Raw genomic sequence first — 72,089 nt, forward strand, 5'->3', positions numbered from 1 at the left:
CAGTCAGACAATGGCACTGTATACCAGTAGTAAAAATTGTGGGTGCACGTAACCCCAATATATTCTTTGAATTACCAGTCAGAAACTGGCACTATATGGCAGTAGCAAGAAATGAGGGTATTTATAACCCCAATATATTCTTTGAATTCCCAGTCAGACAATGGCACTGTATACCAGTAGTAAAAATTGTGGGTGCACGTAACCCCAATATATTCTTTGAATTCCCAGTCAGAAACTGGCACTATATGGCAGTAGCAAGAAATGAGGGTATTTATAACCCCAATATATTCTTTGAATTCCCAGTCAGACAATGGCACTGTATACCAGTAGTAAAAATTGTGGGTGCACGTAACCCCAATATATTCTTTGAATTCCCAGTCAGAAACTGGCACTATATGGCAGTAGCAAGAAATGAGGGTATTTGTATTCCCAATATACTCTTTGAATTCCCAGTCAGACAATGGCACTGTATACCAGTAGTAAAAATTGTGGGTGCACGTAACCCCAATATATTCTTTGAATTCCCAGTCAGACACTGGCACTATATGGCAGTAGCAAGAAATGAGGGTATTTGTATTCCCAATATATTCTTTGAATTCCCAGTCAGACAATGGCACTGTATACCAGTAGTAAAAATTGTGGGTGCACGTAACCCCAATATATTCTTTGAATTCCCAGTCAGAAACTGGCACTATATGGCAGTAGCAAGAAATGAGGGTATTTATAACCCCAATATATTCTTTGAATTCCCAGTCAGACAATGGCACTGTATACCAGTAGTAAAAATTGTGGGTGCACGTAACCCCAATATATTCTTTGAATTCCCAGTCAGAAACTGGCACTATATGGCAGTAGCAAGAAATGAGGGTATTTATAACCCCAATATATTCTTTGAATTCCCAGTCAGACAATGGCACTGTATACCAGTAGTAAAAATTGTGGGTGCACGTAACCCCAATATATTCTTTGAATTCCCAGTCAGAAACTGGCACTATATGGCAGTAGCAAGAAATGAGGGTATTTGTATTCCCAATATACTCTTTGAATTCCCAGTCAGACAATGGCACTGTATACCAGTAGTAAAAATTGTGGGTGCACGTAACCCCAATATATTCTTTGAATTCCCAGTCAGAAACTGGCACTATATGGCAGTAGCAAGAAATGAGGGTATTTGTATTCCCAATATACTCTTTGAATTCCCAGTCAGACAATGGCACTGTATACCAGTAGTAAAAATTGTGGGTGCACGTAACCCCAATATATTCTTTGAATTCCCAGTCAGACACTGGCACTATATGGCAGTAGCAAGAAATGAGGGTATTTGTATTCCCAATATACTCTTTGAATTCCCAGTCAGACAATGGCACTGTATACCAGTAGTAAAAATTGTGGGTGCACGTAACCCCAATATATTCTTTGAATTACCAGTCAGAAACTGGCACTATATGGCAGTAGCAAGAAATGAGGGTATTTATAACCCCAATATATTCTTTGAATTCCCAGTCAGACAATGGCACTGTATACCAGTAGTAAAAATTGTGGGTGCACGTAACCCCAATATATTCTTTGAATTCCCAGTCAGAAACTGGCACTATATGGCAGTAGCAAGAAATGAGGGTATTTGTATTCCCAATATACTCTTTGAATTCCCAGTCAGACAATGGCACTGTATACCAGTAGTAAAAATTGTGGGTGCACGTAACCCCAATATATTCTTTGAATTCCCAGTCAGACACTGGCACTATATGGCAGTAGCAAGAAATGAGGGTATTTGTATTCCCAATATATTCTTTGAATTCCCAGTCAGACAATGGCACTGTATACCAGTAGTAAAAATTGTGGGTGCACGTAACCCCAATATATTCTTTGAATTCCCAGTCAGAAACTGGCACTATATGGCAGTAGCAAGAAATGAGGGTATTTATAACCCCAATATATTCTTTGAATTCCCAGTCAGACAATGGCACTGTATACCAGTAGTAAAAATTGTGGGTGCACGTAACCCCAATATATTCTTTGAATTCCCAGTCAGAAACTGGCACTATATGGCAGTAGCAAGAAATGAGGGTATTTATAACCCCAATATATTCTTTGAATTCCCAGTCAGACAATGGCACTGTATACCAGTAGTAAAAATTGTGGGTGCACGTAACCCCAATATATTCTTTGAATTCCCAGTCAGAAACTGGCACTATATGGCAGTAGCAAGAAATGAGGGTATTTGTATTCCCAATATACTCTTTGAATTCCCAGTCAGACAATGGCACTGTATACCAGTAGTAAAAATTGTGGGTGCACGTAACCCCAATATATTCTTTGAATTCCCAGTCAGAAACTGGCACTATATGGCAGTAGCAAGAAATGAGGGTATTTGTATTCCCAATATACTCTTTGAATTCCCAGTCAGACAATGGCACTGTATACCAGTAGTAAAAATTGTGGGTGCACGTAACCCCAATATATTCTTTGAATTACCAGTCAGAAACTGGCACTATATGGCAGTAGCAAGAAATGAGGGTATTTATAACTCCAATATATTCTTTGAATTCCCAGTCAGACAATGGCACTGTATACCAGTAGTAAAAATTGTGGGTGCACGTAACCCCAATATATTCTTTGAATTCCCAGTCAGAAACTGGCACTATATGGCAGTAGCAAGAAATGAGGGTATTTGTATTCCCAATATACTCTTTGAATTCCCAGTCAGACAATGGCACTGTATACCAGTAGTAAAAATTGTGGGTGCACGTAACCCCAATATATTCTTTGAATTCCCAGTCAGACACTGGCACTATATGGCAGTAGCAAGAAATGAGGGTATTTGTATTCCCAATATACTCTTTGAATTCCCAGTCAGACAATGGCACTGTATACCAGTAGTAAAAATTGTGGGTGCACGTAACCCCAATATATTCTTTGAATTACCAGTCAGAAACTGGCACTATATGGCAGTAGCAAGAAATGAGGGTATTTATAACCCCAATATATTCTTTGAATTCCCAGTCAGACAATGGCACTGTATACCAGTAGTAAAAATTGTGGGTGCACGTAACCCCAATATATTCTTTGAATTCCCAGTCAGAAACTGGCACTATATGGCAGTAGCAAGAAATGAGGGTATTTGTATTCCCAATATACTCTTTGAATTCCCAGTCAGACAATGGCACTGTATACCAGTAGTAAAAATTGTGGGTGCACGTAACCCCAATATATTCTTTGAATTCCCAGTCAGACACTGGCACTATATGGCAGTAGCAAGAAATGAGGGTATTTGTATTCCCAATATATTCTTTGAATTCCCAGTCAGACAATGGCACTGTATACCAGTAGTAAAAATTGTGGGTGCACGTAACCCCAATATATTCTTTGAATTCCCAGTCAGAAACTGGCACTATATGGCAGTAGCAAGAAATGAGGGTATTTATAACCCCAATATATTCTTTGAATTCCCAGTCAGACAATGGCACTGTATACCAGTAGTAAAAATTGTGGGTGCACGTAACCCCAATATATTCTTTGAATTCCCAGTCAGAAACTGGCACTATATGGCAGTAGCAAGAAATGAGGGTATTTATAACCCCAATATATTCTTTGAATTCCCAGTCAGACAATGGCACTGTATACCAGTAGTAAAAATTGTGGGTGCACGTAACCCCAATATATTCTTTGAATTCCCAGTCAGAAACTGGCACTATATGGCAGTAGCAAGAAATGAGGGTATTTGTATTCCCAATATACTCTTTGAATTCCCAGTCAGACAATGGCACTGTATACCAGTAGTAAAAATTGTGGGTGCACGTAACCCCAATATATTCTTTGAATTCCCAGTCAGAAACTGGCACTATATGGCAGTAGCAAGAAATGAGGGTATTTGTATTCCCAATATACTCTTTGAATTCCCAGTCAGACAATGGCACTGTATACCAGTAGTAAAAATTGTGGGTGCACGTAACCCCAATATATTCTTTGAATTCCCAGTCAGACACTGGCACTATATGGCAGTAGCAAGAAATGAGGGTATTTGTATTCCCAATATACTCTTTGAATTCCCAGTCAGACAATGGCACTGTATACCAGTAGTAAAAATTGTGGGTGCACGTAACCCCAATATATTCTTTGAATTACCAGTCAGAAACTGGCACTATATGGCAGTAGCAAGAAATGAGGGTATTTATAACCCCAATATATTCTTTGAATTCCCAGTCAGACAATGGCACTGTATACCAGTAGTAAAAATTGTGGGTGCACGTAACCCCAATATATTCTTTGAATTCCCAGTCAGAAACTGGCACTATATGGCAGTAGCAAGAAATGAGGGTATTTGTATTCCCAATATACTCTTTGAATTCCCAGTCAGACAATGGCACTGTATACCAGTAGTAAAAATTGTGGGTGCACGTAACCCCAATATATTCTTTGAATTCCCAGTCAGACACTGGCACTATATGGCAGTAGCAAGAAATGAGGGTATTTGTATTCCCAATATATTCTTTGAATTCCCAGTCAGACAATGGCACTGTATACCAGTAGTAAAAATTGTGGGTGCACGTAACCCCAATATATTCTTTGAATTCCCAGTCAGAAACTGGCACTATATGGCAGTAGCAAGAAATGAGGGTATTTATAACCCCAATATATTCTTTGAATTCCCAGTCAGACAATGGCACTGTATACCAGTAGTAAAAATTGTGGGTGCACGTAACCCCAATATATTCTTTGAATTCCCAGTCAGAAACTGGCACTATATGGCAGTAGCAAGAAATGAGGGTATTTATAACCCCAATATATTCTTTGAATTCCCAGTCAGACAATGGCACTGTATACCAGTAGTAAAAATTGTGGGTGCACGTAACCCCAATATATTCTTTGAATTCCCAGTCAGAAACTGGCACTATATGGCAGTAGCAAGAAATGAGGGTATTTGTATTCCCAATATACTCTTTGAATTCCCAGTCAGACAATGGCACTGTATACCAGTAGTAAAAATTGTGGGTGCACGTAACCCCAATATATTCTTTGAATTCCCAGTCAGAAACTGGCACTATATGGCAGTAGCAAGAAATGAGGGTATTTGTATTCCCAATATACTCTTTGAATTCCCAGTCAGACAATGGCACTGTATACCAGTAGTAAAAATTGTGGGTGCACGTAACCCCAATATATTCTTTGAATTACCAGTCAGAAACTGGCACTATATGGCAGTAGCAAGAAATGAGGGTATTTATAACTCCAATATATTCTTTGAATTCCCAGTCAGACAATGGCACTGTATACCAGTAGTAAAAATTGTGGGTGCACGTAACCCCAATATATTCTTTGAATTCCCAGTCAGAAACTGGCACTATATGGCAGTAGCAAGAAATGAGGGTATTTGTATTCCCAATATACTCTTTGAATTCCCAGTCAGACAATGGCACTGTATACCAGTAGTAAAAATTGTGGGTGCACGTAACCCCAATATATTCTTTGAATTCCCAGTCAGACACTGGCACTATATGGCAGTAGCAAGAAATGAGGGTATTTGTATTCCCAATATACTCTTTGAATTCCCAGTCAGACAATGGCACTGTATACCAGTAGTAAAAATTGTGGGTGCACGTAACCCCAATATATTCTTTGAATTACCAGTCAGAAACTGGCACTATATGGCAGTAGCAAGAAATGAGGGTATTTATAACCCCAATATATTCTTTGAATTCCCAGTCAGACAATGGCACTGTATACCAGTAGTAAAAATTGTGGGTGCACGTAACCCCAATATATTCTTTGAATTCCCAGTCAGAAACTGGCACTATATGGCAGTAGCAAGAAATGAGGGTATTTGTATTCCCAATATACTCTTTGAATTCCCAGTCAGACAATGGCACTGTATACCAGTAGTAAAAATTGTGGGTGCACGTAACCCCAATATATTCTTTGAATTCCCAGTCAGACACTGGCACTATATGGCAGTAGCAAGAAATGAGGGTATTTGTATTCCCAATATATTCTTTGAATTCCCAGTCAGACAATGGCACTGTATACCAGTAGTAAAAATTGTGGGTGCACGTAACCCCAATATATTCTTTGAATTACCAGTCAGAAACTGGCACTATATGGCAGTAGCAAGAAATGAGGGTATTTGTATTCCCAATATATTCTTTGAATTCCCAGTCAGACAATGGCACTGTATACCAGTAGTAAAAATTGTGGGTGTATATAGCCCCAATTCTATTGCTAGGGGACTTGCAGGGTATTTCTGGGGTGAAGGTGGGGGGGCACACCGTTGGAACGGGTATCGGGGTATATATCGGGTATACGGGAATACACTGACAGTGTATTCCATTCAGGATCCTGGGAAAGCTGGGTTGCGGCGATTGAGCCCGTCAGTGCCACGTTACACTGACAAGCTTCTCCCTGCAATTTAGCTCTTATAAGAGCTGTTGGTTGTCTTCTCCTTCCTATCCTAGCCTGTCCCTGCCTACCCAGAATCTAAGCCCTAGCTAACTGGACGGAAACCTCCGTCCTCGGTGAATTGCAAGCTCAGAATGACGCGAAGCTGGGCGTCGCTGTTCTTTTAAATTAGAGGTCACATGTTTTCGGCAGCCAATGGGTTTTGCCTACTTTTTTCAACGTCACCGGTGTCGTAGTTCCTGTCCCACCTACCCAGCGCTGTTATTGGAGCAAAAAAGGCGCCAGGGAAGGTGGGAGGGGAATCGAGTAATGGCGCACTTTACCACGCGGTGTTCGATTCGATTCGAACATGCCGAACAGCCTAATATCCGATCGAACATGAGTTCGATAGAACACTGTTCGCTCATCTCTATTTTTTAGGAAACCCCAAAATTCAAGGCTTTTTCCAGCTCTATATGATGTAGTCACTGCTGTGGATTCCGCGTATTCTGTGTGCGGACAGCCGACAATGAACGCTGTTTCTCCGCTATATATGAAGTTGTATCTGTTGTGTGTCCCTGTTTTCCACCGTCCGGGGACAGCTGGACTCCTGTCACTACAGTGTATATCTCTGAGAAGAGCTGCTGGTTTTCTTCTTTAGTTCTTCCCTGCCTATCTGAAGCTAATCGCTATCTAGCCCTCAGCAGATGTCTTTCTCTCCCTATGTCTCACCGCAAAAATGGCGAATAGGGCGGCGGCCGTTCTTATAAATGGGAGGTCACATGTTTTCGGCAGCCAATGGGTTTTTCAATTTTTTTTCACTGCCTCCTTTGTCGTAGTTCCTGTCCCACCTCCTCTGCACAGTTATTGGTGCAAAAAACGCGCCAGGAAGGGTGGGAGGCGATACGAATTTTTACTGCGTATACCGCGTGGTATTTGATTGGGAACGAATACCTCGAATGGCCTGATATTCGATCGAATACCTATTCAATTGAACGGTGTTCGTTCATCTCTAAAAACAACATATACCTAGTAATTTAACCCTATAAGTGCTTATCAGGAATTAATACAAAATGGAGGTGAAATTTTCAAATTTGATTTTATTATACTAATATTTTCGTTAAGCCCTAGAATTTGCACATTCACAAGGGGTTAAAGGAGAAAACGCCCCCCACAATTTGTTATGCAAGTTCTCCCGACTACCATAGTACCCCACTTGTGGGTGTAATGTAATATATGGACGCACAGCGAGACGCAGAAGGGAAGGCGCGCCAAGGAGCTTTTAGAGGGCAGATCTGGCTGTGATCAGTTTCAGGAACCATGTCGCATTTACAAAGTTCTTGAGGAGTCAAAACAGTGGAAACCTCTAGAAAGTGACTCTCCCCCCCCCCATTTTGAAAACCGCACCCCTCAAAGAATTTATCAAGTGATGTAGTAGCATTAGTAACCCCGAAGTGAATGTGTAAGCTGTGCGGAGTAAATTGAGTGCACCAAATCCCATTCTATTTTCCCACTAGCTCCTATGACACGGATGGGGGAGAGGGGCATTCTGGGGGATCAGCGCTGGTGTATTATCCCTCATAAGCTCTAAATATGGGGGGTCCCCTGAAAACGCTCGTACCGCTTATACATTTCCTTCTAGTCGCAGCCACTTATGTCCTAATGATTTGGCGACTTTTGGGGTTTTTGTCTTCACATTGTACAAGCTAGATTTTTATTTATTTTCTGGCAATGTGACCATATGAGGGCTTGGTGTTTGCGGTATTAGATGTGCTTTTCAATGCCACCATTTTGGGGTGCCTGTAACTCATTGACTACATTTTATTAACTCTTTCTGGGTGGGATGTAAAAGGAAACATCAATTCTGGCATTGCTTTTTAGCATTTTTTTTTTTCGTGCAGTGTACAGCATAAGTAAGATGTTACCTTTATTCTGTGGGTCAGTACAGTTATGGCAATACCTCATTTATATTTTTTGAGTGTTGTGCAGAATAAACAAGGAAGATAAGGATGGGTGGATAGAGGTTTCTGCTCCAGACCTGTTAGTCATGTGTCAGTTACAAAGAGCTGGAGGTGCCCCTAACCGAGGTTACATGCATTCCCTGGGAGCCTCGGAGGAAGCTATCCCTTCGTTGTACTGCTGGGTAACGAATGTGAATCAAGACTCTCTGCCTCCGTTGCAGATTGAAACCGCCCAGAAGGAAGATCCAGCAGTGGGGACAGTTCAGTGGTGGATTAATAGAGGCCAGAGGCCTGGGAGGCCAGAGTTGAGGTCTGAAGAGGCCCTCCTACTGGCTAAGCAGGCAAAGTAGCTGGTAATGAGACATGGACTGTTGTACTGAGAGGCTGAGCGGTGGAAGAGAGGGTCGAGGAGGCAATTAGTCCTGCCTGCTGTCTTCAGAGAGAGCGTTCTGAAAGCACTGCATGATGAGCATGGCCACTTAGGGGCAGAGAAGACTACTCACCTTGTGGTTCTACTGGCCAAAAATGGAGAATGACATCGCCAAATATTGCAAAAATTGTGCTTGATGTGTCTTGAGGAAAACCTTACCAACCCGTTCTGCTCCTCTTACAAACATTACTAGTAATGGCCCATTGGATCTTGTATGCATTGACTTCCCCCTACTTCCTCATGTTCGGACGGGCGGCTCGATTGCCTCTGGATATCAGCTTTGGTGTTTCCACTGATAAGTCTTCTGGAAGAAGTTATCTTCAGCATGTATCCCAGCTGCAGCAAGAGCTCAAAGAGACGTATAGACCGAGCAAGCTTCAGGACAGTCTGGCAGAAGGAATAAGGCTCGACATGATCAAAGAGTTCGGGAACATGAGTTGAAGCCTGGAGATAGAGTTCTGGTGGAGCAGTTGGGACTGCCTGGGAAGCATAAATTGGCCTATTGTTGGTGTCCAGAGCCCTTCATCGTGGTGGAAAAGCTGCCTGGAGTACCTGCCTATTGGGTTAGGCCTGAGTGTGGGCATCAGAAGGGAAAAACTTACCATAGACACCATCTGTTGCCTCTGGGACAAAATGTCAATCTGTCAGGAGACTGAAATGGCATCCGTAGATGGGGATAGTGAGACAGATGATGAATGGGGTTATGACGACCCGGGACTCAACAATCCAGTCATTGATACTCATGCCAATAAGGAAGTCACCTCCAGAATGGACACTGGAACAGATCTTCCAGATGGATTACCTGAGCACCTAGTGCAAGAGGCTGCATTGCCCCCCCCCCCCAGTGATATGGACATTGTTCATGACTCATCTGAGTGGTCAGTGAAAGAGGAGGGGTCCCTCAACATGAAGAATGTGAGGAGAAGCTTGCAAGCACCAGTCCGGTGTCTGGGGCTGATGAGGGGATCTCTGCCGCACCTATACGCCCGAGGAGAGTAGTTAGGCCACCCATGATGTGCAGTTCAAGGCAACGAGGGATTAACAGTTTGCAAACATTATGCCTGCAGCATGAAAGCAATTGTGTTTGTTTATCAAATCCTTGGAGGATGGGAGGGGCTGCTTGGAAGGGGAGACCATGTGCTCAGGCAGTCTGCTGGAGAGAGGGATCACTGGTGGATGCAAGAGGAAGATCTCCTGAGCTCCCAGAGGCTGAAAGCAAAAGGAAAGAGGATTTAATTCCTTCAGAGAAAAGGTTACCGGCTCCACAGGACGATTTGCTGAATAGACTGGGTATCCATACCCTCCACAACGGACAGAGGTGCCTCCCTGCTACATCGGAGCGTTCTTCCAGACTTAACCCTTTGGCAGCCTGTTGGACAGGACTGCGTTAATCCCACTGGGACTTTAAGTGTACCTACCACCAGCATTCTTATTTAGACTGCATCCTATGATCCAGGAGTAAATGGTTCTTGGCTAGTATAACTGTTTAAGCTGGAGCACTGCAGAAGGAGTAAAAGAGACTTGATGCATACAGGCACCTGCTGATAGATGATTGTAGCCAGTACTGGATTTCCTGCAGTGTACTAAATCTTCTGCACTAAGGAATATTCCCCTGCTAGGAATTAAAGGAGCATTGTTCATTTCTGACATACCTCATGTGCACCAACGAACGAAGATTCTTTCCAGAACCACGGCAACAGGCCTTGTATTAAGACTGAGCTTTGTGATTGTTATACATTGTCCTAGGGCTTTGCCATATAGACCTGCCATTTTCTAGATAGGTTTATCGCTTACAGTACAACCTTTTACTGATGCTGTGAATGTTATTGCATATTGTACTTCACCATTTCTTTTATTAAGTTCCATATAAAAGTTTCTTTGTTTATACCACAATCCTCTCTGGTGTGTTGGTGTGGGCGGGCCTTTCCCTTATCAAGCTTTGGGCAGAGATCTGAAGAAAGGTACTGTCAACCCAGGAGCACCAGAATATCACCGACAAGGGTGGAGGCACTGCGCTAAGCAAGGTAGAACGGCAACTCATACTTACCCGAACGCCCCGCTACCCGGGAGTGTGGCCAAAGGGGGCGTTACAATAATAAAACATTTTATATAGCGAAAAAGGGATTTTTGGGGCTTTATTATAATACCATTCTGGCCCAAGAGGACTTGGTTCGCCCAGCTCATAGGCATGAGTCGCGGCGTATATTGGAGGCTTCCCCCTCTCCCAGACTTGGTCACTCAAGGAGGCCAGAGATGCCAGGATCTGAGGAGATTCAACCTGACAGCCTGGAGGTTGACCAGTCCCTATTAGGTCATAGTGGACTGTCTGAGGCCGTCCTGAGAACTATCTCCTGTGCAAGAGCAGAATCCACAAATAGGAACTACCGCAGAATTTGAAACATCTTCAAATCCTGGGGATTGGACCGCGGTAAAGGTGTGTCCAACCCCCCTGTGGAATCAATATTGGATTTCCTCCAGGATGGCCTAGACAAAGGGCTATCTCCAGCAACCTTGACAAATACGTGATAAAAAGCTTTTATTTTGGGGCGCCACAACAAAATAGCAGCAATCCATAGCAGTTATTTCTTGCTATATACGTGCAAACCAGCTTTTCAGGCTGTGTAACCCCAAAATAAGAACACAGAGCAATTAGGTCAGGCTATGTCTGCTCAATCCATATATCCAGGGTGTGTACCACCAAAACCTAGGTGAGAGGCACCGAAATTCAGTCAGGCTATGTCCGCTCAATCCAGTTGTTCACGTGTAGCTGTGATCTACCATCCACCTGGCTCACCCTACCAATTTTTGGATCACTTTGCTTCTTGGCTTCCCCACTTTTTATCCAGTGACATTCCTACCCTCATCATGGGTGACTTTAACATCCCTATTGACACCCCTCACTCCCCAGCTGCCTCACAGTTTCTCTCATTAACCACTTCTCTTGGTCTTTTACAATGTTCTTCTTCTGCCACACATGTAGGTGGAAACACGATTGATCTTGTCTTCCATCGGCTCCTCACAGTTTCTAAATTTACTAACTCTTCTCTGCCCCTCTCTGATCATAACCTTCTGTCTCTCACCATCAGTGCCCTCTCCCATTCACAAGATACACCTACCCAACACACATATAGGAACTTACGTGCTATCAACACCCAGCACCTCTCAGATACTCTACAGTCCTCCCTGTCCCCCATCTCTTCAATCTCCTGTCCCAATCTGGCCACCAGTCACTATAATGAAACCCTTAAAAATGCATTGGATGAGGTGGCTCCCCCCTCCACTCGTAAAGTCCCACGTAGGAGGCAGCAACCCCGGCACACGCCACAGACACGATTTCTTCAGCGGTTCTCTAGGTCTGCCAAACGTCTCTGGAGAAAATCACGTTCACCTGCAGATTTCCTCCACTTCAAATTTATGCTTAAAACATAGTTCTGCCCTTTACCTTGCCTAACAAGACTATTTCACTGCCCTCATCTCTTCTCTCTCCAGCAACCCTAAAAGGCTTTTTGAAACTTTTCACTCCTCACTCACACCCAAGGTGCAGATGCCATTCACAGACCTTAGTGCTGATGACCTTGCCACTTATTTCCATGATAAAATTGATAAGATCCGTCAGGAAATTACCTCCCAAGCCCCAGGTGGCATTGGTCTCCTCACCAACTGCACTTCAGACTGTCCATTATCATCTTTTGAACCTGTTACAGAAGAGGAAGTCTCCCAACTACTTTTTTCATCTTGCCCCACAACCTGCAGTAGTGACCCCTTCCCCTCACACCTTCTCCAATCTCTGTCACCTTCTGTCACTACTTACCTTACTAAAATATTTAACCTCTCTCTCTCTTCTGGAATCTTCCCATCCTCCTTCAAGCATGCTGTTATAACTCCGCTATTGAAAAAACCCTCCCTGGACCCGTCCTGTGCTGCTAACTATCGACCCGTCTCTAACCTCCCCTTCATCTCTAAACTTTTGGAACGCCTGGTTTATTCTCGGTTAATCCGCTATCTCTCTGCTAACTCTCTGCTTCACCCCTTACAATCTGGTTTCCACGCTCTGCACTCTACTGAAACGGCTCTCACAAAAGTCTCCAATGATCTCCTAATGGCTAAATCCAATGGTGACTTCTCTCTTCTTATTCTTCTGGACCTCTCTGCAGCTTTTGACACTGTTGACCATCATCTCCTCCTCACTATGCTCCGCTCAGCCGGCCTCATGGACACTGCGCTCTCCTGGTTCTCCTCTTATCTCTCAGACCGCACTTTCAGTCTATCATTTGCGGGCTCTGTTTCTTCCCCTCTTTCCCTTGCTGTTGGGGTTCCTCAGGGCTCGGTCCTAGGCCCCCTCCTCTTTTCTCTCTACACAGCCCCCATTGGACAAACCATAGCCAGATTTGGCTTCAGGTACCATCTTTATGCTGATGACACCCAATTATACACATCTTCCCGTGACATCACCCCTGCACTCATACAGAACACCAGTGACTGTCTCTCTGCTGTCTCTAATATCATGTCCTCACTCTATCTGACACTAAATCTCTCTAAGACTGAACTACTACTGTTTCCACCATCTAATAGATCTGTCCCTGATATATCCATTGTAGTCTCAGGCCTTACTATAACTCCTAGGCAGTAGGCCCGCTGCCTCGGGATCATGTTTGACGCAGACCTTTCCTTCACCCCTCATATTGAATCACTCGCACGTTCATGTCACCTCCACCTCAAAAACATCTCCAGAATACGCCCTTTCCTTACCAGAGATACACTAAAGACACTTATTGTCTCTCTGATTAATTCTCGCCTTGACTACTGTAACTCCTTACTAATCCGTCTTCCCCTCACTAAACTCTCCCCTCAATCTAGTCTGAATGCAGCGGCCCATCTATCAGGCTAGACGCTACAGCGAGGACTCGGGTCTGTGCCGGTCACTACATTGGCTGCCTATTCATTATAGAATAAAATATAAAGTTCTCCCCCTCCCCCACAAGGCTCTCCATAAAGCCGCACCTCCATACATTTCCTCCCTCATCTCTGTCTACCGCCCAACCCGTGCTCTCCGCTCACTCAATGACCTAACACTTCCATCCTCTATTATCAGAACCTCCCACGCTCGTATACAAGACTTCTCCCGGGCTGCACCACTTCTCTGGAATGCTCTACCCCGGACAATCAGATTAATTCCCAATTTCTACAGCTTCAAACGCAAACTAAAGACGCATCTTATCAGAGCGGCCGATCACAATTCCTAACGTAAACCCTTCCCCCTCCTCTGTCCCCGCTCCCACATTACCCCACATGATATGATGTCATCTCAGGGTAACTTTATAAGTCCAGGCTCCAACCACATGTTACAGGACACGACTGGTGACGGCTCATAAAGTTTTATGTTTGTGTAATGACAGTCACCTCTATTACAGAAGTGTCTGACCCCTGCATAAGCAATGCCGCCCCTGCTACCTCCTGTGTCACCCCCTCTACCTCATAGATTGTAAGCTCTTGTGAGCAGGGCCCTCAGTCCCTTTGTGTGAAATGACTTTCTTTGTAATGTATCTTTCTGTCTGTATTTGAACCCTACAAATTGTACAGCGCTGTGGAAATACAATTTATTATTATTATTATTATTATTATTATTATTATTCAGTGTGTAACCCCAAAACCTAGGTGGGAGAGACAGAAATTCAGTAAGGGTATGTCCACTCCTTTTTTTAGAAGGTGGCATTTTGAAGGTTTTATCTTCAGGCCATGTTCAATAAGGACCTGGAATAAATGTGCATAAAGCTACTAAAGATATTGGCATAACAAAGCAGTACTGAAGTAGTCAACTCAAGAGGTTTTCCAAAGGCAATTATCGCATCTTCAGATTATTGTCTTGTCTTCTCTTCTTTAAATTACTGCCAAGATCCCCATGGCCAGCATGTATTCACAGTTGAACTGTAGGAGTAGGGATTTGGCAATGGATTTTGATTTAAAGAAGAAGATTGATCTGTATAACTGTATGGCACATTGGCACCAAAAGCACCAGCAACTGAATACATCTGTGCTCGAATTTGTCCACTGAAACCTGAATAAGACTGATTTGTAAAGTAGGAATTTGGCAATGGAAATGCAGGTGGCTGATTATAACGACTGGTTTGTTGTGTACTGTAAGCAACATGTGAATATCCTTGAGTGACTCCCCCAGTGTTAGTGCCATTTTGATACCAGCCATATGAGGAATATTGCCAAGGATTGGCAGAAACAAGAGGTGGTGGATACTGACCACTGGCTGTTATAACTGACTGAGAGTTCCAAGTTGCAGATTTACTCTTTTGATGTTCTTCAGTTACGATAAGATTTGATTCTTTCTTCTTGTTCTGTAGTTGACGGATTTAGCTGCTTTGTGTTTTCCAGCTCCTCTGATGTGTTAATGTCCATGGAGCAGACACTTAAGTTTTCTAATGAAGAATCTTTTTCTTCAGTGAACTTATCCTTCACTTTCTTATTATGAATAGGAGATGGTGTGCTAACATTTTCATCTTCTGGTCCAATAAAAGTATCTACACATTCACTTTCTGTCTGAGGGTGATCTGGTCTCTGACGTATGTCATAGAATTTAAGACAGCTCAATCCAATTTTTAAGGGTCTACCCCCTAAAGCTAAGTAGGAGACCCAGAAATTAATTCAGGCTATATCAGCTTAATCCATTTTTTAAGGGTCTACCTCCTAAAGCTAAGTGGGAGACCCAGAAATTCAGTCAGGCTATATCAGCTCAATCCAATCTTTGGTCAATCCAGATCTGCTAACAGGATCCGGCCATTATCACATAGGCAAACATGCCTGCGCCCCAGTGCAGCGGGGAAAACCATATTGCCATATCATCCAGGATGGCATCCCTGACCTCGGAGGCAGTGTGCTGTCTGTCCCCCAAGCTGATGAGCTTTAGCACGTCCTGCTGACATCTCCCCATGCCAGTGTTACAGCGTTTCCAGCTTGTAGCTGGGGTGGAGGTTGTAGTGCAGTAGGCTTTCAGATAACCCCTGCCATGAATTTTGGGCTGGGAGAGGATTGCACCCCGGGCCCAGACTCCACTACATTCACCTAGCCTGTCATTAAAGATAAGCAACATCTCTGACCGCAGGCGCTTGTCCATGTGTCGGTGGTCAAGTGGACCTTGCAGCAAAGTGCGGAACTCTGAGCCCGACTGATGTTATGGGACACGTGCAGGCACAAGGCAGGGACAGCACACCAAGAGAAGTAGTAACGGCTAGGCCCAGCATAGGGAGGTGCCCCAGCTGCCATCTGGTGACGGAAGGCCTTTGTATCCATAAGCATAAACGCCAACATCTCCAGTGCCAGCAGTTTTTAGATGAGGCTGTTAAAGGCTTGGGCATGTGGGTGGCTTGTGCTGTACTTCTACCTGCAATGAAACGCCTGGGAGATGGGGAGTGGCTGGGAAGAGGCACATGATAGTGCAGGTCAAAAGGGCGCATGAGGGTGAACTCCCCAATGTGTCAGAGACAGATGTGTAGGTGTTGAGGCTGATGTAAACAGTGGAAGAGGCAGTGTCGGCAACATCGGGCGATGATTGTCCTGTGGTTGCTCTCTCCCACTGAGCCCAGGGCTTGCCTTCCAAATGACAGCGCATGCAAAAGGTGGTAAGGTTACTCTTTTCAGAGCCCTTACTCAGTTTAGACTTGCAAAGTGTGCAAACTGCACTAAATTTGTTATGTAACTGGTGACAGTAGGCACCTCAGTGGCGGTAGTTTGATCAGGGGGTCCCGCTAGCCTCCTGTGTGACAATGAAATCTTCCACTTCGTCGTCATCCTCTTCCTCCATCAATATATGCTGTGAAGCGGACAGGAGTGTGCACTGACTATCCTGCTGGAATGGCTCTGCTCCTATGCCCGACTCCTCAGCGTACAATGCGTTATCCCTGATGGTGATGAGGGATTCTTGCATCACACACAGGAGTGAGATTGTTAAAATCAGTAGTGCGTCGTCAAAGCTGACCCTCTTGGTGGACTCCTCAAAGACACAGAGATCTTGCATAAGTCTGGCAACATGGGCGAGTTTTGCATGAGTGGCTAGTACATGGAAAATCTTTAGCTTGCTTCCTCTGGACATGCCTCTGCCTCTAGCCACCTTTTTTCATGCTTAGGTTGCCTCCACATCTACACTGCTTTCCCCGCTATACATCACCACTGTCATGCCTCTGCCTATAGCCACCTTTTTTGCTGCTTAGCCTGCCTCCATATTTACATTTCCTTTGTGCGATTTTCTTTTTCTCTCCTTAGATTTGGGTCTGTCGCAGCTCCAGAACGTGCCTTTGAAGGCAAGGTTTCCTTTAGTGGCTCCATCTCAGCAGGATGATGATGGTGAAGCTTGGTTAAATCTGGTGTTGGAAGGGAAAGGGGTTTCTGATCTACATCTAAAGTACTGGAGCATGTTGTTTGGGCTATTAACACCTGATCAGAACCCTGTAGAGGTAATGCAGAGGACCATTACCGGTAGTAGTGGTTTCAGCCAATTCTCCACCTTTGCGGCCCTCTAAAGAAAAGTTACCCCCAAGACTTGATGCCAAAATGTTATCAATTTCAAAATCAAGGTCAATGTCTGGGTCCTCAGTCCAATCCACTGCATCAATCCAACACAATGAGAGTGATGGTTCTGGAACCACCGTTTTAGGGGCTAAGAATTTTAAAGGGGCTAACACTCTGCTGGTGCAAGGCTCAACTCACCCAAAGGGTCTAAAACTCTACAGGTAGAAGGTTGAAGTCACCTGAAGGGCCTCAATCTCTGCTGGGAGCTCAGCTTAAGGGCCTGGAACTTAATTTGGAAGGGCTCACGTGAAGGGCCAGAAAAGTGAATTTTGGAAGGTCTTACCACATCACACACACACAATGACAGTTCAGGGTGGGGACTGTTGGATTTCCCATTGTCTATTCCATCTGTGGTTGTCATGGGGAACGTGATTTAAAGGGGTGCTTGTTAATGTTTGTTTAGCTTAAATTTGGGTTTGTGCCCATCCAATTGGGGAAGAAAGAAGGTTTCCAGTTATTTTCCCACTTTGATAGAGGTTTTTTTGAGTGTGGAAAGTGTGTAGTTGTTAGGCTGTGATAATGGGGTAATAGAGGGACTTTGGTGTGTTAAATGCCCCCAGACATGCTCCCCCTGCTGTCCCAGTTGCATTGCTGAGGTGTGATAGTGAACTTGGTGACCCTCCTGAGTTGAATGGTGGGATCCCCTAAAACGAAGCATTTTCCCCCATAGACTATAATGGGGTTCAATATTCGATAGAATATTCGAATATTGAGCGGCTATTCGAAATGAATAACGAATCTCGGATATTTTACTGTTCGCTCATCTCTAAAGGGCACCAAAGTGCTTTCAGAGAGCAGATTTAGATGGTTTGATTTTTGGATGGCATGTCATGTGTGCAGAGTCCCTGAGATGCCAATAAAGAAGAATCCGTCAGAGAGTGACCCCATTTTGCCCCCTCAAGGAACTTACCAAGTGGTAAAGTGAGCATTAGTATCCCAGAAGTGAATATGTGAGCTGTAGAGTTTACATTGGTTACACCAAATCCCAGGCTATTCTCCCACTAGATGCTATTACACGGATGGTGGGGACATTATGGGGGTCAGTAATGGTGTCCTTTCCTTTGTAATCTCTACATTTGGGGGACCCCTGATATTCGCTCGCAGCTTATACATTTCCTTCTTCACACAGTCAGTTTTGTCCTAATGATTTGGTTATTTGGGGTTTTTGCCTTCACATTGCACAAGCTATATTCTTTCTATTTTTCATGTGATGTGGCCATATGAGGGCTCGGTTTTTGCTGGATGAAATGTAATTTTTAATTAAATCATTTTCAGGTGCCTATCACTTATTGACTAAATTTTATTAACTCTTTCTGGGTGGGATAAAAACCAAACTATTGAATCTGGCATTGCTATGTAACATTATTTATCTCTCACCATACAGTAGAAGTAACCTGTTCCCGTTATTCTGGGGTCATTACTATTACGGCGATACCTAATTTATGATGTTTTTTATGTGTTAATACTTTTGCAGAATAAAATTACATTTAGGAAATAAAATCAGTCATTTTTGTATTGTCTTCTGAAAGGTATAACATCTTAATTTTTTGTTGACAGAGCAGGTGGAGAGATTTTTTGTGGAATGAGCTGTGTATTTTACTGGTACCATTTTAGGGTTCATCTGACTTTTTGATCACTTTTTATTGAGCATTTTGTGAAGCATGGGGCAAAATCTTTATAATAGAATATAATACAGAGATATTCTGCCTAGCACAGTGTATAATAGTGGTGCGGGGGAGGGGCATTATGTTACCACATGGCACATTACACACCATCATTTATTACTATTATTACATATTTCCTTCCTTCTCCCCAGCAGATCAGTTTTTCTGTTCATTTCTGATCTAAATAAAATAATAAAACATTTTGGGAAAAACACACAAGCTAAAAGTCCAGCACTGGAAGCCATTACTGCAAATATCTCCACGGCCACCATGTATTTCCCTCTGGTGCTCAGATAAGCCGGGATCATGGCCATCCAGACACTACAGAACAGCAGCATGCTGAAGGTGATGTACTTGGCCTCATTAAAACTGTCCGGTAATGTCCTCACCATGAAAGCCAGAAGAAAGCTGACAGCGGCCAGGAGCCCCATATAACCCAACATGGAGTAGAACCAGAGATCTGAGCCCTCATTACACCGAATGATGATCTTCTCAGGATAAGAGTGAGTGTCCAGGTCCTGGAATGGGGGAGAAATAGACAACCACAGAACACAGATGACAACCTGGAAGGAGGAACACAACAACACTATGGTATAGGGCAGCTTCACACTCAGCCATTTTCTCCAGGGGCTTCCAGGCTTGGTGGACTTAAAAGCAACACAAACCATAACAGTCTTGGCCAGAAGTGAAGAGACGGCCACTGAGAAGAAGACTCCAAAACTGGTTTCACGTAATCTACAAGTGACATCACTGGGACGGCCAAGAAACAAGAAGACAGAGAGGAAGCTGAGGATGATGGAGGCCAGGAGGAGATAACTCAGGTTCCGGTTATTAGCTCTAACAATAGGAGTGTCCCGGTAGGAAATAAATATTCTAAATATGGAGCCGGTCACAAGACATCCGAAGAGCGAGATGGAGGAAGATACAGAAGCAATGGTGTCATTATGGTAAGAGATGAATTCCATTACTTTGGGCAGACATCGGTCTCTCTTCTCATTCGGCCATTCGGCACTTTGGCACTTACTGCAGCTGTCGGCATCTGTAGGAAGATTTCATTACATATTAGATATTATAAAGGACCTATGTTATAGGTGGGGTAAATCTGCAGACGTCGGGGGCAGCATATGTGGGTATGTAAAGGGGTGGTTTGGATAAAACACATTCCCCATAAACCACACGACTACTATTGTAAGACTATCAGAGCCCATAACCATCAGGCTGTGTTCCTGCACTCACATACTGGAGCCTTGTACTGGGAACATAAAACTTTGCTGGAGTTATGTTACATCTTCGTGTCTGGTCACTGTCCAGGTCTGTAAGAGGAGACAATAAGGAGTGATCTTGTGAGTGTGACGTCACTCCTGTACTGTACAGCCTTTATACTATGATATACATGTTGTCAATTATGTCCCTATGTTTCTTGATTTTCCATTTTTTTTGGTTCAGAGTTCACAAAGCATGGAGAACACTAAAGTTGGTTTGTGAGATTGTGAATTTTGGTTAATAAGAAAATTTATAAAACTCATTGTGAAGGAAACGTCCCGATATGATAACAATGAGAAAAAACCGAAACAATTATAATTCCTAGAATGTCATAATGACAAGATACAGCAAATAATACTTAGCCATTATGGCCTTATAACAGGGATGAGGGTAAATGGATACAATGGTCATACAGATGTGTCCTGCCTTACCTTTACTACTGGCCGAACCTGTAATCCAGATAGAAAACAAGGAGCTCATCCCGAAATATATCAAAATACATCAATTTTACTAAATACAAAAATTACCTATACTTATAAACATGAGACCACAGCGGTTTCTTGTCACCACCCCCAGAATAGACATACATGACAATATGAGGGCGGCTCTGAGATTAGCTATTATACATACACTATGTCATTGCTTATTGGATTTATCTCATCACTAGCCATCTCTTGGTTTGTTCTGAGTGTTATATATTGTCATGTATATCCATTCTGGGGGTGTTGCCAAAAATCTGCTGTAGTCCTCATGTTTATAAGCAAATGTATTTTTATATTCAATAAATTGATGTATTTTTATTTATTTTGCGATGAGATTCTTTTATTCTATTGGGATTCTGTCACTTTCTGTAATAATTGGCTTTATGATGTCCAGATATGTGTATCATGAGATGTCCAGATATGTGTATCATGAGATGACCAGATATGTGTATCATGAGATGACCAGATATGTGTATCATGAGATGTCCAGATATGTGTATCATGAGATGTCCAGATATGTGTATCATGAGATGTCCAGATATGTGTATCATGAGATGTCCAGATTTTCAAAACATGTTTTATTTTTATTACATCACAATATGATTATTATCTATTGTAATAGGATGTGAAGCTTGTTACAAGTTATTTCAGTTAAACAGTACTACTACTCCTACTAGAACATCATCACACTAATAATAATAATAATAATAATAATAATAATAATAATAATAAATGTTATTTATATAGCGCCAACATATTCCGCAGCGCTGTACAATTTGTAGGGTTCAGATACAGACAGAAAGATACATTACAAAGAAAATCATTTCACACAATGGGACTGAGGACCCTGCTCACAAGAGCTTACAATCTATGAGGTAGAGGGGGTGACACAAGAGGTAGCAGGGACGGCATTGCTTATACAGAGGTCAGATCCATTTGTAATAGAGGTGACTGTCATTACACAAACATAAGACTTTATGAGCCGTCACCAGTCGTGTCCTTTAATATGTGGATGGAGCTTGGACCTATGGAGTTATCCTGAGATGACATCATATCATGTGGGGTAATGTGGGGGCGGGGACAGAGGAGGGGGAAGGGTTTACGTTAGACATTGTGATCGGCCTGTCTGATAAGATGCGTCTTTAGTTTGCGTTTGAAACTGTAGAAATTGGGAGTTACTCTGATTGTCTGGGGTAGAGCATTCCAGAGAAGTGGTGCAGCTCGGGAGAAGTCTTGTATATATGTTAGTGTTAGGTCATTGAGTGAGCGGAGAGCACGGGTTGGGCGGTAGACAGAGATGAGGGAGGAAATGTATGGCGGTGCGACATTATGGAGAGCCTTGTGGGGGAGGGGGAGAACTTTATATTTTACTCTCTAATGAATAGGCAGCAACAGGTAGCAACTGGCACACACCAGAGACATCGCTATAGCGTCTAGACCAGGGGTCCTCAAACTGCGGCCTGTGGGCCACATGCGGCCCACCAAGCACTTCTGTCTGGCCCCACCGACAACGCCGGCAGGCGTGCATTTATAATGAAGCTCCTGGTGAGCTCGGGGCAGGCCATGGAGTGCACTTCACTTTACCTATTGGAGGGCACCGCTCCCGATGTCTGTGAGACTTGCTCTGCCTCCGGCCCACTGTTTCAAAAGTTTGAGGTCCCCGGTCTAGCCTGATAGAGGAGCCTGGCCGCTGCATTCAGAATAGATTGTAGAGGGGAGAGTTTAGTGAGGGGAAGACCGATAAGTAAGGAGTTACAGTAGTCAAGGCGAGAATGAATCAGAGAAACAATAAGTGTCTTTAGTGTATCTCTGGTGAGGAAAGGGTGTATTCTGGAGATGTTTTTGAGGTGGAGGTGACATGAACGTGCGAGTGATTCAATACAGTACTACTACTCCTACTATCATTTACCAGTTACATTAGAGATCTCTCCCTCTGAACATGGCGCGCAGTCATAGCAGCAGGTGTGAATTGTTTCTCTTGTTTTCTTCCTGCTTCCAGGTAAACATGGCTCTGAGCAGCGGGATACTGGGATCTGAAGGAGAAGACAAGAACCTTCAGTGGAGCGACACAGAATGTCCATGTGTGATAGAAGTAATGAGGTGATCTTGGAGGGTGGACTATAGAAGGTGAAGTGTCCATGAGGTGTCTCCAGGTCAGTGAATGAGATATGGAGTTTCTTGTTCTTTCTTCATCCCTTTTTACATTAGTGTGAGTGTTTGATTCAATATACCCTACCTGATGCAATCTCTATCCTCACAAAATGGCAGCTTTCGTGTGTAAGGGAAATGCTACAAGAGCAATTCCCCACTAGCTGCTGGTGAACCCTGGGAGGAGGGGCACAACAAGACAATGAGCCCTAATATGTCTGCCTACTTGCCTGAACTGCCCTAGGCGACAGGCGACAACTGGGCGGCAGTCCCTACTTAAGATATAAGTGATGATACAGAACACAGACTGTGATGTTGTTATAAGTATGTTCTGTATGTTCTGTTCTGCTTACTTATTCTGCTTTATCTGCCTAGCAACAGTGAGGTAGTAATGGAGGAGGAGCTGAGCTTAGGGGGAGGAGTTGTTAGACAGGGAGCCATGATGGAGCATGGAATAAAGTGTTCTGATCTACAAGAGTAACCATCTCATAGTGGACTTATTCCAGAAGACCTGCATCCTCACTACAACACTACACAGACAAACAACAAAAGTGAGGTCAGCTAGTCAAGGGGATGGTTACAGTCAAGTAGCGCAGTACAGAATCCAAATCCAAGAGAATAGTCAAAAGTAAAGCCAGAGGTCAAAAATATGAATAGAGGTAACAAACAACAAGAGTAACAGCCAGCGCACACGAGGCAATAGCAAACACCAACGTGACTTTGAGCAAACAAATAGGAAGGAAGAACCCGCCCCAGACCTGATAGGAAGATAGGTAGTCAATCATACAAGGAAGGCTAAGAATAACTATTAGAGGAGCAGAGGGAACCCAAGGTGAAGGAGATGGGTATGGTGGAAAATCAATCACCGAAATGAGGGAATTGGACAGTGTTCAGACAATACAAGAAAAACCTAAAACAAGGAATTATAGCCGGACACATCTCCTGCGCTGCAGCATGCGGCCAGAGGGCAAAGATTTTACATTATGATTTGACTTTTTACAAAACAGACATGAGTACGACTAGAGATGAGCGAACACCGTTCGATCGAATAGGAATTTGAATATCAGGCTGTTCGATGTATTCGATTCCAATCGAATACCAGGCCGCAAACACAGTAAAAATCCGTATCCCCTCCCACCTTCCTAGCGCTTTTTTTTTTTTTTGCACCAATAACTGCGCTGGGGAGGTGGGACAGGAACTATGACAACAGAGGAATTGAAAAAGGCCGCCATCTTCGTCTCATTGTCGTTTTGGAGTGATAGGGAGAGCTTGTTCTCAGTGTGAGAAACAGATTGTAGTGTTTTATAGGCAGGAAAAAACAGCTCTTTTCAGAGCTACACTGCAGGAACACTGTATACATACAGTGAAACTGCAAATCATGCAGCAGGGGACGTGGGTGAGGACGTCGACGTGGATATCCAGCTGGGTATCCGCTCCACAGTCCAGGTACTGGAGAGGAGCTGCCAGCACCCAATTCACTCATCTTCCTCCTCCTCCAAACCCAGCCCCTTCACAGTTATGTAATTGTTAAAAAACTTTAATTTTTCATGGATACGCCTCAAGGGCCTGCAAGTCAATTTTTTTATTTTTTTTTAAATGTAGATTGTGAGCCCCACAAAGAGCTCACAATGCACATTTTTCCCTATCAGTATGTCTTTGGAATATGGGATGGAAATCCATGCAAACATGAGGAGAACATACAAACTCCTTGCAGATGGATTTATACCCTTGTCGGGATTTGAACACCAGGACTCCAGCACTGCAAGGCTGCAGTGCTAACCACTGAGCCACCGTGTGGCTCCGCAAAATAATTTTTTAGGGCTCCCCCAAGGGCCTGAAATCTAATTTTTTAGGGCTCACCTGAAGGGCCAGAAATAATACACTGCTGCTGCATGGCTCTAGTCACCTGAAGGTCAAAAAACACTGCTTTCTAAAGGCTCCACTCACCCAAAGAACCAACAAATCTCTGCTGGTGCAAGGCTGAACTAAGTTAAAGTGCCTAAATCTCTGCAGGTAGAGGCTGAAGTCACCTGAAGGGCCTCAATCTCTGCTGGTAGCTCAGCTTAAGGGACTGTAACTTAATTTGGAAGGGCTCATGTTAAGTGTATTTTGGAAGGCCTTACCACATCACACACACACACAATGACCGTTCACGGTGGGGACTGTTGGATTTCCCATTGCCTATTCCATTTGTGGTTGTCATGGGGAACGTGATATAAAGGGGGGCTTGGTAATGTTTGTGGAGCTTACATTGGGGTTTGTGTCCCTCCATTTGGGGAGTAAAGAAGGTTTCCAGGTATTTTCCCCCCACTGTGATAGAGGTTGTAGTGAGTGTGTATAGTGTGTAGTTGTTAGGCTGTGATGTTGGGGTAATAGAGGGGCTTTGGTGTGTTAGATGCCCCCAGACATGCTCCCCCTGCTGGCCCAGTTGCATTGCAGAGGTGTTGGCATCATTTCCTGGGGTGTCATAGTGGACTTGGTGACTCTCCTGAGGTGAATGGTGGGATCCCCTGTAGTGAAGCATTTTCTCCCATAGACTATAATGGGGTTCCATATTTCTTCGAATAGTCGAATATTGAGATGCTTTTCAGAACGAATAACGAATATCAAATATTTTACTGTTCGCTCATCTCTAACTATGACATCATCAGTGACCTCACACTCCTATAGTCCCTCATGACTAGCTTAGGCAGAGCATTGCTGGGGAGAACTTTAGAGCCTTTTTCCTACTTAAAGGAAGTAAAACATATTATTAAACTATATAACAAAAATGTTCCCCAAACTCTCCCCTACACAATAGTAAATCTGTATTATTAATAATGATGTATAAATGAGAACTGCAGCAATTTCTGGGGGGCGCTATGCAACAAAATGAGATTTGTGTGTCATTAATGGGATTCTACCATTAAAATCACATTTTTTCTCAATAACACGTAGGAATAGCCTTACAAAAGTCTCTTCTCCTCCTACCTTTAGATATCTCTCCACGACACCATTCGGTAGAAATCATGTTTTTTTTTGGTATGCAAATGAGTGCTCTCTCAGCACTGGGGGCGTCCCCAATGGTGCGAGAGAACTCTCCAGCATTGCTTCTATCTTCTTCTGGAACGCCCTCTCTCCCCGTCTTCTTACAGTACTGGCGTCAAATTTCTAGGCATGCGCAGTCAGCTCTGCTGTCGGGTCTCGGGCAGAGCTGACTACACATGCCTGCGGCAATTTTCCTGTGTAAGCGGCCATTTTCTTTTCAGCACCGCTACTATTCAAGTAATAGGACTGGCACAGCAGCACCACCCACTGTATAGTGGTGGTTCTGGGTAATTGCAATGTCGCTCCTATTATTTGAATAGTAACTGTGCGGATCCGGTCCACTAGCAGCGCCTGGCACCCGGAAGCTTCTAGTACAGCTGATCGGTGTGGGGTTTGGGTGTTGAACCCTGACAGCTTATATACTGACATACCAATGAGTTGTCTTGTGGATCGGTTATCAGTATAAAAGAATCAATTTGGGGTGGGAAAACCCTTTAATTGATGGGATGTTTATTAGGTTAGGAGTCTGTGTAGTGCGCGGCTATGGTCTATGATTATACAATGTAATGGCGGTAGTCACAGTGTGGAGGTCGTGTCCTATCTGGGCCTTGTATAGAGATGGTGTTGGTCTATACATGATGTGTATTTTCTGGTAATTGTCTGTATAGTGGGAATAATTCTCCACAGTATAGCAGTACACAATTATTTATATGTTAACAATTTGTTTTGTATCCCTGATCTTTTGAGACTACATCACTACTGCTGAAAGTGCAGCCCTGACTTCTGAAATGCCTGAATATGATGGGGTTGGAATGTTATTTTATGGGGGCCCCGCTTTTAGGTTTACCCAGGGCCCCACTTTGTCTAAAACCAGCCCTCCTTATAGTTCACCTCCATCAACTTTTCTAAAATTTCACAGGGATCCTCCTACTTCACCAGAAACTTACTTTCAACATTGGGTAGTAGAGATGAGCAAACAGTAAAATATTCAATGTTAGTTATTCGTTCCGAAAAGCATCTCAATATGTGACTATTGGAAGGAATATGGAACCCCATTATAGTCTATGGGAGAAAATGCTTCACTACAGGGGATCCCACCATTCACCTCAGGAGAGTCACCAAGTCCACTATGACACCCCAGGAAATGATACCAACACCTCTAAAATGCAACTGGGCCAGCAGGGGGAGCATGTCTGGGGGCATCTAACACACCAAAGCCCCTCTATTACCCCACTATCACAGCCTAACAACTACACACTTTACACATTCCAAAAAACCTCTATCAAAGTGGGAAAATACCTGGAAACCTTCTTTACTCCCCAAATGGATGGACACAAACCCCAATTTTAGCTCAAAATACATTACCAAGCCCCCCTTTATATCACGTTGCCCATGACAACCACAGATGGAAGAGACAATGGGAAATCCAAAAGCCCTCACCCTTAACTGTCGTGTGTGTGTGTGTGTGTGTGTGTGTGTGTGTGTGTGTGTGTGTGTGTGATGTTGTAAGACCTACCAAAATTCACTTTTCTAGCCCTTAACGTGAGCCCTTCCAAATTATGTTCCAGGCCCTTAAGCTGAGCTCCAGCAGAGATTGAGGCCCTTCAGGTGACTTCAGCCTCTACCGGCAGAGTTTTAGGCTCTTTAACTTAGTTCAGCCTTGCACCAGCAGAGATTTGTTGCTTCTTTGGGTGACTTGAGCCTTTAAACAGCAGAGATACAGATTTTGGCCCTTGGTGTGAGTAGAGCCTTTAAAATACAGTGCTTTTGGCCCTTGGCATGAGTAGAGCCTTGCACCAGCAGTGTTTTTGGCCCTTGGAGTGAGTACAGCCTTTTATATACAGTGTTTTATGCCCTTTTGGTGACTAGAGCCATGCCGCAGTAGTGTCTCATTTTTTGGTCCTTGGGGTGACCCCTAAAAATATTAGATTTCAGGCCCTTAGGGGGAGCCCTAAAACATTAATTTTCAAGACATTGGGAGGAGCCCTAAAACATTAATTTTCAGGCCCTTGGGAGGAGCCCTAAAAAACTGAGTTGCAACCCCTGGGGGGGGAGGGATAATGGAAATATATAATTCACATTCAGAAGTAGGGGCTGGGGTTGTAGGAGGAGGGGGAAGAGTAAATTGGGTGCTGGCAGCTTCTCTCCAGTACCTGGACTGTGGAGTGGATGCCCAGCTGGTTATCCACATCCTCACCCATGTCCCCTGCTGCTGCTGGCAGCCCCTCTCCAGTACCTGGACTGTGGAGTGGATATACAGCTGGGTATCCACATCCTAGTGCACGTCCCCTGCTCATGATGACGAAGGACATTGGTGGCATCCCCTCTACAGTACCTGGACTGTGGACTGGGCACCCAGCTGGGTATGCACGTCCTCCCCACGTCCCCTGCTGCTACTGACGAGAGGCAATGCTGGCAGCCCCTCTCCAGTAGCTGGACTGTGGACTGGGCACCCAGCTGGGTATGCACGCCCTCGCTCACGTCCCCTGCTGCTACTGACGAGAGGCAATGCTGGCAGCCCCTCTCCAGTAGCTGGACTGTGGACTGGGCACCCAGCTGGGTATGCACGCCCTCGCTCACGTCCCCTGCTGCTACTGACGAGAGGCAATGCTGGCAGCCCCTCTCCAGTAGCTGGACTGTGGATTGGATACCCAGCGGTATATCCACGTCCTCGCGCACGTCCCCTGCTGCTACGCTGCATCATGTATTACACTCTGAAAAGAGCTGTTATTTCCTGCCTAACCAAAGCTAAAAAGCACTGACTGTATCTAAATGCACTTTATCGCCCTCAGAACAAGCTCTCCCTATCACTCCAACACTGAAATGACACGAATAGGGTGGTGGCCGTTATTATGAATGGGAGGTCACATGTTTTCGGCAGCCAAAGTTTTTTTTTCAATTTTTTTCACTGCCTATTGTGAATGAATACATCGCACGCCATGATATTCGATCAAATACCTATTTGATTGAACGGCGTTCACTCATCTCTAGTGGGTAGTAAAACCAGGACCCTTTACCCAGGATTAATGACCCTCGCCCTGGCAGATCTGTTATAAATTCTGCTCTTGGCTTCCTGAACTCTTTGCAGATGCTCTTTGACAATAAGCATCACTGTTCGGTCCTGCATCTAGGCCACATGTTCAATGACACTTCAATGGCCTCAATTTCCAAGGTCTTTTTGGAAATATCTAGCAAACCCCTTGGATTCCGGCCATAGACTAACTCAAAAGTTGACTCCCAGCCATCCCTTTCCACTACCTTTTTTAGCATGTGCTTCTGTTTTTTTTTTTTTTTTTTTCACCTCTCCACTAATCCATCTGTTTGGGGTTGGTACACCAATGTATGGATGTGCATGATTATAAACAGTTTTCACAGCTCTATGACATGTGACATAAAGGGGGTACCCTGGTCAGTAAGGATTTTTTTAGGGATCTCTGTGCAAGAAAACATGTATAACAACTCCCGAGAAATATTTTTTGATGCAATGGTACTGCTTCCAGGTAATGGGTGGCATAGTCCAATACTACGAGAATGTATTGATGTCCCCTAGCAGATTTGGCTCTGGGCCCCACCAGGTCCATTGCAATTTTCTCAAATAGTTCCTCAATGATAGGAAGTGGCACCAAGATGCTACGTAAGTGTGGTGATAGGGCACGTATCTGGCATGTCGGACAGGTCTGACAATTCCTTCTCACTTCTTCATATACCCTAGGCCAAAAAACCTTTGGAGGACCTTCTCTTGCATTTTGCTAGTCCCCAGATGTCCACTATACTTAGCACCATGCTACGGTTTTGGCACCAGAAGTTGTCCCACAATTTCATTGTTAACCTTGGTGACCCGATACATAAGATCTCCACTCATGGGAAAATGTGAAAATTTCTGCTCAGTTTCTGGTTCATGTGGTACTGTTATTTATTACCGTAACATTGGCCCGAGCAGTACTCAGAGTGGGGTCTCTCACTTACTTGGTTCCAAAGTTATCTAACACCTGTTGACCAGGTAGGGAAGTTTCATCTTCTTCCCCGGCTAACACCTGCAAGGGGAAAAATTCATCATCATGCATATCAGGTAAACTCACATTTGGCAGAGATTGGGAGACATGAATCTGGGGGCAGAGATGGAGGGGACATGAATCTGAGGGCAGAGATGGGGGACATAAATCTGGGGGCAGAGATGGAGAGGACATGAATCTGGGGGCAGAGATGGGGGGGACATGAATCTGGGGGAAGAGATGGGGGGGACATTAATCTGGGGGTAGAGATGGAGGGGACATAAATCTGGGGGCAGAGATGGAGGGACATGAATCTGGGGGCAGAGATGGGGGGGACATGAATCTGGGGGCAGAGATGGAGGGGACATGAATCTGGGGGCAGAGATGGGGGGACATGAATCTGGGGGCAGAGATGGGGGGGGACATGAATCTGGGGGCAGAGATGGAGGGGACATGAATCTGGGGGCAGAGATGGAGGGACATGAATCTGGGGGCAGAGATGGGGGGACATGAAGCTGTAAGCTATAATTTACGGGTGACTGTAAGAGGATTATACTGTGTGGGGGGCGCACATGAAAAATGAATGAGAATGGGCGGAGTCAACATAAAAGTGGGTGGGGCTAAATTTGCCGCACATTTTGTCCCTCTTTCAGTTTTCAGTCGATAGTTGGGAGGTATGGGTCTATATACCCCTGTGGCTCCGCTGCGTCACATTCACATTAGAACCTCCACACCTGCTCTGTGATGTCTACACACGTCAATAAACAGCACAAACACATATGAAGAGATGAACATACATATAACCATAGACATAACACATGTATGCACAGAATATATACATTCACATGTTCCAAACATCTATATTATAACAGCTAATATGTGCGGCTATAACAAGTCATATGTCTCTATTATTTATACAACACAAAGCCAAGGAACAGCAAAGATTAGGAATGAACCCCAGGGGTTAATGCTCAGGCCGCCATTATATAAGGGGATATACATACCTGGTGCAAGAGTGTTACACAGCAATGTCTGCACGGAAAGAACTCCCGCCTGCTCCCGAGCATCACAGCTCTTACTATGGATACCAGGTCACATGTGCAGAAATGGTCACATGATCTAGAATAACCACGCCCCCCCTATGGAAAAGCATAAGTGACTGATCGCTATTCACACAAGGATTCTATTGTATACATGCGATTACTCACAGCAGAATGTTCCTATGATGAGGTGAGAATAGCGGCATCCCATTATCATGTAGTCAGACAATTATTGGCCTGTTCATAGTAAACTCTAAGAAACAGAAGACAAGTCTGTTCTAGAATCTAACCCCTGGGAAAACGTGCGCCCAGTTCAAGTATGAGTATTCCGTGTATATATATATATACGTATATATCAAGCATACTGAGTATTCCGTGTATATAAACCCAGGCCTCACCCTGAACAATCGAGAGGTGAAGTTCCTGCTATACGCCGACGACCTCCTACTCCTGGCCCCCACCGAGAAAGACCTCCAAGAAAGCCTGTCAGTGCTGGAAAAATTCAGCACCACATGGGCCCTACCCATCAACCAGAAGAAGACCAAAGTCATGGTATTCCAGAAGAAGGGCCACAATAAAGCCTCCACCACCCCAAAATTCACACTGAATGGCTCCACACTGGAGAAAACCAACAGCTACACCTACCTGGGGCTGGAGCTCAGCCAATCAGGAAGCTTCAAAGCAGCAATAGAAACCCTGAAAGCAAAAGCCTGCAGAACCTTCTACGCCATCAGAAGACAACTGTACCACCTCAAACCACCAGTGAGGGTCTGGCTGAAGATATTTGACGCTGTCATCTCCCCGATCCTTATCTATGGCAGTGAGGTTTGGGGCCCAGCCACCTACCCAGACCAGTCAAAGTGGGACTCCAGCCCAACAGAGAACTTCCACCTGGAGTTCTGCAAATACCTGCTCCATGTCCATCGCAACACCACCAACATAGCCTGCAGGGCAGAGCTAGGCAGACTCCCCCTATGGCTCACCATACAGAAGAGGGCACTAGCTTTCCAGGCACACATCCGGGGGAGCAAGCCCGACTCCTACCACCACCAAGCATGGCTAAGCCACCGGAGCAAACCAGACACTCACCAACCAAACAGCAGCCAACCACCAAACCAAAAACACCAACAGATGATAACCAAGGCCGAAATAAAGGCGACCACAGAGGCAAACAGAGAGCGGTACATTGAAGAATGGAGAAACGAAATAAATAACTCCAAGAAACTCACCGTGTACCAATCCCTACAAAGGGACTACACCATGGCCACCTACCTGGAGAGAATACGCCACCCCAAGCACAGACAGACCCTGAGCCGGTACAGACTGAGCGTCCACAACCTAGAGATAGAGACGGGGCGATACAGGCAGACGTACAAGCCACGGGAGAAGAGACTGTGCCAGCACTGTGACCAGGGGGTCCTAGAAGACGAGACCCACTTCCTGCTACACTGCACCAAATACTCAGCTGTGAGGGCCGTCTACTACCAAAGACTCTCTGCCCACATCCCAGACTTCATATCTGCAGACGAGAAGAGCAAACTCTACATCCTACTGGGAGAAGAAGAGGCCACTGTGGAGATCGCTGCCCAATACGTGTCCAGCTGTCACCAAACAAAAGGAAGATGAGACTCCACGGACTGTTATATTTATCCCAAAACACCCGCCCCGCCCCCACCTCCCCATATAGAGGTCACCAACGAAGAGGAAGATGAGACTCCACGGACTGTTATATTTATCCCAATACACCCTCCCCACCCCACCCCCACCTCCACCTCCCCATATAGCAGTCACCAACGAAGAGGAAGATGAGACTCCACGGACTGTTATATCCCAAACCACTCACCCCACCCCCCACCATACCCACCACCCACCCACCCGAGTCCAACTCCCCCCCCCCCTCCCACTTTACTAGCTTTGGCAATGCCAAATATCTATTCGGACGTGCCAATAAAGCTTTTTTTTATTTGATTTGATTTGATTATATCAAGCATACTGAGTATTCCGTGTATATATATACGTATATATCAAGCACACTGAGTATTCCGTGTATATACAGTCCTATGAAAAAGTTTGGGCACCCCTATTAATCTTAATCATTTTTAGTTCTAAATATTTTGGTGTTTGCAACAGCCATTTCAGTTTGATATATCTAATAACTGATGGACACAGTAATATTTCAGGATTGAAATGAGGTTTATTGTACTAACAGAAAATGCGCAATATGCATTAAACCAAAATTTGACCGGTGCAAAAGTATGGGCACCTCAACAGAAAAGTGACATTAATATTTAGTACATCCTCCTTTTGCAAAGATAACAGCCTCTAGTCGCTTCCTGTAGCTTTTAATCAGTTCCTGGATCCTGGATAAAGGGATTTTGGACAAACAATTCAAGTTCAGTTAAGTTAGATGGTGGCCGAGCATGGACAGCCCGCTTCCAATCATCCCACAGATGTTCAATGATATTCAGGTCTGGGGACTGGGATGGCCATTCCAGAACATTGTAATTGTTCCTCTGCATGAATGCCTGAGGATTTGGAGCGGTGTTTTGGATCATTGTCTTGCTGAAATATCCATCCCCGGCGTAACTTCAACTTCGTCACTGATTCTTGAACATTATTCTCAAGAATCTGCTGATACTGAGTGGAATCCATGCGACCCTCAACTTTAACAAGATTCCCGATGCCGGCATTGGCCACACAGCCCCAAAGCATGATGGAACCTCCACCAAATTTTACAGTGGGTAGCATGTGTTTTTCTTGGAATGCTGTTTCTTTTTGGACGCCATGCATAACGCCTTTTTTTTTATAACCAAACAACTCAATTTTTGTTTCCAAAATGAAGCTGCCTTGTCCAAATGTGCTTTTTCATACCTCAGGCAACTCTATTTGTGGCGTACGTGCAGAAACGGCTTCTTTCTCATCACTCTCCCATACAGCTTCTATTTGTGCAAAGTGCGCTGTATAGTTGACCGATGCACAGTGACACCATCTGCAGCAAGATGATGCTGCAGCTCTTTGGAGGTGTCTGTGGATTGTCCTTGACTGTTCTCACCATTCTTCTTCTCTGCCTTTCTGATATTTTTCTTGGCCTGCCACTTCTGGGCTTAACAAGAACTGTCCCTGTGGTCTTCCATTTCCTTACTATGTTCCTCACAGTGGAAACTGACAGGTTAAATCTCTGAGACAACGTTTTGTATCCTTCCGCTGAACAACTATGTTGAACAATCTTTGTTTTCAGATCATTTGAGAGTTGTTTTGAGTAGCCCATGATGCCACTCTTCAGAGGAGATTCAAATAGTAGAACAACTTGCAATTGGCCACCTTAAATACCTTTTCTTATGATTGGATACACCTGGCTATGAAGTTCAAAGCTCACTGAGGTTACAAAACCAATTTTGTGCTTCAGTAAGTCAGTAAAAAGTAGTTAGGAGTATTCAAATCAATAAAATGATAAGGGTGTCCATACTTTTGCACCGGTCAAATTTTGGTTTAATGCATATTGCGCATTTTCTGTTAGTACAATAAACCTCATTTCAATCCTGAAATATTACTGTGTCCATCAGTTATTAGATATATCAAACTGAAATGGCTGCTGCAAACACCAAAATATTTAGAACTAAAAATGATTAAGATTAATAGGGGTGCCCAAACTTTTTCATAGGACTGTATATACGTATATAAGATAAGATAAGATAATCCTTTAATAGTCCCACAGTGGGGAAATTTCAGTATGTTTCAGCTGCATAGTAATACAGATACATGGTAATACACAGTAAATATTACAGAAGTAGTAGACACACATATGCTGAGAAAGATATACTAGGAGTCCATAGCAGCTTAGGAACAGAGAAGAAAGAAGGAGGACATTCATAATCATTAGTTCTCTGTGCGGAGTGATCTTCGCTTGGTCTGATGTAGATTATACAGCCTGGTCGCGGTTGGAAGGAAGGACTTGCAATAGCGCTCCTTCTCACACTTGGGGTGAAGCAGACGGTCACTTACAGTGCTGCCAAGTCCCATCAGGGTCCCATACATGGGGTGGGATTTGTTCACCCGCATGGAGGTCACCACAGACAGTGTCCTTCTGTCACCCACCACCTGTACTGGGTCCAAGGGGCTCCCCAGAACAGAGCTGGCCCTCCTGATCAGCCTGTCAGGTCTATTTCTGTCCCTGGTTGATATACTGCTCCCCCAGCAGGCTACACCGAAAAAGATGGCTGAGGCAACCACAGAGTTGAAGAAGGCCCTAAGAAGTGTCCCCTGGACTCCAAAGGCCCTCAGCCTCCTGAGCAGGTAGAGTCTGCTGTGACCCTTTCTGTGCAGCGCCCCCAGGTGATCAGCCCAGTCTAGTTTAGTATTGAGGATCACATCCAGATACTTATAGGTCCTGACTATCTCAATGCATGTCCCCTGGATCTCCACCGGGGTCGGAGAACCTCTCCGTTTACTAAAGTTCACCACCATCTCCTTGGTCTTCCCAGCATTAATCCTGAGCTGGTTCTGCTGGCACCATTCAACAAAATCCCGATTTAAGTCTCTGTATTCCCTATCGTCGCCATCAGTGATAAGGCCGACTATAGCAGAGTCATCGGAGGACTTCTGTAAGTAACAGCTGGAGGAGTTGTGCCTAAAGTCAGCAGTGTACAGTGTGAAGAGAAATGGGGCAAGAACTGGACCTTGTGGTGCCCCCGTACTACAGATCACAGTGTCAGACACACAGTCCTGGGCTCTCACATACTGAGGGCGGGTTGTCAGGTAGTCTAGGATCCAGTTGGACAGGTGATGGTCCACTCCACCAAGGTTCAGCTTCTCCCTCAGTAGTCCTGGCTGATGGTGTTGAACGCACTGGAGAAATCAAAGAACATTATTCTCACAGTGTTCCCGGGTTTCTCCAGGTGAGAGAGAGCTCTATGAAGAAGGTGGATGATGGCGTCATCTAGCCCAATGCCCGGCCGGTAGGCAAACTGGAGGGGGTCCAGAGCGGAGCTCACTAGGGGGTGTAGGTGTGTCAGGACCAGTCTCTCTAGGACCTTCATATATCAAGCACACTGAGTATTCTGTGTATATATATACAGTCCTATGAAAAAGTTTGGGCACCCCTATTAATCTTAATCATTTTTAGTTCTAAATATTTTGGTATTTGCAACAGCCATTTCAGTTTGATATATCTAATAACTGATGGACACAGTAATATTTCAGGATTGAAATGAGGTTTATTGTACTAACAGAAAATGTGCAATATGCATTAAACCAAAATTTGACCGGTGCAAAAGTATGGGCACCTCAACAGAAAAGTGACATTAATATTTAGTAGATCCTCCTTTTGCAAAGATAACAGCCTCTAGTCGCTTCCTGTAGCTTTAATCAGTTCCTGGATCCTGGATAAAGGTATTTTGGACAAACAATTCAAGTTCAGTTAAGTTAGATGGTCGCCGAGCATGGACAGCCCGCTTCAAATCATCCCACAGATGTTCAATGATATTCAGGTCTGGGGACTGGGATGGCCATTCCAGAACATTGTAATTGTTCCTCTGCATGAATGCCTGAGGATTTGGAGCGGTGTTTTGGATCATTGTCTTGCTGAAATATCCATCCCCGGCGTAACTTCAACTTCGTCACTGATTCTTGAACATTATTCTGAAGAATCTGCTGATACTGAGTGGAATCCATGCGACCCTCAACTTTAACAAGATTCCCGATGCCGGCATTGGCCACACAGCCCCAAAGCATGATGGAACCTCCACCAAATGTTACAGTGGGTAGCATGTGTTTTTCTTGGAATGCTGTTTCTTTTTGGACGCCATGCATAACGCCTTTTTTTATAACCAAACAACTCAATTTTTGTTTCCAAAATGAAGCTGCCTTGTCCAAATGTGCTTTTTCATACCTCAGGCAACTCTATTTGTGGCGTACGTGCAGAAACGGCTTCTTTCTCATCACTCTCCCATACAGCTTCTCCTTGTGCAAAGTGCGCTGTATTGCTGACTGATGCACAGTGACACCATCTGCAGCAAGATGATGCTGCAGCTCTTTGGAGGTGTCTGTGGATTGTCCTTGACTCTTCTCACCATTCTTCTTCTCTGCCTTTCTGATATTTTTCTTGGCCTGCCACTTCTGGGCTTAACAAGAACTGTCCCTGTGGTCTTCCATTTCCTTACTATGTTCCTCACAGTGGAAACTGACAGGTTAAATCTCTGAGACAACGTTTTGTATCCTTCCCCTGAACAACTATGTTGAACAATCTTTGTTTTCAGATCATTTGAGAGCGGGCTGTCCATGCTCGGCGACCATCTAACTTAACTGAACTTGAATTGTTTTGTAGAAAGAAATGGTCCAAAATCCCTTCATCCAGGATCCAGGAACTGATTAAAAGCTACAGGAAGCGACTAGAGGCTGTTATCTCTGCAAAAGGAGGATGTACTAAATATTAATGTCACTTTTCTGTTGAGGTGCCCATATTTTTGCACCGGTCAAATTTTGGTTTAATGCATATTGCGCATTTTCTGTTAGTACAATAAACCTCATTTCTATCCTGAAATATTACTGTGTCCATCAGTTATTAGATATATCAAACTGAAATGGCTGCTGCAAATACCAAAATATTTAGAACTAAAAATGATTAAGATTAATAGGGGTGCCCAAACTTTTTCATAGGACTGTACGTATCAAGCATACTGAGTATTTCGGCTTTGATCTCTGCAAGTTCGGCAAGGACTGGATTTAAGGCTTGACTCACAGCATTGGCGATAGCTTTAGAGGCTTTAGAGGTAGTAGCAAAACCAAAATCTAGTTGCTCACCATCAGCCACGCTGTCTCGGACTGAATCTTCTCCTGCTTCCTGTTTTCGACGAGAGGTCGGCGCCATCTTGAGAGAGCGGGCTGGAGAAGAAGAGGATTTCTTTCTGAGGAATCTCTGAAGATCTCCTTGGTTTTTCTGCGGTTTGGGGGTTCCTGCTGCTTCTAGGGATTTGGCTCTTCCAGGTTTTACCATTTTTGGGTAAGTAGCTGAAGATTTGCGAGGGTTATTGCTCCTTTTAGACGGAGCTCACTGCACTACACGTCCATCTACTGCCGCGGTCACACTCCGCCCCCCAGCAAAATCTGCTTTTCAAACCTCCAGTGCCGCTCCTTCCCTTCTGTGCGCTGCCATGTGCCCAAAACTAAGTTTACACCCATATGTGCGGTATTTCTGTACTCAGGAGAAGTTGCACAACAAACGGTCAGATGCAATTTTTCTTTAACCCTTCGGGAATGTGTTAATTTTAGGGCTATATAATTGTATTATAGAAAAAAAAAATGAAATGTCTTTCGCTTCCATATTGTTTTAATTTCCATGAAATACTTAAAAGGTTAAAAAAAACCCTTCCCAAATGTTGTTTTGAATTATTTTAGAGGTGCAGTTTTGAAAATGGGGTGATTTATGGGGGCTTCTATTATATAGTCCTTTATAATTCCTTTCAGAACTGAAGTGGTCCCTAAAAAATTTGTTTGGAAAATTTTCTTGTAAATCTGGAACATCGCTGTTTAACATGTAAGCCTCGTAACTTCCAAATAAATTAAGAGAGAGATAATATTTATTCATGTATTTGTGTGGTATAACTACAGTCCTATGAAAAAGTTAGTGCCCCCCTATTAATCGCTGTAAATATTCTGGTGTTTGCCATGTGAGTCTGATCTATCTAATAACTGATGGACACAGTAATATTTCAGGATAGAAATGAGGTTTATTGTACTAACAGAGAATGTGCAATATGCATTACACCAAAATGTGACCGGTGCAAAAGTCTGGGCACCCCAACAGAAAAGTGACATTAATATTTAGTAGATCCTCCTTTTGCCTCTAGTCGCTTCCTGTAGCTTTTAATCAGTTCCTGGATCCTGGATGAAGGGATTTTGGACCGTTCCTCTTTACAATTCGCGTTCAGTTAAGTTTGATGGTGGCCGAGCATGGACAGCCCGCTTCCAATCATCCCACAGATGTTCAATGATATTCAGGTCTGGGGACTGGGATGGCCATTCCAGAACATTGTAATTGTTCCTCTGCATGAATGCCTGAGGATTTGGAGCGGTGTTTTGGATCATTGTCTTGCTGACATATCCATCCCCGGCGTAACTTCAACTTCGTCACTGATTCTTGAACATTATTCTCAAGAATCTGCTGATACTGAGTGGAATCCATGCGACCCTCAACTTTAACAAGATTCCCGGTGCCGGCATTGGCCACACAGCCCCAAAGCATGATGGAACCTCCACCAAATCTTACAGTGGGTAGCATGTGTTTTTCTTGGAATGCTGTTTTTTTTGGATGCCATGCATAACGCCTTTTTGTATGACCAAACAACTCAATCTTTATTTCATCAGTCCACAGGACCTTCTTCCAAAATGAAGCTGGCTTGTCCAAATGTGCTTTTGCATCGCTCAGGCGACTCTGTTTGTGGCGTGCTTGCAGAAACGTCTTCTTTCTCATCACTCTCCCATACAGCTTCTCCTTGTGCAAAGTGCGCTGTATTGTGACCGATGCACAGTGACACCATCTGCAGCAAGATGATGCTGCAGCTCTTTGGAGGTGGTCTGTGGGTTGTCCTTGACTGTTCTCACCATTCTTCTTCTCTGCCTTTCTGATATTTTTCTTGGCCTGCCACTTCTGGGCTTAACAAGAACTGTCCCTGTGCTCTTCCATTTCCTTACTATGTTCCTCACAGTGGAAACTGACAGGTTACATCTCTGAGACTTTTTGTCTCCTTCCCCTGAACAACTATGTGGAACAATCTTTGTTTTCAGATCATTTGAGAGTTGCTTTGAGTAGCCCATGATGCCGCTCTTCAGAGGAGATTCAGATAGGAGAACAACTCGCCATTGGCCACCTTAAATACCTATTCTCATGATTGGATACACCTGGTTATGAAGTGCAAAGCTCAGTGAGGTTACAGGACCAATGTTGTGCTTCAGTAAGTCAGTGACAAGTATTTAGGAGTATTCAAATCAATAAAATGATAAGGGGACTAGAGATGAGTGAGTAGTACTCGATCGAGTAGGTATTCGATCAAATACTACGGTATTCGAAATACTCGTACTCGATCGAGTACCACTCGCTGTTCGAATGTAAAAGTTCGATGCAGAACCAGCATTGATTGGCCGAATGCTATACAGTCAGCCAATCTACGCTGGTTCTTCTCCTACCTTTAGAAGTCTTCTCCGTGCAGCTTCCCCGCGGCGTCTTCCGGCTCTTCATTCACTCTGCCAGGCATCGGGTCTGTGCAGAGCCGACTGCGCGTGTCCGCTTGTAGTGCCGGAAGATGCCGTGGGGACGCTGCAAGGAGAAGACTGCACGGAGGATCCAGCCCGACCCTCACTCGTGGACTTGGTAAGTATAATTTGATCGGACATTCCCTACCCCTGAAACGAGCATTTTCCCCCCATAGACTATAATAGGGTTCGATATTCGAGTAGTCGAATATTGAGGAGCTACTCGAAACTAATATCGAACCTCGGACATTTTACTGTTCGCTCATCTCTAAAGGGGACCAAAATTTTTGCACCGGTCACATTTTGGTTTAATGCATATTATACATTTTCTGTTAGTACAATAAACCTCATTTCAATCCTGAAATATTACTGTGTCCATCAGTTATTAGATATATCAGACTGACATGGCAAACACCAGAATATTTACAACTAAAAATGATTAAGATTAATAGGGGGGCACTAACATTTTCATAGGACTGTATCTGTTTGAAAAGCAAAGCAGTTCACATTTTGAAAATTTAGATTTTTTGCAATTTCCATCAAATTTCCTATTTTTTTGATAATAAATACACAAATATTGATTAGATTTTACCAGTAACATAAAGTATAATGTGTCACGAAAAAACATCTCAAAATCACTTGTGTAAGTTAAAGCGCCTCAAAGTTCTTGCCATTTAAAGTGACACGTCAGTTTGGAAAAACGAGGCCTGGTCCTTAACGTACTATTGGGCTGTGTCCTTAAGGGGTTAATAGACTGTAATTTACAGAAATACTGAAAAATGTAAGTAATGTCCAATAATGTAAGTGCAAAGTAACAGAAGAGCTGATGTAGAGGAATCCTATAGGTAACCTATATAATGATGTATAAGGGCAGACAGAAGCGTTACATAGTCACATGTATAATGGAAGGCTTCTTACCTCCTGTGTGTGTCTCCAGGTTATAGACGAGGTATTTATATAAAGCTTCTGACCACTGACAGCCCATGGGGTAACATTTCCTACAATGTCCTCACGTATGGTCTCATGTATATATAGCCTGTATATTATCTTATATCCATGTACGGCTTCCCCCTGCTCATTAAAGTAATAGGAAGGTCTCATTGGGTCCAGTGGACTCTTCATCCTCTGTAGGTGGCGCTGTAACTTCTGTGTGTATTGTGTAAGTCCGGTTATTGGATTTTCTGGAGATTTGTCTTTTATATATAAGAACATTTCATGGAGAGCTTTCGCCAGGACTTCTACAGCCTCGTACAGTCTTGGAGAGACGCCCGATGTGAGGAAATATCTGATACTTGGAATAATAAACGGAAAACTCTGATTATATATTTCAGCTGTGAGTGAAATGAAGGAATCTTTCTCCTCTTTTACCATTAAATCCAAATCTTCCCAGAAACTTTCTTCTTTGAAAATATTGGGGAGTTTCTTGTAGTTTTTCTCAAAATCTTTCATTGCTTGAAAAGTCTCTGATGAAAAGTCCACGACTAGACTTCTATTATATACTGACAACCAGTAAGGAGTAATGAGAGAAGTAAAGGTAAAGGATGGTGGAAGGATGAAAGTCTTATCAAGAATTAGAAATGCAGGATCCTGTGTCACAAGATGAAACTTACCATTGAAGGTCCCGCACAGTATAATGACCCTGACTTGTGGATTGTGGAATACCCGTAATATCTGATCATTATAATCTATATTCGTATCTATATTTTCTGTATATTTAACGGTATAGGCCACACAGATCCCGCGCTCTCTCATGGACTGTCTCAGTATCTGCAGTTCTTTCTCTCCATTTTCATCATCTGATACTAAAATCCCAACCCAGGTCCAGCCAAAGTGCTCCAACAGTTCGGTGACCACCATATAGTGGATGTGACTATTTTGGACTGACCGGAAAACATGTGGATAGAGGAGTCTATCAGATAATGAGGGGTCGGTGGCTCCATAGCTGATCTGTACAAGACAGAAGAGAACAGAAAGCACTGGGGCAGATTTACTAATCCTGTGTAATATTCACACAGTGTGACCTTATGCAGAGATAAGTCCGAGCTCTGCAATTTGTGATGTAAAGTGAAGATATAATTTATTGGTGTTTCACCATTGGCACCATCAGTACTGTCCTTCCTGCAGTGATATATAGTAATAGTCAGGCAGTATTCGCTATATAACGTCAAATAACTTGCTTAGGTCTTTCTCAGACGTTTCGGTGATTTACCACCTTCCTCAGATACCGAGGTAAATAACTGCAATTGTAGGGTGCACATGTAGACATGTAGTATGTGCCAAAAGTAGGGACTAAGCAGAAACATGGTAGTAACTAGAGATGAGCGAGTAGTATTCGATCGAGTAGGTATTCAGTAGAATACTACGGTACTCAAAATACTCTTACTCGTTCAAATACTACTCCTAGTCACAGAAAAGATTCAATTCAGAACCAGCATTGATTGGCCGAATGCTATACAGTGTACAGCATTTGGCCAATCAACGCTGTTTCTGCAGGATGAGTAAGTTCACATTAGAGCTTGCCTCCTGTCCAGAAGGAGTCCGCAGGAGCCCCCCCCTCCCCCGAACGGAATATCAGTGCAACTGCAAGTGCTGTGCAGTTAAAGCGCACGGACCCGTTATAGTCTATGGGGTCTGTGCGCTTTAACTGCACAGCGCTCCTCCTAAACACTCTCCTCGTACTACTTGTGGACTTGGTGACTCTCCTTAGTCGAATAGTGGTTTCCCCTGAAACGAGCATTTTTTCCCATAGACTATAATGAGATTCAATATTTGATTGAGTAGTCGGATATTGAGGCTCTACTCTAAACTAATATCGAATCTCGAATATTTCACTACTCGCTCATCTCTAGTAGTAACGTGTGCTTCAGAGTATGCGGGTGTGAGGAGTAGCGGCACATGGCATAGCCGCAGACAATAGTCACCATTTATCCACAGATACAGTTAGGGCCAGAAATATTTGGACAGTGACACAAGTTTTGTTATTTTAGCTGTTTACTAAAACATGTTCAGAAATACAATTATATATATATAATATGGGCTGAAAGTGCACACTCCCAGCTGCAATATGAGAGTTTCCACATCCAAATCGGAGAAAGGGTTTAGGAATCATAGCTCTGTAATGCATAGCCTCCTCGTTTTCAAGGGACCAAAAGTAATTGGACAATGGACTCTAAGGGCTGCAATTAACGCTGAAGGCGTCTCCCTCGTAAACCTGTAATCACTGAAGTAGTTAAAAGGTCTGGGATTGATTCCAGGTGTGTGGTTTTGCATTTGGAAGCTGTTGCTGTGACCAGACAACATGCGGTCAAAGGAACTCTCAATTGAGGTGAAGCAGAACATCCTGAGGCTGAAAAAAAAAGAAAAAATCCATCAGAGAGATAGCAGACATGCTTGGAGTAGCAAAATCAACAGCCGGGTACATTCTAAGAAAAAAGGAATTGACTGGTGAGCTTGGGAACTCAAAAAGGCCTGGGCGTCCATGGATGACAACAGTGGTGGATGATCGCCGCATACTTTCTTTGGTCAAGAAGAACCCGTTCACAACATCAACTGAAGTCCAGAACACTGTCAGTGAAGTAGGTGTATCTGTCTCTAAGTCAACAGTAAAGAGAAGACTCCATGAAAGTAAATACAAAGGGTTCACATCTAGATGCAAACCATTCATCAATTCCAAAAATAGACAGGCCAGAGTTACATTTGCTGAAAAACACCTCAAGAAGCCAGCTCAGTTCTGGAAAAGTATTCTATGGACAGATGAGACAAAGATCAACCTGTACCAGAATGATGGGAAGAAAAAAGTTTGGAGAAGAAAGGGAACGGCACATGATCCAAGGCACACCACATCCTCTGTAACACATGGTGGAGGCAACGTGATGGCATGGGCATGCATGGCTTTCAATGGCGGCACTGGCTCACTTGTGTTTATTGATGACATAACAGCAGACAAGAGTAGCCGGATGAATTCTGAAGTGTACCGGGATATACTTTCAGCCCAGATTCAGCCAAATGCTGCCAAGTTGATGGGACGGCGCTTCATAGTACAGATGGACAATGACCCCAAGCATACAGCCAAAGCTACCCAGGAGTTCATGGGTGCAAAAAAGTGGAACATTCTGCAATGGCCAAGTCAATCACCAGATCTTACCCCAATTGAGCATGCATTTCACTTGCTCAAATCCAGACTTAAGGCGGAAAGATCCACAAACAAGCAAGACCTGAAGGCTGCGGCTGTAAAGGCCTGGCAAAGCATTAAGAAGGAGGAAACCCAGCGTTTGGTGATGTCCATGGGTTCCAGACTTAAGGCAGTGATTGCCTCCAAAGGATTCGCAACAAAATATTGAAAATAAAAATATTTTGTTTGGGTTATGTTTATTTGTCCAATTACTTTTGAGCTCCTAAAATGTGGAGTGTTTGTAAAGAAATGTCTACAATTAGAGATGAGCGAACACTAAAATGTTCGAGGTTCGAAATTCGATTCGAACAGCCGCTCAATGTTCGTGTGTTCGAACGGGTTTCGAACCCCATTATAGTCTATGGGGAACAGATACTCGTTAAGGGGGAAACCCAAATCCGTGTCTGGAGGGTCACCAAGTCCACTATGACACCCCAGGAAATGATGCCAACACCTCTGGAATGACACTGGGACAGCAGGGGAAGCATGTCTGGGGGCATCTAACACACCAAAGACCCTCTATTACCCCAACATCACAGCCTAACAACTACACACTTTACACACTCAATACCACCTCTCTGACAGTAGGAAAACACCTTGAAACATGTGTATTTGGCACTTGCAGTGAGGAGAGCTTGTCACCAGCAGTGAATTTGGCCCTTGTAGTAAGTTGAGGTTGGCACCAACATTTGTTTTGAAAATCAGGGTGGATTGAGCCTCTAACCAGCAGAGTTTGGGCAAATTCATGGTGGAGGGAGCCTCTAAAAACCCCAGTTTGGACCAATTCATGGTGGAGGGAGACTCTAAAAACCCCAGTTTGGACCAATTCATGGTGGAGGGAGACTCTAAAAACCCCAGTTTGGACCAATTCATGGTGGAGGGAGCCTCTAAAAACCCCAGTTTGGACCAATTCATGGTGGAGGGAGCCTCTAACCAGCCCAGTTTGGACCAATTAATGGTGGAGGGAGCCTCTAAACAGCCAAGTTTTGGGAAATTCATGGTGGAGGGAGCCTCTAACCAGCCCAGTTTGGACCAATTCATGGTGGAGGGAGCCTCTAAACAGCCCAGTTTGGGCAAATTCATGGTGGAGGGAGCCTCTAACCAGCCCAGTTTGGACCAATTAATGGTGGAGGGAGCCTCTAACCAGCCCAGTTTGGACCAATTAATGGTGGAGGGAGCCTCTAACCAGCCCAGTTTGGACCAATTAATGGTGGAGGGAGCCTCTAACCAGCCCAGTTTGGACCAATTAATGGTGGAGGGAGCCTCTAACCAGCCCAGTTTGGACCAATTAATGGTGGAGGGAGCCTCTAAACAGCCAAGTTTTGGGAAATTCATGGTGGAGGGAGCCTCTAACCAGCCCAGTTTGGACCAATTCATGGTGGAGGGAGCCTCTAAACAGCCCAGTTTGGGCAAATTCATGGTGGAGGGAGCCTCTAAAAAACCCAGTTTGGACCAATTCATGGTGGAGGGAGCCTCTAATTAGCCCAGTTTGGACCAATTAATTGTGGAGGGAGCCTCTAACCAGCCCAGTTTGGACCAATTAATGGTGGAGGGAGCCTCTAACCACCCCAGTTTGGACCAATTCATGGTGGAGGGAGCCTCTAACCAGCCCAGTTTGGACCAATTCATGGTGGAGGGAGCCTCTAAACAGCCAAGTTTTGGGAAATTCATGGTGGAGGGAGCCTCTAACCAGCCCAGTTTGGACCAATTCATGGTGGAGGGAGCCTCTAAACAGCCCAGTTTGGGCAAATTCATGGTGGAGGGAGCCTCTAACCAGCCCAGTTTGGACCAATTAATGGTGGAGGGAGCCTCTAAACAGCCAAGTTTTGGGAAATTCATGGTGGAGGGAGCCTCTAACCAGCCCAGTTTGGACCAATTAATGGTGGAGGGAGCCTCTAACCAGCCCAGTTTGGACCAATTAATGGTGGAGGGAGCCTCTAACCAGCCCAGTTTGGACCAATTAATGGTGGAGGGAGCCTCTAAACAGCCAAGTTTTGGGAAATTCATGGTGGAGGGAGCCTCTAACCAGCCCAGTTTGGACCAATTCATGGTGGAGGGAGCCTCTAAACAGCCCAGTTTGGGCAAATTCATGGTGGAGGGAGCCTCTAAAAAACCCAGTTTGGACCAATTCATGGTGGAGGGAGCCTCTAATTAGCCCAGTTTGGACCAATTAATTGTGGAGGGAGCCTCTAACCAGCCCAGTTTGGACCAATTAATGGTGGAGGGAGCCTCTAAAAAACCCAGTTTGGACCAATTCATGGTGGAGGGAGCCTCTAATTAGCCCAGTTTGGACCAATTAATTGTGGAGGGAGCCTCTAACCAGCCCAGTTTGGACCAATTAATGGTGGAGGGAGCCTCTAACCACCCCAGTTTGGGCAAATTCATGGTGGAGGGAGCCTCTAACCAGCCCAGTTTGGACCAATTAATGGTGGAGGGAGCCTCTAACCAGCCCAGTTTGGACCAATTAATGGTGGAGGGAGCCTCTAACCACCCCAGTTTGGACCAATTCATGGTGGAGGGAGCCTCTAACCAGCCCAGTTTGGACCAATTCATGGTGGAGGGAGCCTCTAAACAGCCCAGTTTGGGCAAATTCATGGTGGAGGGAGCCTCTAAAAAACCCAGTTTGGACCAATTCATGGTGGAGGGAGCCTCTAATTAGCCCAGTTTGGACCAATTAATTGTGGAGGGAGCCTCTAACCAGCCCAGTTTGGACCAATTAATGGTGGAGGGAGCCTCTAAAAAACCCAGTTTGGACCAATTCATGGTGGAGGGAGCCTCTAATTAGCCCAGTTTGGACCAATTAATTGTGGAGGGAGCCTCTAACCAGCCCAGTTTGGACCAATTAATGGTGGAGGGAGCCTCTAACCACCCCAGTTTGGACCAATTCATGGTGGAGGGAGCCTCTAACCACCCCAGTTTGGACCAATTCATGGTGGAGGGAGCCTCTAAACAGCCCAGTTTGGGCAAATTCATGGTGGAGGGAGCCTCTAACCAGCCCAGTTTGGACCAATTAATGGTGGAGGGAGCCTCTAAACAGCCCAGTTTGGGCAAATTCATGGTGGAGGGAGCCTCTAACCAGCCCAGTTTGGACCAATTAATGGTGGAGGGAGCCTCTAAACAGCCAAGTTTTGGGAAATTCATGGTGGAGGGAGCCTCTAACCAGCCCAGTTTGGACCAATTAATGGTGGAGGGAGCCTCTAACCACCCCAGTTTGGGCAAATTCATGGTGGAGGGAGCCTCTAACCAGCCCAGTTTGGACCAATTAATGGTGGAGGGAGCCTCTAAACAGCCCAGTTTGGGCAAATTCATGGTGGAGGGAGCCTCTAAACAGCCAAGTTTTGGGAAATTCATGGTGGAGGGAGCCTCTAACCAGCCCAGTTTGGACCAATTCATGGTGGAGGGAGCCTCTAAACAGCCCAGTTTGGGCAAATTCATGGTGGAGGGAGCCTCTAAAAAACCCAGTTTGGACCAATTCATGGTGGAGGGAGCCTCTAAACAGCCCAGTTTGGGCAAATTCATGGTGGAGGGAGCCTCTAACCAGCAGAGTTGGGGGAAATCAGGGTGGAGGGAGCCTAGTATTAGCAGAATTGTGCAACGCTTATGGTGGATGAGTATGAGGATGCGGAGGAATTGGAGAGGTTGAGTACAGACATGGAGTTTCATGTTGGGGTGCTTTACACAGGTGGGCACAAAAATGACGGCTCTACCCAGTGGTGGTTCATTTTTATCAAAGTGAGCCGGTCGGCACTCTCAGCTGACAGACGGGTGCGCTTGTCAGTGATGATGCCACCGGCTGCACTGAACACCCTCTCAGATAGGACGCTGGCGGCAGGACAGGACAGCACCTCCAAGGCATATAGGGCAAGTTCAAGCCACAGGTCCAACTTCGACACCCAATACGTCTAGGGCGCAGAGGGGTCGGAGAGGACAGGGCTGTGGTCGGAAAGGTATTCCCGCAACATGCGCCTATACTTCTCACGCCTGGTGACACTAGGACCCTCCGTGGCGGCACTTTGGCGAGGGGGTGCCATCAAGGTGTCCCAGACCTTAGACAGTGTGCCCCTCGTTTGTGTGGACCGGTGAGAACTTGGTTGCCTACTGGAGGAACTGCCCTCCCTGCCGCCAACGTCACATGCTGGAAACATCTCCATCATATTCTGTGGCAAGCATTGATGCGATTGGCCCTCCCCTCTACCGGAATAAAAGACGAGATGTTGTTTTTATACCGGGGGTCAAGGATAGCAAAGATCCAGTACTGGTTGTCCTCCATGATTTTGACAATACGCTTGTCGGTTGTAAAGCACCCCAACATGAACTCAGCCATGTCTGCCACAGTGTTAGTTGGCATGACTCCTCTGGCCCCACCGGAAAGTTCAATCTCCATTTCCTCCTCATCCTCCATGTCTACCCATCCGCGCTGCAACAATGGGACGATTCGAAGTTGCCCGGAAGCCTCCTGTATCACCATCACATCATCGGACAACTCTTCTTCCTCCTCCTCCTCCTCCTCCTCCTCCATTAAACGCAGTGAAGCGGACAGATGTGTGGACCTACTCTCCAGCTGTGACGGATCGGATGCTATCCCTAACTCCTCTGTGTGATCTGAGTTATCCCTGATGTCAATCAGGGATTCTCTCAGAACACACAAGAGCGGGATTGTAAGGCTCACCATCGCATCCTCAGAGCTCACCCTCCTTGTGGACTCCTCAAAGACCCGTAGGATGTCACAAAGGTCTCTCATCCATGGCCACTCATGGATGTGAAACTGAGGCAGCTGACTTTGTGGCACCCTAGGGTTTTGTAGCTGGTATTCCATCAAAGGTCTCTGCTGCTCAACCACTCTATTCAACATCTGAAACGTTGAGTTCCAGCGTGTGGGGACGTCGCACAAAAGCCGGTGTTGTGGCACATGCAGGCGTTGCTGGAGAGATTTTAAGCTAGCAGCGGCTACTGTCGACTTGCGAAAGTGGGCGCACATGCGCCGCACTTTCACCAGTAGCTCTGGAACATTGGGGTAGCTCTTTAGGAAACGTTGCACCACTAGGTTGAAGACGTGGGCCAGGCATGGAACATGTTGGAGTCCGGCAAGCTCCAGAGCTGCTACCAGGTTCCGGCCGTTATCACAAACGACCATGCCTGGGCCCAGGTGCAGCGGCTCAAACCATATTGCCGTCTCATCGAGGAGGGCATCCCTCACCTCGGAGGCAGTGTGCTGTCTGTCCCCCAAGCTGATCAGCTTCAGCACAGCCTGCTGACGTCTACCAACGCCAGTGCTGCAACGTTTCCAACTCGTAGCTGGGGTCAATCTAACAGCGGAGGAGGAGGCGGTGGCGGAGGAGGAGGCGGTGGCGGAGGAGGAGGCGGTAGAGGAGGAGGAGGAGGAGGGGGGTGTTCTTCTCGTGTCCCTGCCAGGAATGTTAGGCGGGGAGACGAGGTACACCGGGCCAGTTTGGGAAGCAGTCCCAGCCTCAACTACATTCACCCAGTGTGCCGTCAGTGAAATGTAGCGTCCCTGTCCGCATGCACTTGTCCACGCGTCGGTGGTCAAGTGGACCTTTGTGCAAAGCGCGGAACTAAGGGCCCGCCTGATGTTGAGTGACACGTGCTGGTGCAAGGCGGGGACGGCACACCGGGAGAAGTAGTGACGGCTAGGGACGGCATAGCGAGGTGCCGCAGTTGCCATCAGGTCCAGGAAGGCGGGAGTTTCAACAAGCCGGAACGCCAACATCTCCTGGGCCAGCAGTTTAGCGATGTTGGCGTTCAAGGCTTGCGCGTGTGGGTGGTTAGCAGTGTATTTCTGCCGCCGCTCCAATGTCTGAGAGATGGTGGGTTGTTGTAAAGAAACGCCTGATGGTGCCTTTGATGGTGCAGGAGAAGGAGATAAGACAGGACCAGGGGAGGATGAGGTAGAAGTCAACAAAGTGGCGGAGGCAGATGAAGTGGTGTCCTGGCTCGTCCTCTGGAGTGCATCGCCAGCACAGTCAGCAGTGGCAGTGGCAGAGGCAGAGGCAGAGGCAGTGGCAGTGGCGTGAACGGCAGTCGGCCTTTGTCCTGCCGTTGCTGCCTGCCACTGATTCCAGTGCTTGGATTCCAAATGACGGCGCATTGAAGTGGTGGACAGGTTGCTCTTCTCAGAGCCCCTAATCAATTTCCAGAGGCAAATTGTGCAGACAACACTATATCTGTCCTCGGCGCATTCCTTGAAAAAACTCCACACCTTCGAGAAACGTGCCCTCGAGGTGGGAGTTTTTCGGGGCTGGGTACGAACTGGAACATCTTGGGAGATTCCGGGTGTGGCCTGGCTTCGCCTAAGCTGCTGACCTCTGCCTCTGCCTCTAGCTACCCTTTTTGGTGCTGCACCTGCCTCAACATCCACACTACTTTCCCCGCTTGACATCCCCCCTGTCCAGGTCGGGTCAGTGTCCTCATCATCCACCACTTCCTCTTCCAACTCCTGTCTCATCTCCTCCTCCCGCACAATGCGCCGGTCAACTGGATGCCCTGACGGCAACTGCGTCACATCATCGTCGATGAGGGTGGGTTGCTGGTCATCCACCACCAAATCGAACGGAGATGGAGGAGACTCTAGTGTTTGAGCATCTGGATACAGATGCTCCTCTGTTAGGTTCGTGGAATCGTGACGTGGAGAGGCAGGTTGAGGGACAATGAAAGGAGCGGAGAACAGCTCTGGGGAGCAGGGACAGTTTGGGTTATTGTTCTGTAAAGCTTCGGAATTTTGGGAGGAAGGAAGACAAGACTGTTGGGTAATAGGAGGAGAGGAGGCAGAGTCTGACTGGCTGCTGGACAATGTGCTGTAAGCGTTCTCTGACAGCCATTGCAAGACCTGTTCCTGGTTCTCGGGCCTACTAAGGTTTGTACCCTGCAGTTTAGTTAATGTGGCAAGCAACCCTGGCACTGTGGAGTGGCGCAATGCTTGCTGCCCCACAGGAGTAGGCACGGGACGCCCTGTGGCTTCACTGCTACCTTGCTCCCCAGAACCATTCCCCCGACCTCGCCCACGGCCTCGTCCACGTCCCTTTCCGGGAGCCTTGCGCATTTTGAATTCCTAGTTAGAAATTGGCACTGTATACCAGTAGTAAAAATTGTGGGTGCACGTAACCCCAATATATTCTTTGAATTCCCAGTCAGAAACTGGCACTATATGGCAGTAGCAAGAAATGAGGGTATTTGTATTCCCAATATACTCTTTGAATTCCCAGTCAGACAATGGCACTGTATACCAGTAGTAAAAATTGTGGGTGCACGTAACCCCAATATATTCTTTGAATTACCAGTCAGAAACTGGCACTATATGGCAGTAGCAAGAAATGAGGGTATTTATAACCCCAATATATTCTTTGAATTCCCAGTCAGACAATGGCACTGTATACCAGTAGTAAAAATTGTGGGTGCACGTAACCCCAATATATTCTTTGAATTCCCAGTCAGACACTGGCACTATATGGCAGTAGCAAGAAATGAGGGTATTTGTATTCCCAATATACTCTTTGAATTCCCAGTCAGACAATGGCACTGTATACCAGTAGTAAAAATTGTGGGTGCACGTAACCCCAATATATTCTTTGAATTACCAGTCAGAAACTGGCACTATATGGCAGTAGCAAGAAATGAGGGTATTTGTATTCCCAATATACTCTTTGAATTCCCAGTCAGACAATGGCACTGTATACCAGTAGTAAAAATTGTGGGTGCACGTAACCCCAATATATTCTTTGAATTCCCAGTCAGAAACTGGCACTATATGGCAGTAGCAAGAAATGAGGGTATTTGTATTCCCAATATACTCTTTGAATTCCCAGTCAGACAATGGCACTGTATACCAGTAGTAAAAATTGTGGGTGCACGTAACCCCAATATATTCTTTGAATTCCCAGTCAGACACTGGCACTATATGGCAGTAGCAAGAAATGAGGGTATTTGTATTCCCAATATACTCTTTGAATTCCCAGTCAGACAATGGCACTGTATACCAGTAGTAAAAATTGTGGGTGCACGTAACCCCAATATATTCTTTGAATTACCAGTCAGAAACTGGCACTATATGGCAGTAGCAAGAAATGAGGGTATTTATAACCCCAATATATTCTTTGAATTCCCAGTCAGACAATGGCACTGTATACCAGTAGTAAAAATTGTGGGTGCACGTAACCCCAATATATTCTTTGAATTCCCAGTCAGAAACTGGCACTATATGGCAGTAGCAAGAAATGAGGGTATTTGTATTCCCAATATACTCTTTGAATTCCCAGTCAGACAATGGCACTGTATACCAGTAGTAAAAATTGTGGGTGCACGTAACCCCAATATATTCTTTGAATTACCAGTCAGAAACTGGCACTATATGGCAGTAGCAAGAAATGAGGGTATTTGTATTCCCAATATACTCTTTGAATTCCCAGTCAGACAATGGCACTGTATACCAGTAGTAAAAATTGTGGGTGCACGTAACCCCAATATATTCTTTGAATTCCCAGTCAGAAACTGGCACTATATGGCAGTAGCAAGAAATGAGGGTATTTGTATTCCCAATATACTCTTTGAATTCCCAGTCAGACAATGGCACTGTATACCAGTAGTAAAAATTGTGGGTGCACGTAACCCCAATATATTCTTTGAATTCCCAGTCAGACACTGGCACTATATGGCAGTAGCAAGAAATGAGGGTATTTGTATTCCCAATATACTCTTTGAATTCCCAGTCAGACAATGGCACTGTATACCAGTAGTAAAAATTGTGGGTGCACGTAACCCCAATATATTCTTTGAATTACCAGTCAGAAACTGGCACTATATGGCAGTAGCAAGAAATGAGGGTATTTATAACCCCAATATATTCTTTGAATTCCCAGTCAGACAATGGCACTGTATACCAGTAGTAAAAATTGTGGGTGCACGTAACCCCAATATATTCTTTGAATTCCCAGTCAGACACTGGCACTATATGGCAGTAGCAAGAAATGAGGGTATTTGTATTCCCAATATACTCTTTGAATTCCCAGTCAGACAATGGCACTGTATACCAGTAGTAAAAATTGTGGGTGCACGTAACCCCAATATATTCTTTGAATTCCCAGTCAGACACTGGCACTATATGGCAGTAGCAAGAAATGAGGGTATTTGTATTCCCAATATATTCTTTGAATTCCCAGTCAGACAATGGCACTGTATACCAGTAGTAAAAATTGTGGGTGCACGTAACCCCAATATATTCTTTGAATTACCAGTCAGAAACTGGCACTATATGGCAGTAGCAAGAAATGAGGGTATTTGTATTCCCAATATATTCTTTGAATTCCCAGTCAGACAATGGCACTGTATACCAGTAGTAAAAATTGTGGGTGTATATAGCCCCAATTCTATTGCTAGGGGACTTGCAGGGTATTTCTGGGGTGAAGGTGGGGGGGCACACCGTTGGAACGGGTATCGGGGTATATATCGGGTATACGGGAATACACTGACAGTGTATTCCATTCAGGATCCTGGGAAAGCTGGGTTGTGGCGATTGAGCCCGTCAGTGCCACGTTACACTGACAAGCTTCTCCCTGGAATTTAGCTCTTACAAGAGCTGTTGGTTGTCTTCTCCTTCCTATCCTAGCCTGTCCCTGCCTACCCAGAATCTAAGCCCTAGCTAGCTGGACGGAAACCTCCGTCCTCGGTGAATTGCAAGCTCAGAATGACGCGAAGCTGGGCGTCGCTGTTCTTTTAAATTAGAGGTCACATGTTTTCGGCAGCCAATGGGTTTTGCCTACTTTTTTCAACGTCACCGGTGTCGTAGTTCCTGTCCCACCTACCCAGCGCTGTTATTGGAGCAAAAAAGGCGCCAGGGAAGGTGGGAGGGGAATCGAGTAATGGCGCACTTTACCACGCGGTGTTCGATTCGATTCGAACATGCCGAACAGCCTAATATCCGATCGAACATGAGTTCCATAGAACACTGTTCGCTCATCTCTAGCTACAATTCCTACATTTTCTATCAGATATTTTTGTTCAACCCTTCAAATTAAACGTTACAATCTGCACTGGAATTCTGTTGTAGAGGTTTCATTTCAAATCCAATGTGGTGGCATGCAGAGCCCAACTCGCCAAAATTGTGTCACTGTCCAAATATTTCTGGCCCTAACTGTATACTTACTATATATTCACAAGATGTTGGCGGGGCTGGATGTCGATGCTACATCAACATGCATTTTGTTAAGGCAATATTATGGAAAATTGAGGTTGAATCTTACTCAATACGAATCAGTTCCCTCACCTCTAGTATTCACTATACATCTAGTAATATCTCTCCATTATCTAAGACACTTTGTGATTGTTGTAGATTTGTGGCTTTCTATAGGTCAGGTATACACTCACATATATCCCATCTCACTCATATTACACTTGTACTAATAGACAATGTCTAGAGTGTCCAATACCTGAGGATATCCATATAGTCCAAGGATTTGTGCTGCTGGAATAGTGGTAGATGAGTGGTGGTCTCCAATGATACCGGCCAGCTGGCCATGCCCCCTACAGGAGTAATTAGGTATTACATTACCCCGGCCAGATAGAAAATGTAATACATGGTACATTGCCAAACACTCAGTCATACATGTGTCATAAATATCATATCCCAGTGTAATATTGGGTAAAATGTCAGGATTCTGGTTAATATTATCAATGGCAAAGAGAAAAATCAGAGAATATAGAAATCCTTCAGAATGTCCCCTGTAAATAGACAAATATATCAAGATGAGGAACTGACCAGAGATCTGGACTCCATTTATTCACTACATGACCTCTGTAAGTCCTGTTAAGTTACTCCTTATTCTCATACATTGAAATGAAAAAAGTATGTGCCCCCTTTCTCATTTCCTAATAGCTTTCCCTTACATTTTTCAGTGATTTGGGGAGTTCACATCAAAGATTTATTTCAGGTCAACCAATTTGCTATGGACCAGAGATTAGGGCTTGGTTCCCACCTGCGTATGGGGATTTCCGTTTTTTATTTCACTTTAAAAACACAGAGAGAGAAGTCTTGCAAGCAGCGCTTTTTTCTCCACATTTTTCTGCTCTTTTAACCTGAAACCCAGTGGACCCCATTTTAGTCTATGGCAGTGATGACGAACCTTTTAGAGACCGAGTGCCCAAATTGCAACCCAAAGCCCACTACATTATTGCAAAGTACCAACATGGCAATGCAACCTTAATACTGTGCGGATCCATAATTTTGGACACCAAAAATACTGCTGTGTGAATGGGGTTTTACAGAGCTTACAATATTACAAGCAATGTTGTACTGAAAGATAAAGGTCTCTGCATTTGGTACTTTTGAACAAATAATGATCACTATTTACATTGCACAGGATCTGTTTTATAGTGACCGTGCAATGTTATTACATAAGACTGACCCCCACAATCACAAGAAGACCCTGAAGACTCCCCCATTCAGGAAGGCCTACAACCTCCAATAACACTACTGCCCCCACACCGTCATCTGTACAGTCTCTCCCCTGACCTTTGTGGGGGGGCCAACAATATCTTTTAAAAATATATATGAACAAAGATGGGAGCTGAGCTGATGCTGCTTTATATCTCTTTATGTCTTTCTCTCACTCTTTCTCTCAGAGATGGAGCCGGTTAGGCTGGGATTATGGGCAGTGGTCGTATTGTTGTATACAAAAGATCAGAAAAAGAGCGACCCCTTTAGGTGATAAGGAGAATGGAATGTTAATGAATGGCTATGAACCTGTTTCTCTTAAGGGCCTCACCTTTGAAGTCAAGAAAAGTGTGTAAACACAGAGTTTCTATAGCCTATTGAACGTTAGCTCCAAGGCTGGCACCAGCCTATTGAGCATTAATTATCTCTCTTGGCATGATATATGCATTGTGACAGGACCAGGGGAAAAGTGGTAGAAGGAGTGTACATTTCTCCCAGGTTCCTGTCATACACAATCTAGGTGCAGCTGAGCAAAGCTGCGTTCCTTGCTCGTGGGTCTTACCAAAACCCTGGTAAAAAGTTCTGGCTGCTGGAGTAGGAGTATTGGGTGTGGCTCTACTCCATTCAGCCACTCCAGGATTTGACATGTGTGGGGTTAATTCCTGGTTTCATGAAAGTGTATATGGCTCTGTCTACTCCTGGGGAAAATACTTGTAAGTAATACTGCTGTTTTGTGTTTAGGGAGCTGTGCAAAAAGCCCAGCTCTCATAGTTAGGTAACCTGTGTTGAAGGTAGAAGCCAGACGGCTAGGACTTTATTTTGCATTGTTTATGTTTTGTTTGCCTGGAAAAATCCTAATAAAACTGGTTGCGGCCAGTTGCACCATACTTGGGTGGATTGGACTTTCATTTTGTGCCAAACAGTGCTCAAGACAGCGATCCCTGAGCTAATCCCATTACAGCATATAGACTTTGTTTCATGGGAAAGTCTATCCCAGTTTGAGATAGGAGATCACATTAGGCCTCAGCCAATAGCCATGTGCCAGATTTATACTATAACTCTACAACCAATCATGTTATGCCAACTATATTATGTCCAACCTGCTTTTGTCTGTATTGTATTTAAACTACCTTTTTCTACCATTAAATTAGAACTCACTTAATACACTATCACCTGTGTGTGTGTGTGTGACTTCTCCAGGCCTGATGATGGGGGTGACTACTCCAGGCCTGATATCTAACTACAGACAACATAACTCAGGGGCCTTGTGCACCTAACACCTTCTGTCTCTATCCCTCTCTCCTCATAGACTGTAAACCCTTGCGGGCAGGGCCCTCTATCCCGCTGTGCCAGTCGGCCAGTATTATATTTGTTTGTATATTTTTAAACCCTCAAATGTAAAGCACCATGGAATTAATGGAATTAATACAGATGACATCCTATTTATCATCTCACACCCCGACAGAGGTCTGCACATATTATGGAGATAATAGATCAGTATGGCTCCATATCTAATAATAAAGTAAATGTAAGTACAAAATATTACCAGTCTTGTTCCCTACTTCAGTGACTCCGCTCCACAAGCAGACCCTCCTATTTACTTGGGCTTGACCTCAATATTCTACTTCGATATTAACTCCTTACCGACCTTTGACGTAGTATTACATTATAAATGCAAGGTACTTGGAGACCCAGGACGTGATACTATTTCACAGGCCGCCCGCCCGCTCACTGCTCTTCCCGACAGATAACACCCTTTAACACCTTGGATGCCGCGGTCAAACATGATCACGGCATTGAAGTGGCTCCGCAATGTTTCTGAGCCCCCTGGCACCCCCCGTGGCGAGATTCAGGAGTGCTGTTATAGTATGCATCCCGGGGTCTGACCAGTGACCCCAGGCTGCCTGATTCCCCGTTACCTGGTGATCCTACAGGACATTTGTTAGTCTATGCTTCTGCATAGGCTGCCTTCCTCTATACACTGCAGGACAAGTGAATGCTGTATCTCGCAGTGTATAATTCTATATCAACAATCAAAATAATGTCTTTTCAAATGTCGTAAAGGGACACATGAAAATGTGAAAAAAAAGTGTGAAAAAAATTAATAGTTAAAAAGCCCCCAAAACTCCCTTTTTTCTATAGAAAATGAATTATATAAAAAAAAATCCATATTTGTCGCGTCCATAAAAGCCTTTAAAATAAAACTTAAAAACAATATTGAACATAAATGGTGAACACTGGAAAAAAAAAACCTATGAAAAAAACTGCCTGAAGCAGAGATTTTTCACCTTCTCACCTTACAAAATATGCTATAAAAAGTGATCAAAAAGTGCTATGTACCCCAAAATAGTACCAATAAAAAGCACAGGTTGTCCCACAAAAAATAAGCCCTCAACCAACACTGTAAACCGAAAAATAAAAATGTTACACCTCTCAGAAGACGGCGATGCAAAATCATTGATTTATGTCCCCAAATTTCTTTTTGTTCTGCAGAATTAGTATTGCATAAAAAATATCAATGAGGTATCACCGTAACTGTACCGACCCTCAGAATAATGGTCACGTTACTTATACTGTACACTGCACGACGTAACCGTACCGACCCGCAGAATAATGGTCACGTTACTTATACTGTACACTGCACGACGTAACCGTACCGACCCGCAGAATAATGGTCACGTTACTTATACTGTAGGCAGCATGCCGTAACTGTACCGACCCGCAGAATAAAGGTAACATGTTTCTTATACTGTACACTGCACGACGTAACCGTACCGACCCACAGAATAAAGGTCACATGTTACTTATACTGTACACTGCACACCGTAACCGTACCGACCCGCAGAATGAAGGTCACATGTAACTTATACTGTATGCTGCACGCCGTAACCGTACCGACCCGCAGAATAAAGGCCACATGTTACTTATACTGTATGCTGCACGCCGTAACCGTACCGACCCGCAGAATAAAGGCCACATGTTACTTATACTGTACACTGCACACCGTAACCGTACCGACCCTCAGAATAAAGGTCACATGTTACTTATACTGTAGACTGCACGCCGTAACCGTACCGACCCGCAGAATAAAGGTCACGTTACTTATACTGTACACTGCACGACGTAACCGTACCGACCCGCAGAATAATGGTCACGTTACTTATACTGTAGGCAGCATGCCGTAACTGTACCGACCCGCAGAATAAAGGTAACATGTTTCTTATACTGTACACTGCACGCCGTAACCGTACCGACCCACAGAATAAAGGTCACATGTTACTTATACTGTACACTGCACACCGTAACCGTACCGACCCGCAGAATGAAGGTCACATGTAACTTATACTGTACACTGCACGCCGTAACTGTACCGACCCGCAGAATAAAGGTCACATGTTACTTATACTGTATGCTGCACGCCGTAACCGTACCGACCCGCAGAATAAAGGCCACATGTTACTTATACTGTACACTGCACGCCGTAACCGTACCGACCCGCAGAATAAAGGCCACATGTTACTTGTACTGTAGACTGCACGCCGTAACCGTACCGACCCGCAGAATAAAGGTCACGTTACTTATACTGTACACTGCACGACGTAACCGTACCGACCCGCAGAATAATGGTCACGTTACTTATACTGTAGGCAGCATGCCGTAACTGTACCGACCCGCAGAATAAAGGTAACATGTTTCTTATACTGTACACTGCACGCCGTAACCGTACCGACCCACAGAATAAAGGTCACATGTTACTTATACTGTACACTGCACACCGTAACCGTACCGACCCGCAGAATGAAGGTCACATGTAACTTATACTGTACACTGCACGCCGTAACTGTACCGACCCGCAGAATAAAGGTCACATGTTACTTATACTGTATGCTGCACGCCGTAACCGTACCGACCCGCAGAATAAAGGCCACATGTTACTTATACTGTACACTGCACGCCGTAACCGTACCGACCCGCAGAATAAAGGCCACATGTTACTTATACTGTACACTGCACGCCGTAACCGTACCGACCCGCAGAATAAAGGCCACATGTTACTTATACTGTACACTGCACGCCGTAACCATACCGACCCGCAGAATAAAGGTCACATGTTACTTATACTGTACACTGCATGCCGTAACCGTACCGACCCACAGAATAAAGGTCACATGTTACTTATACTGTACACAGCACGCCGTAACCGTACCGACCCGCAGAATAAAGGTCACATGTTACTTATACTGTACACTGCACGCCGTAACCGTACCGACCCGCAGAATAAAGGTCACATGTTACTTATACTGTACACTGCACGCCGTAACCGTACCGACCTGCAGAATAAAGGTCACATGTTACTTATACTGTACACTGCACGCCGTAACCGTACCGACCTGCAGAATAAAGGTCACATGTTACTTATACTGTATGCTGCATGGCGAAAAATTTAAAGGTAAAATGCAATGCCAGAATAATTATTTTTTTAAATTCAGCACGAAAGAGTTAATAAAATGTAATCAATAAGTTGTAGGCGCCCCAAGATGGTGTCATTACAAAATACATCACATCCCGCAAACAACAAGCTCTTATATGGCCGCGTCACCAGAAGAATAAAGAAAATATAACATCTAGCAATGTGAGGACAAAAACACCCAAAATCGCCAAATTATTAGAACACAACTGGGTGCGGCAGGCAGGGAATGTATAAGCGGTGCGAGCAGATATCAGGGGACACCCCAGATTTACAGCTTATGAGGGAACAGACACCAGAGTGACCCCCCCAATCATAGGAGCTACTGGGGCATAGTAGGGGATGTGGTGTTCCCAATGTCCTCCGCACCGCTTATACAGTATATTCCCTCTTCGCCATCCGCTGTGCAGTCACGTCCGGGATACTAATACTCACTACACCCCCTGATATATTCTTTGAGGGGCGCAGTTTTCAAAATGAGGTCACTCCTTTGGGGAATCCACTTTTCTGGTACCTTACAGGCTCTACAAACATGACATGGCGTCCAGATACCAAACATCTGACTCTGTACTCCAAAAGCCGCATCGCGCTCCTTCCCTTCTGTGCCCTGCTGTGCGCCCAAACTGCAGATTATGCCCCATGTATGACACATGTATGACACTGGTGTACCCGGGATAACATATGTAATGTCATATGTGGTATATACTGATATTAGGGCACATGTATGACACTGGTGTACCCGGGATAACGGACATAATGTCATATGTGGTATATACTGATATTAGGACACATATATGACACTGGTGTACCCGGGATAACGGACATAATGTCATATGTGGTATATACTGATATTAGGGCACATTTATGACACTGGTGTACCCCGGATAACATATGTAATGCCATATGTGGTATAAACTGATATTAGCGCACATGTATGACGCTGGTGTACCAAGGATAATGTATGTAATGTCATATGTGGTATATGCTGATATTAGGGCACATGTATGACACTGGTGTATCCAAGATAACGCATGTAATGTCATATGTGGTATATACTGATATTAGGGCACATGTATGACACTGGTGTTCCCCGGATAATATATGTAATGTCATATGTGGTATATACTGATATTAGTACACATGTATGACACTGGTGTGCCCGGGATAACGTATGTAATGTCATATGTGGTATATACTGATATTAGGGCACATGTATGACACTGGTGTTCCCCGGATAATATATGTAATGTCATATGTGGTATATACTGATATTAGGGCACATGTATGTCACTGGTGTTCCCCGGATAATATATGTAATGTCATATGTGGTATATACTGATATTAGTACACATGTATGACACTGGTGTGCCCGGGATAACGTATGTAATGTCATATGTGGTATATACTGATATTAGGGCACATGTATGACACTGGTGTTCCCCGGATAATATATGTAATGTCATATGTGGTATATACTGATATTAGTACACATGTATGACACTGGTGTGCCCGGGATAATGTATGTAATGTCATATGTGGTATATACTGATATTAGTACACATGTATGACACTGGTGTTCCCCGGATAACGCACGTAATTTCATATGTGGTATATACTGATATTAGGGCTGTCACGTTTGTGTCTATGCCCAAGCCACTGCAGCATGCACCTCTATGGGAATAGGGTTAGGAAACTCTCACTGGCACTACGGTGGCTGACTAGGCCCTGCATGTGGGTGATGGTCGGCTGTTCCCAAGCTAGTCCTGGCCTCGACAACTTCTGTCACTCTAAACAAGAAGACATAGAGGATAGTTAGGGAGAGAGCTACAAGAGGCTTGGGACTGGGGAACTAACGGTGGTCACCCCTAACGAAACACAGGTGCAGCTGCAAACTGAGACAAACAGGATGGGATGTGCTTGGAAACAAACACGAAGCACAACAGAAACACACAACAGGAGAATGAGGAGAAGAACAGTGGAATAGTGAGGAAAGGGTTACACAGGACAGGGGCAAAGAAAACCTGAAACTCCAAACAAAACCTCACTAATACCAAGACAGTGTCAGGCAACAAGAAACTGAAGGACAGGGTAGAGTAGAAGCGTGGAGGGGAAAACCAAACTCACACACAAGGCAACACTCACACCACTTCCAAATCAGCTGTAACTTCCACAAATACTCCTCCTCACTGAGCCACGAATTCAGGTTGGTCACAACGAAAACCGGCAAAAACTGAAGCCATCCCTTTGCCTTATACAGGCCCCAGAACCATCTGATAGGATGATGAGTATGACCAACACCTGAGGCTCAAATCAAAGAAACATCAAGTGTACACTGAAGGAAGATACTCAACACACAAACTAATGTCCTAATGGTAAGAAAACCACCAGAGAGCCACAGAACACTGGATCAAATCCCCAACCAAACCCCGCCAGAAAAACATACAAATTTTATTAAAGTACTCAGGTCATGACAGTACCCCCCCCCCCCTTCAATGGGAATCCCCCGGGTTCCTGGGCCCAGCCCTATCCAGATATCTCCAGTGGAAGGCAGCCACCAGTCTGGGGGCAGAAACCTCAGAAGCACGAACCCAAGAGTTGTCTTCCACACCATACCCCTTCTAAGCCATCAAATACTGAAGGGTTCCCCTCAAAAATCGTGAGTCCACAATCCGGCAGACCTCATACTCTCCATCTGAGTCCAGGGGAGGCACAATTGTAGGCGCAGTCTCCACCGCACACAGACATGAAACACGGGGTTTATTTTCCATGAGGGGGGAATGTCTAACCTGACCGAAACTTCATTAATAAGTTCCGTCACAGAAAAAGGACTCACAAACTTTTTAGAGGGGACCTTCAATTTCAAATTTTTAGCTAATAGCCACACCCTGTCACTCACCACAAAGTCAACCTTTCTCCTTTTCCCGTCAGCCACCATTTTAGTTCTCTGCGAACAGGATACCAGATTTCTCCTTACCCTGACCCAGACATCCTCCATCTTGAGAGAGAAGGACTCCACCTCTGGCACAGAAGACTTAGCTCCAGAAAAGGGCCCAAAAATAGGGTGTTTACCATTACAACAGAAAAACGGAGAGCAGCCCGCCGCAGAGGAATCATGGTTGTTGAGAGCAAACTCTGCCAAAGGCAAAAAATCTGCCCAATCATCCTGATTATCAGAGACAATACAACGAAGGAACTGCTCAATATCTTGATTTTTTCTTTCAGTCTGCGCATTAGTCTCAGGATGATACCCGGAGAAGGACAATTTTATACCCAGTCTGCCACAAAATGCCCTCCAGAAACGAGCTACAAACTGAGAACCCCTGTCAGAGACAATGTCCTCCGGAACTCCATGCAGACGCACCACATTTTTAACAAATTCCTTCGCCAAAATTTTGGCTGAGGGCAACCTAGGAAAAGTAATCAGATGACACATTTTACTAAAACGGTCAACTATGACCCAAATAACAGTGTTACCTTCCGATCGTGGCAAGTCCATAATGAAGTCCATGGCCAAATGTGTCCAATCACTACTAGGAATAGGCAATGGATGCAGTAACCCCGCAGTCTGCGCATGAGAGGCTTTAGATCTGGCACAGACCGCACATTTAGCCACATGCACCACCACCTCCGCTCTACAAACTGGCCACCAAAAATTCCTAGTAAGTAATCTCTTAGTTTCTGCGACCCCAGGATGCCCTGCCAGTCTGGAGTCATGACATTCCTGTAACAACTGACCCCGTAGAACCTTCGGGACAAACAACTTACACCCGTTGGGTCCCCCTAGGAGCACTGTCCTGAGCCTTCAAAATCTGAGCCTTCAACTGAGTATCCAGGGCTGCCAACACAACACCCCTTTTCTGCAAAAATTCAGGTTTGTCGGATTCATGGTTGGGGGTTAAACTTCTTGACAGAGCGTCCGCCCTGACATTCTTAGTACCGGGAATATAGGTAAATGAAAAGTTGAGATGGGCGAAGAAAAGCGCCCACCGAGCTTATCTGGCATTTAAATGTTTTGCAGTGTCCAAATATCTTAAGTTTTTGTAATCAGTAAGAATCGTAACTGGATGTCTAGCACCCTCCAAAAAATTGTTGTGCCCGACTTGTATCAGAGATTATCTCTCTAAAAGCTGTTGTGCCCGGGATACCCACATAACCATTTTTGGAGTGTGTATCTCTGCTGACACAAGCTGGGCACAACATATCGGGCACTGAAATGGCAAATCTCTGGAAAATTTTAATCTGTAACTTTTCATTATCAGCTGCGGATTCATTTCTAAAAAGCTAAATAAATGCAACACTCAAGGGTTAAAAATGCTCGCTACGCCACTTGATAAATCCCTTCAGTGGGGTAATGTCCAAAATGGGGTGACATGTCTGTGGATTCCATTTTATTGGCATTTCAGGGGCTTTGTGGCATGGTGTCCTAAAACCAAACTGTGCTCCATAAACCAAAATAGCGCTCCTTCCCTTCTGTGCCCACCTGTGCCCAAACAGCATTTTCTACCCACATATGGCATTAAGTGCGTCATCTGGTGTAAGCCAGTGTCATACATGTAGGCATAATCTGCCGTTTGAGCACATGGCAGGGCGCAGATGTGAAGGAGCGCTATGTGGCTTTTGGAGTGCAGATTTAGATTGTTGGTGTTTGGACACCATGTCACATTTGCAGAGACCCTAAAATTGCACCCACAATATGGGGTCACTTCTTGGGGAATTCCAGTTTACTGGCACCTTCAGGGCACTGCAAAAACAACTTGGCTCCCAGAGGGTCCCTCTAAATCTGTACCCCAAAAGCTAAAAAGTCAGAACTCCCTCCCTTCTGAGCCCTGTCGTGTGCCCAAGCAGCAGTGTACACCCACATATATAATATTCTGTCCTCCCTGGATGGCCCACTTAATAGTTCTAGGACTGAATGTCTCTGATGCCACAAAGTGGCCGCAACGTTTTAGTCAATGAAATTGAATATTTCTTTAAAAATTTGAATTTTCATTTTGTACATTCATTTTTTTTTATTTTTTATGTAGACTATGAGCTCCCTATAGGGATCACAATGTAAATTTTTTTCCTATCAGTACGTATTTGGAGTATGGGAGGAAATCCATGCAAACATGGGAAGAACATACAAACTCTTTGCAGATGTTGCTCCTGGCAGGATTTGAGCCAAGGATTTCAGCGCTTCAAGACTGCAGTGCTAACCACTAAGTCACCATGTTGCCCATGTACGTTAATTTTTTGAAATAATTTTTAGGTTTAAAATTATAATACCCTTGATATATTCCTTGAGGGGTGTAGTTTCTAAAATGGGGTCACTTTTGGGGGGTTTTCACTGTATTGGTACTTTAGGAGCTGTGCAAATGGGACATGGCACCTGAAAACTATTCCAGCAAAATCTGCCCTTTAAAAGCCAAATATCTTTCCTTCCATTCTGAGCCCCCCATGTTCCCATACAGCAGATTATGACCACCTATGGGGTAATGCCGAGTTCAGGAGCAATTGTTTAACAAGATGGGGGGCTTTCTCTCCTTTAACCCCTTGTGAAAATGAAAACTTTTGGATAAAGTGACATTTTAGTAATTTTTCATGTGCACAATGTTTGAAAATCTGTAAATGAGCTGTAGGGTGAAAATGCTCACTATACCCCTTGATGAATTCTGTGAGGGGTGTAGTTTCTTAAAATGGGGTCACTTTTATATGATTCCCATTGTTTTGGTCCTCTAGGGACTCTGCAAATGAGACATGGCGCCTGAAAACTATTCCAGCAAAATCTGCTTTTCATATCCCCAGTGTCGCTCCTTCCCTTCTGTGCGCTGCCGTCTGCCCAAACATCAGTTTACACCCACATGGGGGTATTGCTGTGCTCAGAAGAGATTGCAGGATAAACTGTCAGATGTATTTTCTTCTTTAACCCTTTGTGATTGTGTTAGTTTTAGGTCTAAATGAATGTGTTAGTGAAAAAAAAAAGAAATGTCTAAATTTCACCTCCATATTATTTGTATTCTTCTGAAATGCTTAAAGGCTTAATAAACATCCCAAATGCTGTTTTGCATTATTTGAGGGGTGCAGTTTTGATAATGGGGTGATTTATGGGGGCTTCTATTATATCGGCCTTTATAATTCCTTTCAGAACTGAAGTCGTCCCTATAAAATTAGTTTGGGGAATTTTCTTGTAAATCTGGAACATTGATGTTACACTTGTAAGCCTTGTAACCAAATAAATGAAAAGACAAACAAAAGATGATGGCGATATAAAGCCGAGATATGGCAGATGAGATTTATTCATGTATTTGGGTGGTATGACTGTCTGCCTGAACAGCAGAGAATTTCACATTTTGAAAATTGCAATTTTTTTCAAATTTCCATCAAATTTCCTATTTTTTATACCTAAGTACAAAAATATTGATTAGTGTTTGCTACTAACATGAAAAAACTATTTAATAATCACTTGTGTAAGTTACAGTAAAGCGTCTCACAGTTCTTGCCATTTAAAGTGACACATGTCAGTTTTGATAATCGAGGCCGGGTCCATAACGCAGTTTTGGGCTTGTCCTTAAGGGGTTAAACTTTTCAAAGACATTGACCGGATTTATAAATTGACCTTTGTTTCCTTATTAGAGGAAATCCACACACTACTTCAATATTACTTTGCTCTCCTGGTTGGGCAGAAGAAACATATATAGTACCAAGATCCTGCATAAACCACAAATGCTCGCGATAGATCTCCCTAAGTCTTTCTGCAAATCCATCCGAGCTCTCTCCTCTAACTATGTTTAACCGGTTAAGGACCAGGCCCAGAAGTACATTAAGGACCGGGCCTTTTTTTTCAAAACTGACATGTGTCACTTTAAATGGCAATAACTTTGAGACGGTTTAACTTACACAAATGATTTTGAGACTGTTTTTTTCGTAACACATTATACTTCATGTTAGTGGTAAATATTAATCAATATTTTTGTATTTATTTATAAAAAAACTAGGAAATTTGATGGAAATTTGGAAAAAATTGCAATTTTCAAAATGTGAAATTCTCTGCTTTTCAGGCAGATAGTCATACCACCCAAATACATGAATAAATATTATCTCCCATATCTCGGCTTTATATCGGCATCATCTTTTGATTGTCTTTTTATTTATTTTGGACGTTACAAGGCTTACAAGTGTAACAGCGATTTTCTAGATTTGCTAGAAAATTCTCCAAACCAATTTTTTAGGGACCACTTCAGTTCTGTAAGGAATTATAAAGACCTGTATAATAGAACCCCCATAAATCACCCCATTTTCAAAAATACACCCCTCAAATGATTCAAAACAGCATTTGGGATGTTTGTTAACCCTTTAAGTTTTTCATAAGAATAAACATAATATGGAAGTGAAATTTAGACATTTCATTTTTTTTCATTAATACATTCATTTAGACCTAAAATTAACACATTCACAAAGGGTTAAAGGAGAAAATGCATCTCACGTTTTGTTATGCAATTTCTCCCGTACACAGAAATACCCCACATGTGGGCATAAACTGATTTTTTGGGTACACGGCAGTGCATGGAAGGGAAGGAGCGACACTGGTGGTGTGAACAGCAGATTTTGCTGGAATAATTTTCAGGCATCATGCCTCATTTGCAGAGCCCCTAGAATACCAAAACAATGGAAACCCTCCAAAAGTGACCCCATTTTAGAATCTACACCCCTCACAGAATTCATCAAGGGGTATAGTCAGCATTTTGACCCTACAGTTGTTTCACAGATTTTACTAACATTGGGATGTGTAAATGAAAAATTACTAAAATGTCACTTTATCCCCAAAGTTTTAATTTTCACAAGGGGTTAAAGGAGAAAAAGTCCCCCCACAGTTTGTTAAACAATTTATCCTGAACACGGCAATACCCCATGTGTGGCCATATTCTGCTGTATGGGAACATGGCGGGGCTTGGAATGGAAAGAGCGCTATTTGGCTTTTGGATGGCAGATTTTGCTGGAATAATTTTAGGTGCCATGTCGCATTAGCAGAGCCCCTACAGTACCAATACAGTGGAAACCCCCTAAAAATGACCCCATTTGGGAAACTATACCCCCCACAGAACATATCAAAGGGTAGAGTGAGCATTTTGACCCTACAGCTGTTTCACAGATTTTATTAACATTGGGCCATGAAAATGAAAAATTACTTTTTTTTCCAACAAACTGTCAATTTAGCCCCAAATTTTTCATTTTCACAAGAGGATAAAGGGGAAAAAGCTCCATAAAGTTCGTTAAACAATTTCTCCTGAACACAGAAATGCCCCATATGTGGCCATAATCTGCTGTATGGGAACATGGCGGGGCTCAGAATGGAAAGAGCGCTATTTGGCTTTTGAAGGACAGATTTTGCTGGAATATTTTTCAAGTCCCATGTCGCATTTGCAGAGCCCCTAAAGTATCAATATAGTGGAAACCCCCTAAAAGTGACCCCATTTTGGAAACTACACCCCTCATAGAATTTATCTAGGGGTTTGGTGAGCATTTTGGCCTCACAGCTGTTTCACAGATTTTATTAACATTGGGACGTAAAAATGAAAAATTACTTTTTTTTCACAATGAATCGTCCATTTAGCGCCATATTTTTAATTTTGCAAGTAGTTAAAGAATTAAAAGCCCCCCACAGTTTGTTACACAATTTCTCCTGAACACGGCAATACCCCATATGTGGCCATAATCTGCTGTATGGGTACATGATGGGGCTCAGAATAGAAAGAGCGCTATTTGGATTTTGGAGGGCAGATGTGGCTGGAATAGTTTTCTCGTGCCATGTCGCATTTGCAGAGCCCCTAAAGTACCAATACAATGGAAACCCCTCAAAAGTGACCCCATTTTATAAACTACACCTGAATGAATCAAGGGGTATTATCATTTTGTGCCTAAAATGCTTCCAAAAAATGAATGTCCAAAATGAAAATTGAAATTTTGAAAGAAATATGCCATTTCGGTGCCCAATACGTTGCACCCACTTTGTGTTGTCAGAGACCTGCACTCCTAAAACTATTAACCCCTTAGTGACCAGCCTGTTTTGGACCTTAATGACCAAGCCAAATTTTTGAAATTTGCCCTGTGTGACTTTATCAATGAATAATTCTGTAACAGTATATTGCATCCAAGCGATTCTGATATTGTTTTTTCGTGACATGTTGTACTTTACTGAGAAGGTAAAATTAGACTGATATAACTTGTGTAAATTTATTAAAAAACTCGCAAATGCTGAAAATTTTGAAAATTTTTCAATGTTTTCCATTTTTAGCTGCGATATCTGACATATACACAATAATACAGGGCAAAAAAGTTAGTAGTTATATATTTCCAAATGTTCCTTTTGTGTTTCAAGCATATTTGAGATAATTTTAGCATATTTGAGTAACTTAGACAATTTACAAGTTTATCAAGTTTATAAGCAAATTTTGGAAATTTTGAGTGTGTGATTTTTTCCTGTACCAAGCTATGTTTGCAGACAGGAATAGGTGGCATAATGACAGAAACTCCCATTAAATGACCCAATTTGGAAAACTAGACCCCTTCAGGTATTCTTTGAGGGGTATAGTGAGCATTTTGATCAAACAAATATTGTTTTGCAAGAATTATTACAAATGATGAAAAAAATTTCATTTTCATTTTCTTCAAATATGTGTCATATTAAAGCCAGTTTTTTTGCACACAACACATCAAAAAGAAGAAACACACCCCAAAATATATCACCCCACTTCTCCCGTGTTAAAAAATGTTCACTTTGTGGCCTTAGTCCTATGTACGCACATACAGTAGGGCCTAAGAGGTAGGGAGGGCCAAATGGATTTCAAAACACAAATTTTGCTTGCAGATATTTTATGTCCATTGCACATTCAAACAAGATTTGAGTTACCAAAGCAATTGAAAACACCCATAAATCACACCATTTTATAAACTAGACCCCTTAGGGTATTCATTGAGGGGTATAGAGAGTACTTTGACCCTATAAGTTTTGAGAAAATTTGCGTCAAACAAAAAAAAATTCATATTTTTTACACAAGTGTCATTTTATAGGCCATTTTTTTTGCACATAACACAAGAAAATGAAGAAAAACACCCCAAAATAGATGACCCCATTTCTCCCGTGTTCAAAAATGTACACTTTGTGGCCTTAATTCTATGTATGGACGCACGGTAGGGCCCAAAAAGAAGGGATCACCAACTGGATTTCAAGACACAAATTTTGCTTCTAAATGTTTCAGGCCCATTGCGCATTCAAACAAGATTTGAGTTACCAAAACAATTGAAAACCCCAATAAATGACACCATTTTATAAACTAGACCCCTTGAGGTATTCATTGAGGGGTATAGTGAGTATTTTGACCCCATAGGTTTTAAAAGAATTTGCGTCAAACAAAAAATTCTCATATTTTTTACACAAAAGAGTAATTTTAAAGGCAGTTTTTTTGCACATAACACATGAAAATGAAGAAAAACACCCCAAAATAGATGGCCCCATTTCTCCCGTGTTCAAAAATGTACACTTTGTGGCCTTAATTCTATGTATGGACGCACGGTAGGGCCCAAAAAGAAGGGATCACCAACTGGATTTCAAGACACAAATTTTGCTTGCAGATATTTCAGGCCCATTGCACATTCAAACAAGATTTGAGATATCAAAACACTTGAAACCCCCCATAAATGACCCCATTTTATAAACTAGACCCCTTAAGGTATTCATTGAGGGGTATAGTGAACATTTTGACCCTATAGCCGTTTCACATATTTTACTAACTTAGGGATGTGTAGGTTAAAAATTAGTAAAATGTCCCTTTATCCCCAAAGTTTTCATTTTCACAAGGGGTTAAAGGAGAGAAAGCCCCCCACAGTTTGTTAAACAATTTCTCCTGAACACGGCAATACCCCATATGTGGCCATAATCTGCTGTATGGGGACATGGTGGGGCTCAGAATGGAATGAGCGCTATTTGGATTTTGGAGGGCAGATGTTGCTGGAATAGTTTTCAGGTGCCATGTCGCATTTGCTGAACCCCTAAAGTACCAATACAATGGAAACCCCTCAAATGTGACTCCATTTTAAAAACTAAACCCATCAAGGAATGTATCAAGGGGTATTATCATTTTGAGCCTAAAAATGCTTCCCAAAAATTAATGTACAAAATGAAAATTGAAATTTTTAAAGAAATATGCCATTTCGGTGCCCAATACGTTGCACCCACTTTGTGTTGTCAGAGACCTGCACTCCTAAAACTATTAAGGGGCCATCCCGAGGGTCAAAAAATTATATATGTGGGTGTAAACTGCCGCTTGGGCACACAGCAGGGCGCAGAAGGGAAGGAGCAGTGCGCTTTTTAGCTATTGGGGTACAGTGTTAGAGGGACTTTCGGGGCGCCATGTTGCTTTTGCAGAGCCCTGAAGGTGACAGTAAACTGGAATTCGCCAAGAAGTGACCCCATTTTGTAGGGGAAATTTTAGGGTCTCGGCAAATATGACATGGTGTCCAAAAACCAACAATCTAAATCTGCACTCCAAAAGCACATAGCGCTCCTTCATATCTGCGCCCTGCTGTGTACCCAAATGGCGGTGTATGCCCACATGTATAACACTGGTGTACCCCGGATAACGGACTTAATGCCATATGTAGGTAGAAAGGCTGTTTGGGCACAGACGGGCACAGAAGGAAAGGAGCGCTATATTGGTTTTTGGAGCACAATTTGGTTTTAGGACACCATGCCACTTTTGCAAAGCCCCTGAAGTGGAATCTGCAGACATCTCACCCCATTTTGGACACTACCCCACTGATGGCATTTATCAAGCG

General features: G+C 44.1%; 1 protein-coding gene across 1 annotated transcript; it reads right to left on the bottom strand.

The window, feature by feature from the left end:
* Nucleotides 1-15,075: 15,075 nt before the first annotated feature.
* On the bottom strand, nucleotides 15,076-37,944 carry LOC142188880 (vomeronasal type-2 receptor 26-like). The gene is made up of 5 exons (XM_075262065.1): nucleotides 37,690-37,944; nucleotides 29,888-29,955; nucleotides 22,656-22,864; nucleotides 19,132-20,040; nucleotides 15,076-15,323 (listed from the first exon to the last, which is right to left on the bottom strand). The coding sequence occupies exons 1-5, from the start codon at nucleotides 37,942-37,944 to the stop codon at nucleotides 15,076-15,078; spliced, it is 1,689 nt and encodes a 562-aa protein (XP_075118166.1).
* Nucleotides 37,945-72,089: the final 34,145 nt, after the last annotated feature.

The sequence above is a fragment of the Leptodactylus fuscus genome, chromosome 1, assembly GCF_031893055.1.
Source record: "Leptodactylus fuscus isolate aLepFus1 chromosome 1, aLepFus1.hap2, whole genome shotgun sequence".
In the NCBI taxonomy this organism is placed as follows: domain Eukaryota; kingdom Metazoa; phylum Chordata; class Amphibia; order Anura; family Leptodactylidae; genus Leptodactylus; species Leptodactylus fuscus.

Coding starts and splice junctions, on each gene's coding strand:
- LOC142188880 (XM_075262065.1), bottom strand. CDS start 37,944: ATGGTAAAACCTGGAAGAGCCAAATCCCTAGAAGCAGCAGGAACCCCC. Junction 29,956..37,689: donor CTAAAGCTATCGCCAATGCT/GTGAGTCAAGCC, acceptor TTCCCCTTGCAG/GTGTTAGCCGGGGAAGAAGA. Junction 20,041..22,655: donor AGAGATCTCTAATGTAACTG/GTAAATGATAGT, acceptor ATCTTCCTACAG/ATGCCGACAGCTGCAGTAAG.